Source organism: Anomaloglossus baeobatrachus, chromosome 11 (assembly GCF_048569485.1).
Source record: "Anomaloglossus baeobatrachus isolate aAnoBae1 chromosome 11, aAnoBae1.hap1, whole genome shotgun sequence".
Taxonomy (NCBI): Eukaryota; Metazoa; Chordata; class Amphibia; order Anura; family Aromobatidae; genus Anomaloglossus; species Anomaloglossus baeobatrachus.
In genome coordinates, this window is record NC_134363.1 from 25,183,578 (window position 1) to 25,255,666 (window position 72,089).

At 40.1% G+C, this 72,089-nt stretch overlaps 2 protein-coding genes and 1 pseudogene across 2 annotated transcripts in view; all 3 read right to left on the reverse strand.

The window, feature by feature from the left end:
- Positions 1-7,489: 7,489 nt before the first annotated feature.
- LOC142256398 (chemerin-like receptor 1) lies at positions 7,490-29,209 on the reverse strand (annotated as a pseudogene).
- Positions 29,210-42,195: 12,986 nt separating this feature from the next.
- On the reverse strand, positions 42,196-54,476 carry LOC142257167 (formyl peptide receptor 2-like). The gene is made up of 4 exons (XM_075329285.1): positions 54,419-54,476; positions 52,697-52,767; positions 51,855-51,926; positions 42,196-46,066 (listed from the first exon to the last, which is right to left on the reverse strand). The coding sequence occupies exons 3-4, from the start codon at positions 51,911-51,913 to the stop codon at positions 45,088-45,090; spliced, it is 1,038 nt and encodes a 345-aa protein (XP_075185400.1). The 5' UTR covers positions 51,914-51,926; positions 52,697-52,767; positions 54,419-54,476; the 3' UTR covers positions 42,196-45,087.
- A 16,803-nt stretch (positions 54,477-71,279) lies between these two features.
- Positions 71,280-72,089, reverse strand: part of LOC142256552 (formyl peptide receptor-related sequence 1-like) — a 2,434-nt gene continuing 1,624 nt past the window's right edge. The window contains exon 2 of the mRNA XM_075328309.1: positions 71,280-72,089. This exon is cut by the window's right edge and continues 240 nt beyond it. Within this exon, the coding sequence (XP_075184424.1) occupies positions 71,345-72,089 (745 nt within the window). The 3' untranslated portion in view covers positions 71,280-71,344.

Consider the following 72,089-nt stretch of genomic DNA (forward strand, 5'->3'; position numbering starts at 1 on the left):
ATGCACACTAATAAGGCTTGCACTGGGAGCCCATCATATAATGAGTGAAATGCACAGTGTCTGAACTGTAACCTATAAATGACGCCAGAAACCCAGGTCAGGCGGGCTAAACAGCACTATATAGGTGCATCTCGCACGGATACACGAGACGCACAGTGTATGAGTTAAGGCCTATAAATGACGCACAACACCAGGTCCAGGGGGGTCAGTTATCACTATATGAGTACATAACACATGACAGGCTCACCATTTACCCACCTGAATTCAAAAGGTCCACACACATCCTGCAATAATGTAATATAAACTAATATCTCACTATTTGAGGTATGGCACATTTTATCAATTTTTGCAGGATGTGTGTGGACCTTTTGAATTCAGGTGGGTAAATGGTGAGCCTGTCATGTGTTATGTACTCATATAGTGATAACTGACCCGCCTGCACCTGGTGTTGTGCGTCATTTATAGGCCTTAATTCAGACACTGTGCGTCTCGTGTATCCGTGCGAGATGCACCTATATAGTGCTGTTTTGCCCGCCTGACCTGGGTTTCTGGCGTCATTTATAGGTTACAGTTCAGACACTGTGCATTTCACTCATTATATGATGGGCTCCCAGTGCAAGCCTTATTAGTGTGCATGTCTTATGCTAAGCAGCCGCCCCTCCCCTTTAGTGTGGAGGTTGAGTGGCTGTGACATCAGCATCTTGCACCTTGGCTGCAGCCATTTTTATGAGGAAGGCTCACCACATTCTGTGTGTGCACATATCATTTGTCTTGGCTCCTTTTTGGTGAGTTTTTTTTATATAGTTCTTTGTGGTTTTTCCATCGGACCCCGACTAGGCTTGGAGCCGCTGACAAAGGTGAAGTCCGACAGTGACCGGAACCCCAGGGGTTTCCTAACACCCAAGACCCGACAGAAGGCAACAGTCCACTCCGTGAGGATACACAGCCACCACCACAGGCTAGAGATCCAAGGGCCAGCGCCTGCGGGCAAACGGGCTCCTCCGGTACCTATACGCCGGGGAGCGGACTACCGTTGGGAAGCCATCGGAGTCAAAACAGACTACACAGGTGCAGGGAAAGACAGCCACCATCACCTGTCCGGGGAGAGCAAAGACACTGCAGCCGTCTACGGGACCCGTCCATCCAGCCGTTTGGTTTACCAGAGACTCTGTGCCTTTGTGCCTGAGTGAGTACCACAGTGCCATCCGGCACCGCACTGCGCTGCCCCTGCAATCCTGCAAAACCCCCAGCCATCCAGCCTCCCCGTCTCACCACCAGGCCCTGGGATCACCAACCCCTACCCACGGAGGGGGAGCCAACATCCTAGCTGCTCCCTGCCATCGCTCCCGGGATCCCCGTCACCAGCAGCGGTGGTGCCCATCATCACCATGACTCGTGGGTGGCGTCACGAACTATCTACCCAAACCCCTTTTCACTCGCCGGGCGAGGAGCGCTGCTCGAGTCCCCGGGTCCGGCCAACCACTCGAGCCACCGAGCAGCACCCAGCAGAGGCCCTGGACCCGAGCGTTAGCGAGCGCGGATCCTCCGCCCGCAACATCTGTGCTTTCAGTCCATTATGAGAAAACTTCAATACAAAAGATTTTGTTTCTGTTGAGTTCAGTGATAAAATTATGCAAGTATTAATGCTTTTAGTTCTGTATTAGACAGACTTGTGTAACAGAATACAGCTGTAACCCCTGTAGAGAGAGTGTTGTGCACAGAAGCTGCTGTACCTGGGGACAGGTGGAGATTCACATCAGCTATTAAAGGACTTGTCCACATTCAGAAAATTGAGCCCCATCTCAGAAAAATACCTAAAATAACAAACACAGCAGGTACTTCCCCTCTCTGGCTTCAGTACCAGATCCCCGCTGCTTCTTCTATTCTCAGTTTTTCCCTGCATCAATGACACCAAAATTACAGCCAAAATTGGGGGATCTGGTGCTGGACCAGGGAGGGCAAGTACCTGCTAAGTTTGTTATTTAAGTTATTTCCATCTTTAAATTGTGTGCCCTCTATTGCACCCTTCCTCCTCTTTGCATCATGAAGAGAAGGAGCAGCAGAGCAAAAAACTAATTAGATCAACTAAGCAAAGGAAGCATGGAGGAGCGAGCTGCCAAAAAGAAAAGAGCAAATGAGATGAGCAAACCTGAGGTTCGAGGTTCAATTTTACAAAAAAAAAACAGAGTTCAAGTTTGGAAATCGGGTGCTTTACATATGCAAACCACTCACTGCCTCCATATGGGCGGAAGACTGACTGGAACACTTATATGTGTGAATTAGGTGCTTGCCTTAAAATACATGACTATAATAAGTAGAATAAGCTGCTCACTAACCACTATCAAAATATAAACATGAAAAATGATAAATCATTACTTCTATAGGGATGCTATGAACAATGAAAAATATATTTTACTATCTGGAAAAAATGAATATATGAAAATGGTATTGCAAAACTGCTATGAATATATGAAAGTAATAGAGATTTTTACCAAATGTATTCATTAATGCAAATGAGCCCAAAAACAAACGACAAGGTAATCTCTAATTTTTTGGGAACCTAACCTTAATGCCTCTCTATGTGCAATAAAAAATCTGCAAGTATTGGCAAAGGCCCCTGGCTATATAGGATCATGAATAGAGTCTAGTAATAGTGCGAGATTCTAGGTTCTCAGTCAGAAGAAACTGCGTGCAATTCAGAAAAGACTGACTGAAACACCTATATGTTTGAATTAGGTGCTAGCCTAAAAATACATGACTATAATAAGGAAAAGAAGCTGCACACCTACCACTATCAAACTGAAGCTTATTATCCTTATCCTCTCTCTCCCTCTACTGTAGAGTGTAAGCTCTTATGGTTAGCAATGTTCTCTCTCCTGTAGCATGAAAGCTCTTATGATAAATGGTATCTACTCTCTTTCTCTCTTTACCTCTTTCTTTTGCACCATGTTTAGTTTATTAGCAATTACAAGCTTTCTAGTACTGAAATTTATTCAAATGTATTCATCACAACTTTTTGGGATGACTTCTTTGTAGAATTAGAATTTGAGTTTCAAAAGATCTTCTAATCTCTAATTAGAAGTGAACCTCACCTACAGATCTCAAATTAGCTTATCTCAGAGAGTTGGTGAGAAATATAAATGATAAATTAAGACAATTAAAATGTAAATAATAACTAATGTATGTTATGGACACCATATCTTCATTCCAGATGATGAGCAAATCATCGATATAGCGACCATACCAGACAATAGTCCACATCATAGAATTGTCCATTTTGTGCGATTCTCTAAATTCCCACTAAGCAATGCATGTATGGGAGATCGAAGAAAGGAATGCCGCTTCTATCAATGTTCCAGATAGTTAAATATAAAATTCAGAGCCAAAACAGAAAATATTATATTTTAATAAAAAGTTGATAGCCAGCTTAGGCAAATAATGGAGATCAAATGTATAGTCATTGCATGTGTGCAAAAAAACTATTAAAAGACACTAGAGCCAAATCATGCAGAATAGTATTATTGTATAGAATGGACTAACATCAATGAATCCATGTGCACTGCCTTGAATAAGTATTTAGACCATTTTAACTTTTCCACATTTTTCATGATACACTCAGAAATCTAAATGTGTTTTATTTGGATTTTATGTAATATACAAACACTAAGCAGCAATAATTGGTGAAGTGTAATTGATACATAGTTTTCTAATTTTTTTTTTTTTTTAAAAAAAGTTGAAAATTGTGACCTCAAATAATTGGGAAAATAGTGACCTCATGAATTTCCTGATAATGCCGGATCCTTGATATTCTCAAACAAAACCTCAGACTAAATTACACACAGGGGAACTCAATTTACTAATATTGTAAATTCTGGAGGTACCTTGTCAGTCCTGCTTTTATTTAGGGGCATCAATAGATTTTCAGTCACTTACCTCGTCATTTCTCAGATTATTCCCTTCTGCAGAAGAAACAATGTATCATGTTATCCAAAGAAATAACCAAAGAAGAAATAAATAATGTGACTTTATATAGATTGGCTTAATATACAAAATCAAGTGACCGGATGTTGAGATTGTATCTGATTAGTCAGAGAAATGTTCGCAGTTATCTTTCTGTGAAGTCACATGTGGACGGGACCAGATATTACAGTGAATGATGTATCTGATGTTACTTGGCATCGAATCATAGTTATATGCCACATTATGACCGGTAAGGCTGAAGGTAAGGTTCCTTTTGTGGTCGGCAGATTTGGCTTGTATCCTGCTCAGCAGATAGATCCTCAGTATTCCATTACCTTTATTGTATCATAAGTAATAATTTGTGTCTGGGGTACAAGGACCATTAACTGCTATAGAAGGCCGAAAGAGGGGAACAATTTTATTGATTTTTTGTAATAATAAAAATGAACAGCGGAAACGTCTATTACAGAGAATAAAACTCTTTTAAGCCCATTTTCTCCAATGGCAAACCACACATAATTCATTGTCCAGAAGGAGCCTAATACTGGTTGTGATGGTGGAATATGGGGGGTTGTGTATAATGTTGTGTAGGTTCGTATTTTAGGCGTGGTTCACTGTCCATTATTTGTATTCCTTGGGTGTACATTGTATTGTCTGTAGGTAATCACCCCCTGTAGTGTTTCTGTCCATAGGTCTGGTAGGTCTGCGGGAGGGGGGCCTAGGATCCACTTAAACTCTGTGCTTACCTGGGGGATTGTCATTCTAATTGAGACTTACAAGAGAGAATAAGCAAGATTGAACCTCTGAGGGTGAAGCTGAGGCTGTGGCCAGCACCCCAGAGAGACTGTGACAAACCCTTATTTCCCTAGAGAAGGACTGCTGTATGAGTGTGACTGATCCCAGGGCCATTTGTGCGCTTACTGGACTATATTCGTGTTTCTGAACTATTTTTACCCTCTGTATGGTGGATTATTTTATGGACCGTTTGATTTGCTTGTGATAAATATTCTTGGATTTTTCACCCATCTCCCTCTCTATTGATTGTGTGATACTGAAGAAGGACCCTGTTGCACCACTGGAAACACATGGGCATATACCAATCAACACCACTTTCTGTGTCCTCTACAGACCTTCCAAGGATAAATATCCACCAACCTTGGTTTATTTTATAATGGAAAGAGAATGTTTGGCAGAGGAGTTATCTACAATTCCAGAATGGAAAAAAAGGATAAAAAAAGTTATTGATATTAAATAAACACAATTAAGAAGAGAATAAAATGTGAGTAAATTGTGTGTGGTATAAAGGTACAGAATGATATATGTGACAGATAGAGGAAAAAATGACTAAAAAATACAAGATATTGAGGGTGAAGAAGTTGGGTCTTGTAAGTCCATATGTAGGTGAGAACTTTCTAGTCTTTTAAAGATTTTCTCACTCTATTACTGTATTTTATTGTCTATAAGACACACTTTTTTCCACCAAATATTGGGGGAAAGTCGGGGGTGCATCTTATAGTCTGAATGTGGCTGTGGAGAATGAGGGTGCTGAGGTGGAGCGGGTCATCTGTGGCATGAGCAGGCTGTAGCAGCCTGCTGTGACCACGTGTGACCGCTCATTTCATATGCACACTAATCCTCACTCCCATTATCCCTCAGCGCTGAAGCCGGCGCTGACAGGTGGGCGGGATGATTTGCGAGGGGTGCGCGCATAGTAAAGAGTCGGCCCGCATGATCACCCCTGGCAACTACAGCCTGGAGTGACCATGTGCGCCTGTATTCACTGCTCCCCGCGCATCATCAGCAGCACGCGGTGCAGTGAATCAGTATATTCACCTGTCCCTGTTCCCTTTTAGCATCGCGATCTCCTCCTGTCTGCTGGCTAGCTGATCTGTGTAGAAGCGGTGAGCACAGCGATGATGTCATCCCTGTGCACATCGCTAGTCTCCACACAGGTCAGCTGACAGGCAGGCAGGTGGAGATTGCAATGCTGCAGGTGAACGGGGACGGCTCCACACTCCAGAGGCGCTGCTGCTGGCACTGACAGGAGGAGGAGCGATGCTGCATGGAGCAAGGAAAGGTGAGTATGAACGTTTATTTTTTTTGTGTGCCACATGTAGCGAGTCATATAGCAGGGTAAGGGTATATAGCAGGATGGATAGGGTATATAGCAAGATGGATGGGAGTATATAGCAGGATGGATGGGGGTATATAGCAGGATGGATGGGGGTATGTAGCAGGATGGATGGGGGTGTATAGCAGGATGGATGGGGGTATATAGCAGGATGAAGGTATATAGCAGGATGGATGGGGGTATATAGCAGGATGGGGGTATATAGCAGGATGGATGGGGTATATAGCAGGATGGATGGGGTATATAGCAGGTTGGATGGAAGTATGTAGCAGGATGGGTGTATATAGCAGGATGGGGGTATATAGCATGATGAGGGCATATACCAGGATGGGGGATATATAGCAGGATGGGGATATATAGCAGGATGGCAGTATATAGTAGGATGGCAGTATATAGGAGGATGGCAGTATATAGCAGGATAAGGGCATATACCAGAATGGTGCTATGTAGCAGGATGGGGGCTATATCATGATGGCGGTATATAGCAGGATGGGAATATATACTAGGATGAGGGACATGTATACAAGAATGGGGATCATATACAAGGCAGGAGGATCATTATCAGGATGGGGTACCTTAGTAGAGAATTTGGGGACATTACCCCCATAACAGTGTCAGCAGCAGCAGATCCTCGCCCCATAAGTGTGTCATGACCACATTTTTTGCTTAAAATGTTATTTTCCTATTTTCCTCCTCTAAAACCAGGGTGCATCATATGGTCCAGTGCATCTTATAGTCCGAAAAATACGGTAATTTTTATTTTTCTTTCCCTTCTTGGGATTTTTCCCATATTTCTGCCAGTATGGAGAAATACATGGTGCTGAATTCAATCTGTGCAGTGTCTCGTCTCATACACTACAAATGGACAGTATTTGTTAGTAATATCTATATTGGAGTATCACAGTGAACACTTGGAAATGTATTTTGTATTTATTTGCCTTGATGAGAATTTCTAATATGGCATCGAAAGAAACAAAACCATCCTAGTGTGAGGGAATTTTTTTCTTTAATTATCAAACTATTTTTTCCGTTTCCTTTCTTGCTCTGCATTATACCTTGCCTACAGTGCTGGCCAAAAGTATTGGCACCCCTGCAATTCTTTCAGAGAATACTCAGTTTCTTCTTGAAAATGATTGCAATCACAAATTCTTTGGTATTATTATCTTCATTTGTTTTGCTTGCAATGAAAAAACACAAAAGAGAATGAAACAAAAATCAAATCATTGATCATTTCACACAAAACTCCAAAAATGGGCCAGACAAAAGTAATGGCACTCTTAGCCTCATACTTGGTGGCACAACCTTTAGACAAAATCAATGCGAACAACCGCTTCCGGTAACAATCAATGAGTTTCTTACAATGCTCTGCAGGAATTTTAGACCATTCTTCTTTGGCAAACTGCTCCAGGTCCCTGGGATTTGAAGGGGGCCTTCTCCAAACTGCCATTTTGAGATCTCTCCACAGGTGTTTTATGGGATTCAGGTCTGGACTCATTGCTGGCCACTTTAGTAGTCTCTAGTGCTTTCTCTCAAACCATTTTCTAGTGCTTTTTGAAGTGTGTTTTGGGTCATTGTGCTGCTGGAAGACCCATGACCTCTGAGGGAGACCCAGCTTTCTCACACTGGGCCCTACATTATGCTGCAAAATTTGTTGGTAGTCTTCAGACTTCATAATGCCATGCACACGATAAAGCAGTCCAGTGCCAGAGGCAGCAAAGCAACCCCAAAATATCAGGGAACCTCCGCCATGTTTGACTGTAGGGACCGTGTTCTTTTCTTTGAATGCCTCTTTTTTTCCCTCTAAACTTTATGTTGATGGCTTTTCCCAAAAAGCTCTACTTCTGTCTCATCTGACCAGAGAACATTCTTCCAAAACATTTTAGGCTTTCTCAGGTAAGTTTTGGCAAACTTCAGCCTGGCTTTTTTATGTCTCGGGGTAAGAAGTGGGGTCTTCCTGGGTATCCTACAATACAGTCCGTTTTCATTCATTCATTTCCAGGTAAAATTCATGTGTATAGGAGAATTAAAATTTTGCTTTATCAATTTATTTTTATTAATTATCACATCTCTCAGAACATAATGTAGAATGGATATTACATTAAAAAAATATTTATAATTCTCACATTGGTTACAAAGTCGACTTTAACATTTATTGATGACTTTTACTTTTGACTTTTATTTATTATATTTTTTATTATTGTAACTTATTTATACATCTAAGACATTTTGTTCATAATATTCGTTTTGACATTTATGAAATACAATTCCGGTTACAGAGATATAAGAATATATATGGGAGAACATTTTAAAACGAGAGCAGAAAAGCATGTAACATATATAGGTAATGTCATATTCTCATGGTGCAGGATACGTCCCACCTCGGGACCAACATCTGCACTGGAATTTGGGGTCCCCCGTCCTGTGAATACTGTATAAATGTCTGAGATTATATTACCTCTAGAAGAAACACAACTATAAACAGAATGTTATGTCCATAAACATATTAGTTATCATATATTTATATACCAGTATGTATATATATATATATATATATATATATATATATATATATATATATATATATATATATATATATATATCATATACAAATCTGGGGTGTGTGACTTTGGCATTTAGTGCAGTGAATCTTCCCAGGTGACATTATTATGGGATGTCACTCGCCATCGCGGCCATATTGCTTCTCCTGAGAGGATCAGTCACTGTTTGATCTTCAGAAGAGGCCGAGATTTCTCCAATATCCTGTAATACTATGTGACTGCAGTGCCAAGAATAAGAAATCACAGGGTCACATTATCTAGCGAAATCTAAAATAAAGGAATAAAATAAACAATTTTTATTTGAAGTAAGAAATTAAAATTTTACCTTTTTAAAAATTGTGAATATGAAAACTAATCATAATAGACATTGTCACATCTGTTATCTCCATCAAGAACATTGGATTTTGTGGTTTTGAGTTTTTGTTTTTTCCTCTCCTTCTTCAAAAAGCCAGAACTTTTTATTTTTCCATCAATGTAACTTGTTTTTGTGGATCAAGATCTTTCTTATCTTGCTGAACGACTTCTAGTATTAGTGTAAAACATTAATTGTAGCATTTAATGTAAAGGAAAAAACAATGTAAGTGGTGTAAAAGAAATAATATTCAACCATTATTTTTTGGGGTATTTTTTTTTTTTGCGGTGATCGATATTTAGCAAAAAATGACTTAAAAACAGGATTCTCCAGATCAGAACAATTAGAACAGTAGCAAATTTGATGTGAACCTTGTTGTTTGTGCGGTGAGCTGATAATTTTATTGATACCATTTTGGGGTAAATTGGACATTTCCATCACTTATTACATTTTTGGGAAAATAAAAGAACAATGTGACGAGGATCTTTAAAGGGTCACAGAGGAAACACCGGGCGACGCGGTACTTATAGTTGAACTGAAGGCAGAGGAAGAATTTATAAAACACATGGATACATGATAAGAAATAATACCGTATCTGGAGCGACGTCAGAGACCTCCGGCTGTCCACTACTTCTCCAGGACTGAGGGGGACGTTTCTCTGTGATTATTTAATACTTTAGTCAGAGATCAGATAAAATGTAAATTAAATTGTTCCTATTAGGAGAAGAGAACACCAAGAGCAATTGGGTATTATCCGCCGGAGATTAATCCAGGAGAGGAGTAAGGGAATTGCTCACCTATTGGGGTTGTTTAATCCACAACTGAGGAAGGAAGGTATGACATCTGCTGCAGAACGCTCTGGTAGGGAAATCCCACCATGGAAACCAAATAGTAGGAGGATAGGAGTAGTAGTTTGCACTGCGGGTAATAAAATCAAGAAATACAGAGACCGTATTCAGCATTGGATCAGGAGAACCTGATGAAGAAGCTGTTTAAGCATCAAAGCGTGAAGAGAAAGAATCGCATTGTCCTATCCTGAATACGGTCTCTGGATTTCTTGATTCCATTACCAGCAGAGCAGACTACTACCCCTATCCTCCTACTATGAATAGTTCTCATTAAAACTTTATGACTTTCTATGTACTGGTATATCAAGGTCGCTTCCCTGCCATTGATGCAGGCTCATAAATGGTATCAGTAAAAAAATCAGATCAGGTCTCAAAAAATAAGTCATCACAGCCCCAGATCCTGAAAAGTGAGAACATTACTGTTCTCGTAAAATAACGACAAATGCCCCATTATTTTGGGGAGGGACAAAAATCTATATTTATTTTACCAATTCTATAAAAAAAAACTATACATGTTTGCTATCTCCGAACTTGTACCGACTTGGAGAATCATAATCTGATTAGTTTTACAATATAGTAAACATGATAAATAATAATAAAAAGAAACAATTATGAAATTGCACTTTTTGCACTGCATTTCTCTTCCCCCATTTTCCAGTACACAATATGGTAAAATGAATGGTGTCATTCAAAAGTACAACTCGTACCACAAAAAACAAGCTCTCATATAGCCATATTGATGGAAAAGTAAAAAGTTATGGCTCTATGAAGTAGGGGAGAAAAAACAAAATTGAAAAAGAGGGAAAAGCAGGACTGTGAAGGGGTTAAACTCATGTGAATTACAGTAAATGTGACACTAACTCCATCCCCCGCAGATCGATCCTCTCATCTGTAATTACCATAGGTTTAATGTTCGGGGAAATCGCACTGCCGGGTAACAACAATACAGTAAAGACAAAACCCAAAGAAATATGGAGGAATTACAGATTTTTTTAACCATTTCACTTAATTTAAGATTTATTTTCATCCATTTTCAGCAGATTATATGGCAAAATGAAGGACGACTTTAAAAATGAGAATTTATACTACAAAAAACAATCCCTTGTAAGGTTGTGAGGATGAAAAATAAAATGTTCTGGTTCTTGAATGAGAGGAGGAAGGAAAGAAAGAAAGTGAAAAAAATTAAAAATGGACAAATCTCCAAGGGGTTAATAGGAGTCACATACAGGAGATACAGGAATATATATTACACATCAGTAGAGCGAGTATTTCCCGCATCTTCTCCTTCTCTGCACAGGTCATTAGGATGTTCACTTAAGGCTCTTTCTACCCTGGCGGGGATGGATCTGAAGAAACCTTGTCGGAAACCCGGTCCCATAAATACCTAAATGATTGGATCCATGCAACTGTTAACACAAGCCAGGCTGCTAGCAATCGTAGGTGAGGCAAGGAATAAAGAAAAAGGTATATCATACATGGGTGTTAGTGTCCAGATGTAATATGGAAACCAGCAGATGAAGAAACACAATATAACAGCGGTGATGATCCTGGAGGATCTCTGAGATCTCTGGGATCTCTTACTTTTTCTAATCTTGTAGAAAATGGTGACATAAGAGGTGACGATGATGAGAAAAGGGATCACACACATTATAACTAATCTGATTAGCTGCATGGTGTGATGTAACTCTGGGTTATAAGGAATTGTGTATTCATAAAATAGGCACCATTCATGTAGATTGCTTACATAGTGTTCATATACGTAATCCAGTACACCCGCTACAATGAGGCTCAGCCCCCAGATGATCGCTGCAGAGATTCTCACCACATTACAGGTTCTATGGACTTTGGCCCAGAATGGCCACATGACGGACACCCAGCGGTCAATACTCATGGCCGTCAGGAGGAGAACACTGGTGGTCATGTTTAGATTAAACAGAATAATGTTCACTATGCAATGTGAAATATCTGTGTTAAATGAGAAATATGCAACCCAATCATGAATTCTCAGACGCACAGCACAGGAAGTCCGCGATGGCCAGGTGGAGGAACCACACGGCACTGACTGTGTTCTTCATCCTGAATCCGGCAATCCAGATGACTAATCCATTACCGATAATCCCGAGAGCAAAAACAATGCTGTATATTGTAATTGTCGTCTTGTGTAAAATGTTTTCATAATAATAAAAGTCATAATCGTTAGAAGACCTGAGGAGACAGGAAAGGGTATACGTTATGAAAGTTAACAATTTATTTTTTCGGAAATATCTGACTTGCCAAGGTGGCCTCACCCGCGGAGAGGGGTGGTAGAAAGGGAGATGCCCCCCAGGCCGGTCTCTAGTAACTGATTAGTGCTGCACGTCTTCCTGGTGCCTCAGCCGCACTGTACTGTCATCACAATCCCTTATGGTCTGATCACAATCTGTAATGTGTGGCTGTGCTGTGACTAAAGACGTGATACAAGGTACGGCAACGCTGAAGCAGCCAGCGGCCCTTACCCTGCGGAGCTGCACCTTTACCGCTATGCAGTAAGTATGCACAGAGGACCAGGAGCAACAATATACAGTTAGGTCCAGAAATCTTTGGACAGTGACACAATTTTCGCGAGTTGGGCTCTGCATGCCACCACATTGGATTTGAAATGAAACCTCTACAACAGAATTCAAGTGCAGATTGTAACGTTTAATTTGAAGGTTTGAACAAAAATATCTGATAGAAATTGTAGGAATTGTACACATTTCTTTACAAACACTCCACATTTTAGGAGGTCAAATGTAATTGGACAAATAAACCAAACCCAAACAAAATATTTTTATTTTCAATATTTTGTTGCGAATCCTTTGGAGGCAATCACTGCCTTAAGTCTGGAACCCATGGACATCACCAAACGCTGGGTTTCCTCCTTCTTAATGCTTTGCCAGGCCTTTACAGCCGCAGCCTTCAGGTCTTGCTTGTTTGTGGGTCTTTCCGTCTTAAGTCTGGATTTGAGCAAGTGAAATGCATGCTCAATTGGGTTAAGATCTGGTGATTGACTTGGCCATTGCAGAATGTTCCACTTTTTTGCACTCATGAACTCCTTGGTAGCTTTGGCTGTATGCTTGGGGTCATTGTCCATCTGTACTATGAAGCGCCGTCCGATCAACTTTGCGGCATTTGGCTGAATCTGGGCTGAAAGTATATCCCGGTACACTTCAGAATTCATCCGGCTACTCTTGTCTGCTGTTGTGTCATCAATAAACACAAGTGACCCAGTGCCATTGAAAGCCATGCATGCCCATGCCATCACGTTGCCTCCACCATGTTTTACAGAGGATGTGGTGTGCCTTGGATCATGTGCCGTTCCCTTTCTTCTCCAAACTTTTTTCTTCCCATCATTCTGGTACAGGTTGATCTTTGTCTCATCTGTCCATAGAATACTTTTCCAGAACTGAGCTGGCTTCATGAGGTGTTTTTCAGCAAATTTAACTCTGGCCTGTCTATTTTTGGAATTGATGAATGGTTTGCATCTAGATGTGAACCCTTTGTATTTACTTTCATGGAGTCTTCTCTTTACTGTTGACTTAGAGACAGATACACCTACTTCACTGAGAGTGTTCTGGACTTCAGTTGATGTTGTGAACGGGTTCTTCTTCACCAAAGAAAGTATGCGGCGATCATCCACCACTGTTGTCATCCGTGGACGCCCAGGCCTTTTTGAGTTCCCAAGCTCACCAGTCAATTCCTTTTTTCTCAGAATGTACCCGACTGTTGATTTTGCTACTCCAAGCATGTCTGCTATCTCTCTGATGGATTTTTTCTTTTTTTTCAGCCTCAGGATGTTCTGCTTCACCTCAATTGAGAGTTCCTTAGACCGCATGTTGTCTGGTCACAGAAACAGCTTCCAAATGCAAAACCACACACCTGTAATCAACCCCAGACCTTTTAACTTCTTAATTGATTACAGGTTAACGAGGGAGACGCCTTCATAGTTAATTGCAGCCCTTCGAGTCCCTTGTCCAATTACTTTTGGTCCCTTGAAAAAGAGGAGGCTATGCATTACAGAGCTATGATTCCTAAACCCTTTCTCCGATTTGGATGTGAAAACTCTCATATTGCAGCTGGGAGTGTGCACTTTCAGCCCATATTATATATATAATTGTATTTCTGAACATGTTTTTGTAAACAGCTAAAATAACAAACCTTGTGTCACTGTCCAAATATTTCTGGACCTAACTGTGTATATATATATATATATATATATATATATATATATATATATATATATACTCCATCAACGTGAATAAAAAAACTAACAAGGAATTATAAATGATTAAAAAAATGAACATAGGCTACAAGAAACCCATTAAAGGGATGCCCATAATAACCCGAATCCTCAATGAACCACTAAAGACTTACATATAAAATACGTGATGTAGAGAATGCTAATAATAATGGCAATTCAGTATGAAAATGACAATAAAATACAATTCAGCCCCAATATACTGTAGATGTTATAATAAAGGAGGGAATGTAAAACACTTGTGTGGAGAGAGGTAACTACAATAACAAAGTGTCTGAACACAGTATAACCTCACAGATCAGAAATTATCATCAGTATGTATGAGCAGCCATAATGGTGATAGGTAGGGATGATTGAATACTTCTATTATTCGGCTTCGCGAATATCCGACAAATAACTTACCGCTATTCGACTATTCTCGAATATTCGATGCGCAATGTATGTCTATGGGGAGCCCGAATAGTTCCGAATAGTTGTTATTCGGGTTTCCCGTAGACTTACATTGCACATCGAATATTATATAGTGACGACCTATTTGGCAAATATTCACAAAGCCGAATATTTCAGATATTCAATCATCCCTAGTGATCGGTATAAAGTGTGGTAACACATGGATTAGGAAGAAATCAATAAATAATTGGAGTAAAAACACACAAATAGGATAATGCTATCAGTTTCCTTCTCTTGAAGTTGAATATATGGATGACGCAGCAACAAAATTATCATAGCAATAGTGGAGCAATAAATAGGAGAGATAGAAGAACAAGTGCAACACAATGTAAAGCAATAAATGCATATACAAAGTCTAGAAGAGTGTGACCACACTATGGAAGATAGACATAGAGGGGGCAACGCACCGAACAAAGGCAGAAAAAGAGGCCAAGGAAGTGTGAGCCAGAGCCTGGAGGAATATAATGGGGGTGATCATCCTATGTAGATCATCACCTGCAGTGCGATTTTATGAAAAGTAAGAAGAAGGGCTGTGGTCAGAGAACGCTTCTTATATGTACAAATAATAAAGACATGAACTTTACCAGGTGTGTAATACAGGCGCCCATACTCAAATATACAAATCCGGAAGTGGTTAGCTCAGTAGTGTGAGTGTGTGACGTGGAGGGTACATCATGATCACTAATCTGCAGCTGCGCAAGTCAGACAACATCTGAGCAAGAACTCTGCAGCTGTGCAGCCTTTACAACACAATGCACAACAGCGTCTGCGCGGATAAATTACACTGCTACGGCTGCGTAGAGCCAAACTTTCTGCAGTTGCATGGCTACAGCAACACAAAGCTACTGCAGCCATGCAGCCCTGGTGACATATTTGTTCATATATGTTCGGCTATGTGATTCCACTTAAAGGGAACCTGTCACCAGATTTTGACATTCTAAACTAAAACTAGCACCTTAAGCAGCGCCTGTGCTGCATTCTATAAACGTGCTTGTTATCCCCTGACCTTCCTTTTAGACCGCACAAATACCTTTATAAAATCTCCCTCCATGTATGTAAATTGTCCGGGCCTTCTTTTGCTGTCCTCTTGTGCTGATTGACGTGGATGACGCCTCAGGCACTAGCCATGTAGGTGAGCAAAATCTCGCTCCTGCGCAGACATATTCCTGGCTCGCGCAGGCACACATCACTCTGCCCTATTGTGGGCAGAGCCGAAAACATAGGAACACCTGAAAGTTCTCTGAGCAGGTGCGAGATTTTTCCCAGCTATGTGGATGAAGTGGGTTAAGGAATGATTTACTGCACATGGGGCTGAAAATCATGTACTGCTTATGGACGCTGTATACAGAGGGTGAGGCATGTACTGTCATTGGAGGCTGTATACAGAAGCTGAGGCATGTACTGCATATGGGGCCTATATGCAAGGAATAAGGAGTGATGTATAACATGTAGAGACTGTATATAGAGGCTATGGAGGGATATAAAATAATGCAGACCCCATAGTCCTCCATTTACAAAAATGCACTCCATAGTCCGCCATATAAAATAATGCAAACACCATAGACCACATTATTGTAATTGCTTCTCAATATTTTTAGTAGTTTTAAAGAAGCAAAAAAATCTGACTTTTTCTTCACCTGTAGATACAGTGACATGGATATACTGTGCTATGTACAGATGTATCTCTATGTACCTGTATAATCTGCTTCTGTGTTCACTGCCTGCAATATAGATCAAGATTATCAAATTCTCCTGTCCTCTTTTGTGTGGGCTGTGGCTCACAGATATGGCTACCACCTGCAAATAGGGAAGATGTGATTTCAATTCTTAGGGAGACCGGAGAAGAAGGATGATGGTTATATTAACCCCTTTACACCCGGGCGATTTTCTGCTTTTCATTTTCGTTTTTTCCTCCCTTCTTCCAGGAGCCGTATTGTTTTTATTTTTCCTTCAATATTGCCATCTGAGTGCTCATTTTTTGGCAGGATGAGTTGTAATTTTTAATGAAATCAGGAGTTTTGCCATTTAGTGTACTGGAAAACAGGAAAAAAATTCCAAGTGCAGTCAAAATTGCAAAAAAAAAATGCAATTGCACAATTGTTTGGGGTTTATTATTCACCGTATTCACTATGTGATAAAACTCATGCGTCTATATGATGCCTCACATTGCTACAAGTTTGAAGATACCACACATGTATACATTTACTTTTATCTAAGGGGTGAAAAAAAATTCTGATTTTTGTCCAAAAAATAATTGTGCTTTTGTCGCCATTTTCCAAGACCTGTAGCATTCTCATTTTTTGGGATCTGGGGCTCAATGATGGCTCATTTTCTGTGTCTTGAGCTGGCATTTTTAATTATACCATTTTTGTGCAGATGCTTTATTTTGATCACCTTTTATTGCATTTTACAAAAAAAATTGCTGTGACCAAAAAACTTAATTTTGGCATTTGGAATTTTTTGTTCACCACATCATTTACCAATCAGATAAATTGTTTTTAGATTTTGATAGATCTGGCATTTCGGAACATGGTGATACTAAATATTTGGGTTTTTTTTATAAAAAATGTAACTGTTTTATCTTCCATGGAGTGAATTGGGGGGTTGTTTTGACCTTTTAAGTTATTTATTGTATTTTTCATATTTTAAGAATTTTTTTTACATTTTTTTATTTTACTAGTCCCCTAAGAGGCTTTATGCCTGCTCAGCCTGATCACCTGTGCATTTTTGCTGATTAGAACGGCACCGCTATGGTCAGCAGAAATGCTCATATCCTCTTAGTCCTGGTGCTCTGTCGGCTCTCATAGGAAATGAGTCATGGTAGCGTCAGGGGTCATTTTGGCAACATATTGGCACCTCGTGATAGCGTGACGGGGCTGCTGATGCAGCAACTTACATTGTGCTGTCAATATTTAACAGCGTTATCTAGTGGGTTAACAGGCAAAGGTTGATCTCCGATCCACTGGCACCAATAGCCACACATCTCTGCTGATTAGATCAACAGAAATATGCAGGGATTACCACTGACTCACCATCGGAGCCCATGGTAACCAAAGGGAGGCAACCTTGGACATACCAGTACATCCTTGTTCATAAAGACGTTAATGCAGTGAGATTCAGGCCTTGATCCCCGAGGAGGAGGAGGAGCTAAGGAGCTGGTGAAGAGAGTAAGGAAGTTGAGACAAAAGCAATGACGTGATGGAACAGCAGGACTGAGCCCTCAAATTGGGACAGTCCTGTAGAATCTAGGACGGTTAGGAGCAATGTATTTATACATGTATTGTTTTCACTTCCCTGTCAATTCTCCAGCTGCTCCAGTGTCATCACCGTTTTTCTTTTAGGCTATGTGCCCACGCAGCGGAAAATTTGCGGAATTTCCCACGATATTTTTGCGGAAATTCCAAGGATTTCTCAAAAATTCGCAGTACAGGGAGTCCCCAGCCATCTCTATGGCATTTTTGGAACTTCTTTGCCCATGCTGTGTTTTTTTCGGCAGCGGAAATAGTGCGGATTTTCCTGCGACAAAAACTACAGAATGTTAGTTTTTCTGGCGGATTTTTCCTCTCAATCCTATACTTACCTGCCTTGATTGAAGACACCGGAGTCACTTCCTACGGTGAAAAGGAGCGCGGTGGAGCCAGAAGCAGGAGGTGGGCGGGGCCTGCACGAGCTCCAGTCATGTGACAGCTGGAGCTGGTTCAGGCCCGCCTACCTTCTCCTGCAGAGTGCAGACAGACATGGCCAGAAAGTGAAGTGCTGCGTGATGGAGGTAAGTATGAAATCCCCGAAATCCAGCACTTGTTCTGCATTGAGGATGCAGATCTGAAGCCATGGTACTGTATCCTCAATGCAGAATGACCACAATACATCTGCAGCATGAAAACAGACAAAGTTGCGCTGCAGATTTCTGGGAGGTCCTGAGGAATGTCCTGCAGGTATATCCGCAGGACACTTTCCTCGTGGGTACATAGCCTTAAAATGGTGGTGCGCTTTACTGCACATGTGCAAATGACTGTTCCAGCCAATCAGTTTCTCAGTTCATAAGACATTAAAACTACTTTCCTACAATGAGCTTTTCGTAAGTTTTTGATTTTCCTAATTTTCAACACCTTTTCTGCAGCCAATATGTAAATTGGGTAATATGTGTTTTTCATGTTTTTGATGCTGTGGTTTTTGTCTCTTTTTGGTGTGTCAGGCTTTAAATACAGCTGCTTTGTCTTTGATTCTTCCTGGTATTTTCCTTTGACAAAACTGTATTGACTTTATCATGTGCAGTTTACTATATTTTTCAGATTATAACATGCACTTCTCCTCCCAAAAATTTGGGAGAAAAGGGAGGGGTGTGTCTAGTAATCCAAATGTAGCATACTGAGGAGTGGTGGAGAGGGGTAATAGGAGGCAGGGGCAATGCTGCGGCAGCTGTTCAGGGTCTGCGGTGGTTGCACATGTTCTGCGGCAGCCAGGCTGGGGCTGCGGTGATTGGGCTGGGGCTGTGATGACTGAGCTGGGGCTATGACAGCTGGGCTGGGGCTGCTGCAGCTGGGTTTGTTGCGGCTGTGACTGCAGCAACTGTACAAAGGCTGCAGTGGCTGTGCAGCAACTGTGGTGGCTCTGCAGGGTCTGTGGCGGTGGCTGGGCTGGAGCTGCAATGGTGAGGGATTCAAATAATGGCACCTGGAGTCGGCACATGTGCAGAAGGAGCATGCGGCTCAAGATCTCATCTCTGCACGCGCCACCTCTGGCCCATTGATCTCGCCGCAGCAAACTTTAGAAAAATGGCATCTGGAGGTGGCGTGTGTGAAGCTGAGATTTTGGCATGTCATTGAGCTGAGACCTCAATGTGCGCACGTGCCGACTCCAGGCTCCATCATTTCAAGCCGCCGCCACCAGCAGCAGCTGCAGACCCTACAAAGCCGCTGCAGCGCCAGCACATCTGCCCCAGCCCCAGCACAGGTGCCCTAGCCTTAGCACAGTTGCCCCAACACTAGCACAGCTGCTCACCACAGCCACCTCAGCACCAGCACAACTGCCCCAGCACAGCTACCACCACTGACAGTTTCTGTGACAGCTTCTGTGACACTCACAGCACCACACGATTTATCATCCTGCCCCTTCACCGCTCCTGCCTCCTGTGACCCCGCTCCACCACCGATGCTGCCCCCCTCCGGTAAGACACAATAGGATTATAAGATGGATCTCATTTTTTTCACCTTTTTTTCCTCTAAATTTGGGGTGCGTCTTATAATCCAGTGCGTCTTATAAACCGAAAAATGCAGTACATGTGTTTTTGGTGTGTTTCTATATATGCATGCTTTAATTGCGGAAATCCTGCACATAAAGTCCAGTGTACCCGCCAGAGAATTTCTCATGTTCTGGTTTTAAAACTGGTACCGCAGGTCAGTTTACAATGAATATAATACAAACACTGGAACTGTACGATGTTGTTTTTTTAATGCAGAGAAAATATGTAGTGTTAAAACCTTGTCAAAAACTCATTGTGTGCGCACAGCCTAAGATCTCATGCAGATGTCCATGTGGCACGGATGTGTTATATCTCTTTTTTTTTCAATGATACAACACATACCCATTATATTCTATACTGCTGTTCACGTCTATGTTTTTCAGGCAGGATGGTTGGGTCTATGAACAACACGTATAGTACACGTATGGCATCAGTCCGTGTGCTCTCCAGTTTAATATTACAAAGTATAGGACAAGCTTTGTAATATATTAATACATTAATTAATTAATTAATTATTTATCCATCTGCAAAAAACATTTATGACACATTGATAATAAAAATGGACTCACTGATGACATCAGTAACATTTTTCATGTACGCACTGATGTGTGAATGAGGCTGAATAAGAGCAACAAAGTGCCGACACCGGAGCAACAGCGGAATCACCAATCAGGTATAAATATACACAGTACAATTTTATTTTATGCATTCTCTTTCTTTAGTACATAATAGTTTATTCTATGGCCCTCAAGTCATAATAAACTTTCATCTCATCTCATTTCTTAAAAAAAAATATCTTTGAAGGGGTTTTTATTGGTGTCTAGGGCAGCATAAGACTGCGTGCCCACGATAAGTGTTTGAGTAACACACATTAGAACAGAAAATTGCACCATATCAAATATATATAGACTACACCCTAAAAACAATATATTTGTTGTAAGAGAACTAAGGGAAACACCATGGCCACCCGAAGAAGATATCAAAACGTGCGCGTTGGGGCACGTTTGTCTTGGGTATCCCAAACCACCATGGGTGAGTGAATACTGCTTAATAGGAGTGCTTTCAAAGTTTTTATAATTTTCTGTAAAACACACTATGTGGGAGTTCCTCTTTGGAAACCCTCATTTAGCTGAGGCTTGCACTTCAGCATGGAAAAAAGGAGGATAATACTGATATATGAAATCTATGATTTGCACTTGTATGTAGGATAAGTGGGCTCTTTTATTACTGTCTCACATTGTTGGTAACCTATTTGCATTTGCATTATAATTATTTACAAACCATTGAGCATGTGTTTGCTGATGAACATTATAACAACTGTTCCCATATCTGCCATGTGTGTTTTGTTGGTCCTCTGTGATTTGTCCCCAGGGACTTCCTGTAAAAACCTGATAATTGTGATTTGATGAATTGTTGAATTTTTATGTCACTTCTTGCTAAAACACTTTGTGATAAATGTTTTATATTTTTGCAAGAAGTTGTATTTGACTGTTTTTTAATATTCTTGGTCATTATATGACCACGATCAGTGTTTGCAGCGTTTAGATGGCAGCATGCTTCAGCTGCATCCAGAACGCTGCGTTGTACAGTACAAGCATAGTGGATGGGATTTCTTGTTTTTTCCACAGCAAACACTGAGCTGTGGTGCGTCTTTCCAGACCACAGCATGTCAATTGTTTGCTGCGGATTCGAATGCGTCCTCTGTAGGGAGAACACAAGCGAGAGACCGCAGTGCACTGAGCCCTGATAGTGGGTACAAGCAGCTGCATTTTCCTGAGTTCTCCTGTGGAATAGACATGCGGTCTCGCAGGTCAGGACCCGCTGTGTCTGTGATGCCCCTGGACTAGTCAGGTCATCACAGGGTACTGCACACTCCTTTTCTCCCAGTGCAGGACTCAACCCCTTTTGGTTCTGGGTTCCTAACATGCAGTGCTGCCTCCACCAGCATCTAAAAATCGTAATCACACCTCACAGCACACCCTGTCAGGCACACCAGTGGGCTGCTAAGCTGGAATAGGGCCGCCCACCTAGGGGTCAGGCAGGGAGGTGAGAGGTGACAAGTGAAAACAGTGGTAGCCCTCAAGCAGTGAGGAGCTCGAGGAAGCTGGGAGTTGGAGCTCCCAGAGGAAAACATGGATTGGGTTGCAGATCGTGGTCTAGACCCAAAGGAGTCGGAGACCCGGTCATGGGAGATTGGGACTTGGTGCTGGTTTAGTCAAGGAGGACTGTCAGCAGCTGCAGTCCAATAACCGGTCTCTGGCCGAAAGCACATCAGGGTACTGGACCCTAGGTCGAGGAGAAGCTTCAAGCAACCCGGCAATTAACTGTTACGAATCGGCGCCGCCATAGCCGCAAGCAGCCTGCTGCAGTTCCAGTTGCGCCCAGGCACCGGCTGCCATTTTTGGCCGTGCCTCGGGTCGTCCAGCTGGCTGCTTGCACCTCCACGTCTAAGTGTGCAGAGGCGGCTAGTGCGCATGCGTGTACCGATTTACCCCAGCCGGAGCCTAAGTCCAGTGTTTTGCCTAGTGAGCATGCTCAGCCTGATAGTGCCATTTCTCAGGCTAAGTCCTTGGTTCGGGCTACTGAGCATGCTCCTACACTTAGTGCGAAAAGCCTCTTTGCACAGGTACTTGGACTGCGTGCTGTGTCTAAGTCCTGTGTTGTGCCTACTGAGCATGCTCAGGCTGATAGTCTGATTTCTGAGACTGTTGTCCAGGCTACTGAGCATGCTCAGGCACTTAGTGCATTGTAGTCAAAGTCCGGGAAGGACTTCACTGGGCATGTCCGTGAGGTGGCAGGCCTTGATAGGCCAGAGGGCATCAGGTGTCCTGATGATGTGGCCACTCCGGACTGGCTCGCGGAGGCCCGGCCCTATGACACGACACCTCACCATTGGTCATCAGACGATGACTGGTGAAGTGTTTGGGGCGTGGCTGCCATGAGGTCATCAGTGACGTGGCGGTTCAGGATAGGCCGCTTGTGATGTCGCTGATGACATGGCATTCTGCTGTTGGTCCCTGGAGGTGTCATTGTGGTCCACCCTGGGTTTGGGGTGGACCCAGGTTATAAAAGGGGCAGGAGACAACATGGGGGGCGCAGTCTTCACGTTTGCTCAGACAGAGCACACCTCCATGTTAGAGCCTTATTGCGGCATAAGCCTGTGTTTGGAAGCAGTAGGTAGGGTTAGTCATCCGGTGCTTGTCACGCCAAGACACCCGTGGCTCAGCACGTTAGGGTCAGGCGCCGGCTTCCACCTCCTGCCGTCCAGTCCTGCTTGTGCAGCCCAGTGGAGTTAACTGGGCTGCGGCTGTTGCGCCTCCTGTCCAATTGTGCCCCCTACGCACATGGACAACGTACCTGCTGCGCCTCCTGTCTGATTGTGCCCCCTATGCGCACGGACAGCGTACCCCAGGACCCCTGTGGCGTTAACAGGGTGTTCCTGGTTTTGGTGTGTATCTTCCTTGGCTTCCCAGTCAATGCTACTGGTGTGATATCTTGGCTTGACATGTCCTCTACACACGTGGCCATTCACATAGTGACCAGAAACGCTAATCGGAGGACCGCTCGGCCTGACGTGTCCTACACACGTGGCCGACAGGGCGCTTTCTTGGCGGTCTTCTGGTCAACGCTACCTGGTCACCATCCGGCCTGACGTGTTCCCTGTACACGTGGTCGGGGTTGCGCCAATTCCACCGAAACGCTAACTGGGTTGTCTTCCGGTCTGACGTGTCCCTACACATGTGACCGGTTTCCTGGGTTATCTCAGAGCCATTACGCTCTATAGTCTCTTCCTAACCTTCAGGTGCCAGCAGCTCCTTTGCCATCTGGAGCACGGTGGGCCCCGACTGGTGATTAGGATATATACTCCCTGGTCCTAATCTGCCGGTCCCCCCGTAACATTAACCTGCAGAGGACAGGGCCCTTATGGACTGTTCCCACGAAGCTCAGAGATTGGGGGCACTAGCGCAACGAGGGGGATAGGGCTTTCCAAGCAAAGCAGCCCACTGAAATCCCAAGCGTGAGCTCCTGAGAGCAAGCTCCTCGGCTACCCATAGTGAGGAGTGGGGTCCGGAAAGCTCCAAGCTTATGGGCCACCTGAACACTTTCAAATTCTGTGCACAGAGGCAGGCTACAGACCACCAGGCAGTGCTGCAGGGGACGGGACCCGGACGAGCTCCCCAAGAGGGCAGCGGCACCCAGAGACTTGGTTTAGCACGTTGTCTGTATCTGCTTTCCTTCTGAGTTAGTACCTGATAAACCCCTGCTACCAGTGAGCCTGCACTCTCCTGCAATCCATCCCACAATCTTGGTTCCCAGGGCCTTTCCCTACCCGTGGATGGTAACGTCATCTAGCTGCCCCACTCCATCACCCCGGGATACTCCCCTCCCTATTACTGCACACCATGGGTGGCATCACAAACTACCTAACTCCCCTGTAAATAACCCCCATCACATTTCGGAGTGACCCCGATCTCCTGGGTCCGGAGACCCTCGAGCCACGAGCAGCAACACCCGGATCTGAGTGGTTCGACCACTGCTGGGGGTCACTCGTCCAAAACACATTTAGGACACAGTAAGTCTTGATTGTGGGCACATTGCCTTAAGCCCGCTTTACACGCTGCAATATATCTTACAATGTGTCGGCGGGGTCACGTCGTAAGTGATGCACATCGGGCATTGTAAGGTACATTGCATTGTGTGACAGCTATGTGCGATTGCGATTGAATGGTAAAACGTTCATCGCAAACACATCGTATCTTTCTCTAGAATTGCACGTCAGATTGTTCATCGTACCCGGGGTAGCACACATCGCTGTGTGTGACACCCCGGGTACGATGAACAGATCTTACCAGCCTCCTGTGGCTCCCGGCCAGCAATGCGGAAGGAAGGAGGTGGGCGGGATGTTTACGTCCCGCTCAGCTCCACCCCTCCGCATCTATTGGTTGGCTGCCGCGTGACGTCAATGTGACGCCGAACATCCCTCCTACTCCAGGAAGTGGACGTTCGCCACCCACATAGAGGTTGTATGGATGGGTAAGTACGTGTGACGGGGGGTTACTCGTATGTGCGGCACATTCAACAAATTGAACGTGCTGCACATACGATGGGGGCATTGCAAATTGTATACAAGATCGTATGCAAAATTGCAACGTGTAAAGCAGGCTTTAGTGTGACCACAGCCATGTTTATGGGTGAAATTGCAATTCCTGTAACTTAATATCCAGAGAACATCCCAGACAAAAGACCATTGCCAACATAAGACCAGATTAGCAATGCACTAGAGGATACAGCAGCACCATAATAACGGCGGGGACAGCAAAATACTGATGAAACAACCACTCACAACCTATATATTCATGGAGGAGGTGGCTGCTGCTATTAGTTATACACACAGGTAAAGTTTGTATAGGGCACTAGTCACACAGGTATGTGTGGTGCACAAGCAAGGAGAAAGGACGGGACTCAGCACCAATTCCAGGATAGCAAAAATATAAATCCAACGAAAAATATATAAAAGTGTAGAAACTTTATTCAATGATTAAAAATCCAAGAAAAACATCATCGGTTCCATGAAAACATCATGGCTTGACGCGTTTCGGACAGTTGGAATATAGATAAGTCCTTAATCATAAGCATAAAAATACACAGTGGAACCAAACATATAAAGCTTACCATGGAGAATGTGGTGCACAATGTCTGGCTCACAGCTAATTGATGACGCCCATACTATTAGATCAGGCAGCTGCCCAGCGCTATGTAATTCCATCACACAGGACATACAACATTTTATCTTTCATCTTTGTGCAGGATGCAGCTGTTGTTGGTTGGTTGAATTGGGGTGTATGCCATTGTGGGGTGTACTTATATAGGGCTAGGCAACTCACCTGATCTAATAGAATAGGTGTCATCAATAGGCTTTAAGCTGGACACCATGCATCACACATACTTGTTTGATTGGTTCCCTATGCAAGCTTCATCTGTTTGCATAAGTAATACCAAAAGCCACCTCCTCCATTAATTGATGGTTGTGAGTAGTTGTATCATCAGTATTTTGCTTCCCCACCTTTATCACAGGGAGCTTCATCCCGAAGTGCATTGGTAATCTGGTCTTGAGTTGGTAATGGTGGCTTCGTTATCAGGGATGTTTTTTAAATTTATGTCTTATGTGAGACACCGTATATCAAGAAATCAGAGTGATACACAATGGCTCGTACTCACAAATATTTCTATCCTTAACTTTCCCCAAACTGTAAGTATTTTATAGTCATAAAGGGAACGTGTCAGAGGAGTCGCGCACAAACCACGGGCAGAAGAGAACAGCCGGCTGTGTAATTACAGACATCTATATTGTTCTGAGCGTCTCCGGCATTTGAGAGCAAGTAGAGAAACAATGTGGCGCACCTGACCTGGTCAGGCACCACTGAGTACTGCACCCACACTGAGTACTGCACCCACGCTGGGTGAGTGCAAACAGGTAAACCTGATGGCTGAATAGGGTGTAAACACACAGACACATAGTGACCAGGTCTCACACATACCATTGAGGGGACCCCTGGGCAGACCCAGGAGGGGGCGTGGCCTCCACATCCAATCATGGGGTCCGGTAGAGAAGCTGGTTGCTCGATTGCAGAGGCAGACACAGAGGGCAGGAAGTAGTGAGCCAGTCTGAAGTGAGGAAGCAGAGAGTGCAGTCCCTAGATAGATCCTGTACGTGTAGTGGCTGTCAGTGGGGAAGAACGGCTATCAAGTAGTCAGCCTTAAAGACACCTCAGGAAGAATCGAGGCAGTTGAGTACAGTGACTTCTGGTAGACCAGGCCCGCACGGGGGACAGGTCCCTAGAGCCAGAAATCCATTTAGTGGTCTGCTAAAACCTGCCGGTGAGGGTACTGGATGTGCCTCACCACCCAACACAGAGTCCGCAGCATCAGCAGCAATGAGGGGGCCCAAAAGTGAGATAGGGCAAGAAGCCATCTTTACTTGGTCCACGCTGCCAGCAAATGGGCCAGAATGGGGAGAAAAGGCAGTTGCGACTTCCCTGGATGATTCCCGCAGTACTTCAAGTCAGGGGTCATTCCAAACAAGAAGGGTTAGGAAGGCGAGTTGACAGTCACCCCTGGACCAGCCTGAAGGATACCTGGTTCCCCCTGGTCTACCACAGCATTGTCCGGGTTACCTCACAAAACCACCAAAAGTGAGTAAAAGCCGTGAAAGACATTCTGGACTGTGTGCGAGTTCTTCTGCGACCTGTGGTTCTACGCACATACACCCAAGCACCTGGGGCCCGCCTCACTCTTGGGAGGCCACACCATCTAACTGCAAAGTCCATCAGCCCCAGACGCTTGTTAAACTGCAGTGGCGGTCACCCACCCCTGACTGCAAAACTACTGAGAGTGGCGTCACAACTCCATATAAAGAAAACCTGACTGACCTGTTGCCAGAAGTCCCAACAAGGTGGGTCCCTGTGGCATCCCTGCAAGTGGATAAATGTCCTGGGGAGCGGTGGGCGACACAACAAGATCAAAGGTGGAGATGACATTAGTCCGGGGCTTCCTCCGCCGGCTGTTCTCAGTGCAGCCCCAGGTGATTGACAGGTCTCTCCCATTTTTATTTTAAACAGATAACCCGCATAAAGAGAAGATCTAACTCATCTTAGTATCTATGTATTCAGATGAGACAGACTCGTTTATTTGTTGCTTTAACAGATCTGGGCATGTCTGCTGCTTTCTATACATTTTTTTTGCTAAACAAAAAAATAAAATTAAATAAAACTTGCCCTGTGCCCCTGTCTCTCCCCAATAAATGAACCCAGTGAGAAAGTCTATGTCCGGCTCCGGTCACATCTGTGTTATTTATTATACAGGAGCCACAATGCAGAGCCGAATCCTCTGCTCCACAGACACCACTGACGCCTGATGGACGACACTGACGTGTAGAGGGGTATAATGGGTTGTGCAGAGTTTCCACCATTGTGGTAGGAATAATGGCGCTGAAGGTGGAGCTGATTTATCCCTATGAATATTGATGTAATCGGGGCGGAGGCTCGGATATAGATGTGAATGGAGTCTGCACTGATATCTCAGAGAAATGAGGAATTAGGATAATAAATTTACCAGTCGTTGTCCAGAGTTGTGTTATATGAGGTCAGATTATCATCACCAGGATCCATTCTGAGGATTCACCTACAAGAAAAGAAAAATGATAATAATAACAGTAATAATAATAATAATAATAATAATAATAATAATAATAATAATACAGACTGTCATGTAATCATTGTTTCTGTGCAGCAGAAGTTGTGGAATTTTATTAAAGATCACTGCCGTATTTCTGCCATTTTTTTTGTTTACTGTCCCTTCTGTCAGCAATCAGTAATGTGTGTAGAGATTATATTACATTACTGACCAGTCTTTATCTTTTGCTGTTTCCAGATTTCCTTGCCTTGCTCCAAGTCTCATTGACAAACACTGAAAAGTGCCCTCCGCTCTACACAGAAGACGCAGAGTGATCCGGCAGGACAGAACTGCGGTCACATGATGGTGGAGTAGACTGGAGCAGCGCTGGAAACGGCAGAGGATGAAGACTGGTAAGTATTGTAATACTTTAATCACATTTATCTCCACCTTATACAGTATTATGGGGAAAATATAAAACTGGCTGGAGGAAGATGAGCGACACGCTGTATAGTTCTTGGTGACAGCATCTAGAAATATTAGCATTGAGCAAAATAAGGAAAATATAGAGAATGATATTATTTTTTTATTATTTTATATGGCAGTGCAAGGATAATTTGCCTCAAATCTACCTATATTAAGAGCTGGAAATATGTCTACAAGGAGAGTTAGATCCCACCGCTGATAAAGACGTCATGTTCTGCTGTGGAATAACTTACTACAGTTATATCATTATCACTCATCACACGAGACATACCACCCAAATCCATCAGCTCAATATCTACCTGTATCCAATATCTACCTGGAGACGCCGAAAGGGAATCTGTCCACACAATCCTCTCCACACACTGATTATAGGGTCGTGTTCCTCTCTAAAAACAATGAAAAGACACAGCATTGCCATATACACTGCAAGAAAAGAAATGCAATAAGGAGCACAATACTGGAATAATATAATAATATAATATCTATAATAATATAAATAATATATATATATATATATATATAAAATATATTATAATATCTATAATAAGATGAGAAATCTAAAAGTAAATTATAAATAGATAAATAAATAGATAGATAATTAGATAGATAGATTTCATTACCTTCCTTCTCCTCCAGGATTCCTTCTCTTTGGTCAGAGAGTGCAGCGGATCCTTTATCTATAACCAGCATTGCTGCTGTATAAATATATATTAACTTCTCCGCCCAAGTCTATCAGACACTTCTACTAAGTGCAAATAATTATCAAAGTAGAAAATAATTGTTTGTTATATTATTTATTTAGTTGTTATTGAAATATCCGGATGTTTTGTTTATACATATTTTATACATAATATTTTTAATGCTTTTTCTTGAATCTTATATAATTATCTGAGATTTCAGTCCATTATGAGAAAAGTTCAATACAAAAGTTTTTGTTTCTGTTGAATTTAGTGATATAATCCTGTAAGTATTTATATATTTAGTTCGATATTAGACACGTGTGTGACAGAATACAGCTGTAACCCCTGTGGAGGGATTATTGTGTACAGAAGCTGCTGCAGCTAGGGACAGGCAGATAATAAAGGCGTTGTCCACATTTAGGAATGTGAGCCCCAACTCAGTAAAATACCTCAACTAAGAAACTTAGCAGGTACTGGCCGTCCATGGATCCAGCACCAGATCCCCGCCACTGCTGCTTTTATTCTCAGATTTTTCCCTGCAGCAATGAGGCAGTGGCAAGGATCTGGTGCTGAACCAGGGAGGGCGAGTACCTGCTAAGTTTGTTATTTTAGTTATTTCCATCTTTAAATTGTGTGACCTCAACTGCAATTCCCAGCAACCCTTCATCCCCTTTGCATTCGCTAAGATTAGTGTCAGCAGAGTAAAAAAACTGATTAGCTGAGCAAAGCAGACAATGAATGAAGGAGTGAGCTGGCCAGAAAGGAAAGGACCTCACAGTAATATCAGGTGCGTGGTGGATTCTCCGAAAACAAGGAGATATTGTGGCCGCCTGCTCACCCGCCTCCCAACATTCCACCCCCATCCCCTCCCCATCTCTCCCTCTCCCCCTACCCTTCTATATCACAACCCTTATGTCCCCCCTTCCCTCTCCCCTTCCCTCTTTTTCTTCTCTCTCTTCCAGGAACGTGCTCTTTTTTGTGCTACTAGTTCCTGCAGTTTGCCCTCACGCTTTTTCTACGTCTTCTTTTTCGCTTTTCTTGACTTTCAAAGCATTGGGGTCGTAAGGCTGAATATGTTATGAGAAATTGGTTGCTAATTGTACTGTTGGTTATGGCGTGCACAACTGTTGGAGCAGTTGAGCTCTTAAGCCCTGGTATCTGTACCTTATGTATGTTTGGTAAACAACAATCATTTCAATTTCAATTGCATTTTCTCATCATCAGTTCTCAGACCGGTGATGCCGGGGATCCCAATTCCCATGACCGCTGAGTTCATCTCTCTGATTCGCTCGGTATCTGCTGTTATTCAAACCTGTTCCTCAACACATTTTCCACCGATATCTTAGATTTTCTTAATCTCACCTGTAAATAAGACCGTATTGATGTATTGAATTCATTATTACAGCCAGCAATATTATTATTATTATTATTATTATTATTATTATTTTAATTAATTGTCGTGTAATCATTCTGATTGATAGGCAATTTTTCTGTATTTTTGTCTATTTATTGTTTCTTTATATACATACCCTATGGTTATTTGAATAATTTTTCCTGGATGCTTTTGTTTGAATGATTTCTTCCCTTTTTTATTGTTCGAATTTTGATTTTCTTGTTTTTACCCCATTTTAAACTTTCAAACTTTATTGAAATTTATGTGTCTAGTCACAGGGATCCTTCAGAGGCATTTTCCATTTCCTTTTCAAATTGAAAACTATTTAAGTCGTTTTTGGATTTATGTTTTATCTAATATTGTGGGACTCCTGATGAAAAAGCTGGTTAAGCTTCGAAACATGTAGAGAATAAACCAGGTTTCTCATTCTGCCTACCACCGGGGACTTTTTGGATCACCAGCAATGCAGGCTAATATCCCTGTTCTTCTCTATGGGTTCTCCTGTCCGGAGAGTTCTGCAGCAGCCGTCCAACCGTACATCCTCAGTTGTGGGTTTAACAACCCAAAAAAATGAGCAATTCCTATTCTCACCCTACTCATATCCTCCAGATAAGACCCTATTTACACTGTGTATCCCCTGTTTTATTAATAAAAAATAATTAAGTAATTTCCTTCAACGACGTATTATCTACAGAGTATATCATGTTTTTGGATCTAGATATTTTTCATGACGATGACCTGATCACTACCGGAACACATTTTAAAGCTGTAGATCGTAAAAGATAATTAGATTATCATAGTGCAGATGAAAATAAATATCCCTCCAAATCAATTCTGTTGTATCAGGAGGAATTGTAGTAAAAAACAACACTATATCGATGAATCTAGGATACTTAAAAATATGTTTAGTGAAAAAAAATATCCAAAACACCTAATGGAGACCGGCAATCCAAAAAAATGTACAAATCACTCAAAATAATTGTATTTACAGTGGCAGTTTTTTTTAATTTAAAGCAAACTAAAAACAAAAAAATGAAATAAATCAAACAAATATCCATTGGAGACACAATTTTCCTACAACACAAAATTAGTGGAATTAAAATATTAAAATTATGTTTTAAAAATATTGCACTTTTTTTTTTTTTTATAAAGTTCCAATACTCAAAATTCTAGTTTTGGCAGAACCAAATGTTACCAATAAAAACATCATTGCACCAAGTAAAATAAAAAGCAATATTAAGAAATATTTAACTACAGTCCCTCAAAAAAAAAAGATATGAAAGATAGTACAAAAAATGTGTAAGTTTTTAAATGTGGCATAAAAAATGTAGTTACAAAATGGTAAATCTTCCTATTAAATGAATAAATCTATGAGTGCTGGTGAGACATTTCATATCAAAGACTGTCTTCTAATTCGGACTGTCACTTTTGCAGTAGATTGCATATGCGATCTTCAATATGTTGGTCACACTACACAGACATTATGGATCAAGCATTTAAAATGGTCCCTTAGTTTGGTTCAGTAGGCTACACAATCTTGGGGAAGACTGCTGACTTGATAGATGTCCACAAAGCAGTCATGCATGCACTCCAAAAAGAGGGTAAGTCATAAAAGGTCATTGCTAAAGAAGCTGGCTGTTCACAGAGTGCTGTATCCAAGCATATTAATGGAAAGTTGAGTGGGAGGAAAAAGTGTGGTAGAAAATGGTGCACAAGCAACTGGGATAAGCGCAGCCTTAAAAGGATTGTTCTGAAAAGGCCATTCAAAAATTTGAGGGAGAGTTACTAGGAGTGGACTATTGCGGGAGTCAGTGCTTCAAGAGCCATCACCTTTTTAGGAGAGCCATACCCCTTTTCAGAAAAGGCCTAAAACTAGTAAAAACACATGTAAAGACAGCTGTCAAAACATTGCTAAAGATGTGCTCACATCCCCCTCATCAGCTGTAATAGATCGGATAAATACGACCCCTCAAGAGGGCTCCGACATAGTTTGTGTTGCTAAAAAACAGCAAAAAAGAAAAAGACGTAATCACTATTCAGAGCCACATATGCTTATGAATAAAAATACTACAAAGACACAAACCCGTCATAAAAGAGTTAGACGCTCAGTGAACAACATCTTCTAATCAGTTATCATGGCTTTCATACATGATGCTTCTGTAGAGTTTGCAAAATCTGAACTGGATATTTTTGACCTCCCTCCAACAGAAACAAATATAGAGAAATTGCTTTTGTAGAAGTTCAACCTATTGCAGCTCGGTCACACAATGCACCACCGGAATTTTTCATATCGAGAAGTGTTGAATATTAGTATTCACACTGTATACATCAGACTTTCGGTATAAATCTGATTTTTTCCACCATCGGATGACTCCGTGGTAGTTGGATGTATTAGGGGGGACCAGGGTGATGAGGAATATAGAAGGTTGGTGTCTAATTTTGTGGATTGGTGCCATGGTAACTATCTACAACTAAATGTTAAGAAAACTAATATAGGAAATCATTTGTGCCAACTGCTATGGGAATGTACAACAATAACATTAGCGTAAAATCATCAAGGTGAATGTTTCCTTCTTTATTTCTTCTACTTTTCAGTTTACCCGCTGTGTATGACCTTATCTAATGTATAATGTTCTTCTGTCAACTCTACTGTCTTGTCAATTAAGTAATTCATGTTATTATTTAAGTTGTGCTGCTGTGATACTATAATTTCCCACGGGATAAATAAAGTGTATCGTATCGTATCCTATCGTATGATCTGAACAACACGCTACTGTACATAAATTGCATCGTATTGTATCGTGAAACAGGATAATGCAGCTATCGCTGATGAGGCGCGTGTGGCCTTTATAAACCATCCTCTAGCAACTCTTTTTAATCAGGTCGATATCACTCTGGGAGGTCGCCTTAACTCACAATCGGATAACCTCTACAGCCATACTGCAAGCATTGAAACTCTTTTAAATCACAGCTCGAAAACACTATAAATACAATTTACCACTGAATTTTTCTATAAAGACGGTGCAAGTCATCATAATGAAAATATCTTGAATGGAGAAAATATTGGGTTTGTCAAAAGAGCCCATATAACTGCCCACTCTAAGCATGTAGATCTCCTGGGCCCAATGTGTGGAGATATATTTATTCAGCTGAAGCTGATACCGAATGGACTTCTCCTAAAGATCAAGTTGTCAAGAAATAAGGATACTTTCTGTTTGATGTCAGGTGATGCAAAGCTGTGTAAAGTACAGATCTTAAAAGCATCTCTCTAAAGTGCTGGACAAAAGTATTGGCACCCCTGCAATTACGACAGAGAATGCTCAGTTTCTTTCTGAAAATGATTGCAATCACAAATTCTTTGGTATTATTATCTTCATTTAATTTGTCTTCAATAAAAAAAAAATTGTCATAAAGCCAAATTGGATATAATTCCACACCAAACATAAAAAGAGGGTGGACAAAAGTATTGGCACTGTTTGAAAAATCATGTGATGTTTCTCTAATTTGTGTAATTAACAGCACCTGTAACTTACCTGTGGCACCTAACAGGTGCTGGCAATAATAAATCACACTTGCAGCAGGTGACATGGATTAAAGTTGACTCAACCTCTGTCCTGTGTCCTTGTTTGCACCACATTGAGCATGGAGAAAAGAAAGAAGACCAAAGAACTGTCTGAGGACTTGAGAATCCAAATTGTGAGGAAGCATGAGCAATCTCAAGGCTACAAGTCCATCTCCAAAGACCTGAAAATTTCTGTGTCTATGGTGCGCAGTGTCATCAAGAAGTGTAAAGCCCATGGCACTGTGGCTAACCTCCCTAGATGTGGAAGGAAAAGAAAATTCGACGAGAGATTTCAATGCAAGATTGTGAAGATGGTGGATAAAGAACCTCAACTAACATCCAAACAAGTTCAAGCTGCCCTGCAGTCCGAGGGTACAACAGTTTCAACATGTACTATCCGTCGCCGTCTAAATTAAAAGGGACTGTATGGTAGGATACCCAGGAAGACTCCACTTCTTACCCCGAGGCAAAAAAAAGCCAGGCTAGAGATTGCCAACACTTACCTGAGAAAGCCTAAAATGTTTTGCAAGAATGTTCTCTGATCAGATGAGACAAAAGTAGAGCTTTTTGGGAAAAGCCATCAACATAGAGTTCACAGGAGAAAAAAAGATTACTGAAAAAATAGAGCAGCGCATATGAGAAGTACCCGTGGGTTTATGAATAGGTTTAAAAAGTTATGGTTTTGCTCACCTGATGAGGTTGTGCGCCCTCGCACAACCCCAGTGATAGTTAGAAGAATCCTCCGGGTTGTGGGGTTCCAAGTGTCACCGCTGATGATTCGTTACTGTGTTGGAGGTGTCCGGGTTTGGTACCGCTGCTTGCTCCTAGGATTCCCCGGCACTTTGGATCCTGGAGTGTCGGGTGCGATCCACCATCCACCAACTAGGGCTTTCACGTTAGGATTTAAGATTCCTGTGCCACTCAGCAGCTCTGACCGAGTTCCCTTAGAGGGAGTAGACGTATAATATAAATGAAGTTCGGTCTTAATGAGCACTAGTGATGGATTGACAAGCTCAGTCAGTGAATTAATTTTATTATTAAAATAAAATATTAGAGAGCTCCTGTTGGTTACATACAACGCGTTTCAGCAAATAGATACTTGAGGAAAGCAATGGACTATTTGCTGAAACGCGTTGTATGTAACCAACAGGAGCTCTCTGATATTTTATTTTATTTTAATAATAAAATTAATTCACTGACGGAGCCTGTCAATCCATCACTAGCGCTCATTAAGACCGAACTTCATTTATATTATAGGAGAAAAAAAGAGGCATTCAAAGAAAAGAACACGGTCCCTACAGGCAAACATGGTGGAGGTTCCCTGATGTTTTGGGGTTGCTTTGCTGCCTCTGGCACTGGACTGCTTCACCGTGTGCATGACATTATAAAGTTTGAAGACTACCAACAAATTTTGCAGCGTAATGTAGGGCCCAGTGTGAGAAAGCTGGGTCTCCCTCAGAGGTCATGGGTCTTCCAGCAGGACAATGACCAAAACACACTTCAATAAGCACTAGAAAATTGTTTGAGAGGAAGCACTAGAGACTACTAAAGTGGCCAGCAATGAGTCCAGACCTGAATCCCATAGAACACCTGTGGACAGATCTCAAAATGGCAGTTTGGAGAAGGCCCCTTCAAATCTCAGGGACCTGGAGCAGTTTACCAAAGAAGAATGGTCTAAAATTCCAGCAGAGCATTGTAAGAAACTCATTGATGGTTACCGGAAGCAGTTGTTCGCAGTTATTTTGGCTAAAGGTTGTGCAACCAAGTATTAGGCTAAAGGTGCCAATACTTTTGTCTGGCCCATTTTTGTAGTTTTGTGTGAAATGATCAATGATTTGATTTTTGTTTCATTCTCTTTTGTGTTTTTTCATTGCAAGCAAAATAAATGAAGACAATAATAGCAAAGAATTTTTGATTGCAATCATTTTCAGGAAGAAACTGAGTATTCTCTGAAAGAATTGCAGGGGTGCCAATACTTTTGTCCAGCACTGTATGTAAAGATTTCAATTTTCTCCAGTTGTTCAAATAGGTCATAGTTAGGCCCTACTATCCACAACAGCCAAATGCGCTATTGATAGGGCGTACATGAAAGTATACAGCATACCGGCTGGTATGCAAATTCCAAACCACGAGAACCTCTTCTTACGCCAAGTCCAACAACAATTATACTAGGCTTTGTAAATGATGAAGCATTTAGTGGTTTATATATAAAAATCTTTTGTGCTTTAATCATTATAATGTAAACCACCCGACTCTTTACCTGGATGGTCAGCAGTAGAGATGAGTGAACCTGAGGTCTATACTTTGAGGTTCCGGTTCGAAAACCGACTTCCAAAGAATGAAGGTTCGGGTACGAAGTTCGAGTGAGTTATGAGGCAAACCACTGAAGCGAGCAGCGCTGTGCTTGGGTATGAGTGATGCTCAGCGAGCCGCATGCAGTGTTTTAATGGCTCACATTTGGGGTAAAATCAGCATGATCAGATGCATTGTTCACACACAAACAAAAGAAATTGAATAAACTCACCCAGCTGCCCCTGGATGTGTTTACTTATGGCTGGCTGTATGTGGGCGGAAAGACAAACTGCCTAATTACTGACTTCCATTGAGGTTCTGTTCAAGTCAGGGTCACAAACCGAACCCTCTCTAAAATTTGAAGGTTACTGGCTAACCAAACCTCCAAAGGTTCACTCATCTCTAGTTAGCAGATACCAGTTCGGCCATACCAACCTCATTTCAATGTTTATTTAGATGTCAGAGAGTATATGGCTCGTGCCCAATTATCTTGGAAGCAAAAGTTTGATGATTTATGGGTGGAGTCACATTATTAGCATTTGATTTATCCCCCGATCAAGAGCCAGGAGGCCATTTTTCACTCGTTAAAACAGGTAACCTGCATGTTGAAGTGTGGTTTGCGCTACCTATGCCACACATTGTAAATATGATCGTATATGATCATATATGCCTTCAAGTCAACTATACTTGAAATCAATCACAGAAGAGAAGTGTTATTTGAATAAATCTAATTATGGATACCCTGTAACTCACAAACCTGTTATAGTCCAATCACTGTACAGAACCTATATTTCCTGGTGTATATCCTTGTGATTTTTTTATCATCATATAGAGTGGCTCAGAGACCTGCTGTATACATTGTGAATACAGACACCGCGGGTCAAACCGGTTGCCATTGGATGTTAGTGATACTCTGCGATGATAAGAAGGCAGTATTGTTTGATAGTTATGGGTTCTCACCAGTCACTGTACTTTTTTCCCACCGAGTTTGTAAGTTTCTTAAACAGAAACACTGAATTATACTGCTATCAAACCCCTCAATTACAGATTACGCATAGTAGTGTGTGTGGCCAGTACTAAGTTTACGTTTTATACCATATAGTGCGGGATATGCCACACAATAAGACATTAAAATGCTTTAGTACTAATTAATAGGGATGATCGAATACCCAATTATTCGCTTCAATGGATATCCGGCGAATACCTCGCCGCTATTCGAGTATTCGCGATTATTCGTCCCCCAATGTAAGTCTATGAGAAACTCAAATAATTTTATGTTGAACCTGTCGGTGACCTGTGGTGACTGAGGAAAAAGCTGAAATGGATGGGAAAAGGCTGAGACAGTATGGGCACAGCCTGTAGAAGGTGCCTGACTGCATTTCTGGTGTCTTTGAATAATGGGGTCAGAGCAGCACGTGGCGTTTACGTAGTCACCAGAACAGCTCTCAATCCAAAGTAAAAGAGGGGAACCTGCTAAGAAACAGTTTCTAGTGCCTAATAAATGTAATAAAATGTCAAATCAAGCCACGACCTCCCCAAAAAACCAAAACACTTTAGCATATGTTCACACATTTCGTTTTTTACATTTTCCCTTTTTTGATTAGAAAGGGCTGTAACTCATACATTATATTGGTGTCTGTCTCACACCTCCTTTTTTGGGACATATGTGACAGCACTTTAAAAGGTCAGCTACAATGTGCCCATTGGGATGTTGACCTTGCCCTCCTCCTCCTCCACCAGCACCTTCGGCTCCAGTGGCCTTCTACTCAAATGCAGAAAGGGCCACTGGCTGTCCTAAAATCTCAGACTTCTTAGGGCTCTAAGGTGGGCCCCGTAACATACATTGGGGAGGGATGGCAGTCATTTGCAGTTTTCTGCGTCCCGTATATCATTAGTGTGAAAGTTGGAATACGTACTCCATAACACTTTACAGTGCTATTGCCAATGTGGCCATTTGGGTGTTGGCCTTGCCCTCCTCTTCCTCCTCCAGCAACACCACCGGCTCCCACACCACAGGCCGTCTATTCAAATTCTATTCAAATGATTCAGAAATGCATGTTTTATGGACAAACGAACTCCACGCTGGGACATCGAAGCTGATGTCATTGATGATGATTGCATCTGACCAAAAGCAGGTTGGGAGCAGGAGGCATCATCGCCTGCAGAATAGAACACAGTTTGTGAAGCATGCAGCACCGTGGAAGTGGCAGTTGTTTCACTTTAAAACTCAGGCTTTAGTCCAAGGATTTCCAAAAATTCAGTTTTCCCAGGGGGGATGGTTCAAAGACCATGTAGCACAGCATCAGAAGTTATTCCCAACAGCTCCCAACAGCTTATTTAAAAAAAAAAAAATGGTAGGATAAGCAACAGGGCATAACATGCCAAGGAGTTTAATACATTCAGTTCCCCTAGGGAATTGTCCATTTTGTGTAACTCTCTAAATTCCCACTAAGCCATGCAGATATGGGTGATCGAAGAGAGGAATGAAGCTTCTATCAATGTTCCAGATAGTTAAAGATAAGATTCAGAAACAAAAAAATATATATTTCATTAAAAAGTTGGCAGACAGCAAAGGAGAATCACGGAGATCAAATGAATAGTTATTGCATGTGTGCAAAAAAACTATTAAAAGAAACTAGAGCCAAATCATGCAGAATAGTATTATTGTATAGAATGAACTAACATCAAATGAATCCATGTGCACTGCCTTGAAAAAGTATTTAGACCATTTTAACTTTTCCACATTTTTCATGATACACTCAGAAATGTAAAGGTATTTTATTTGGATTTTATGTGATATAACAACACTAAGCAATTCACTATTTGTGAAGTGTAATTGATACATAGTTTTCACATTATTTACAAATAAAATAATTTGAAAATTGGAACATTAAAAAATGTTGACATTATGACCTCATGATTCTCCTGATGCTGCCAGATCCTTGATATTCTTAGACAAACCTTAGACTAAATTACACACAGGGGAACTCAATTTACTAATAATGTAAATTCTGGAGGTACCTTGTCAGTCCTGCTTTTATTTAGGGGCATCAATAGATTTCAGTCACTTACCTCGTCATTTCTCAGATTATTCACTTCTGCAGAAGATACAATGTATCATGTTATCCAAAGAAATACCAAAGAAGAAATAAATAATGTGACTTTATATAGATCGGCTTAATATACAAAATCAAGTGACCGGATGTTGAGATTGTATCTGATTAGTCAGAGAAATGTTCGCAGTTATCTTTCTATGCAGTCACATGCGGACCGGACCAGATATTACAATGAGTGATGTATCTGATGTTACTTGGCATCTAATCATAGTTATATGTCTCATTATGACCGGTAAGGCTGGAGGTAAGGTTTCTTCTGTGGTCGGCAGATCTGGCTTGTATCCTGCTCAGCAGATAGATCCTCGGTCTTCCATTACCTTTATTGTATCATAAGTAAGAATTTGTGTCTCTGGTACAAGGACCATTATCTGCTATAGAAGCCGATAGAGGGGAACAATTTTATTGATTTGATGTAGTAATAAAAATACACAGCGGAAACATCTATTACAGAGAATAATACTGCTTTAAGTGCATTTTTTTTACCTTTGCAAAATCCACATAATTCATTGCCCAGAAGGATCTTAATACTACGGTAAACACATGGGAATCTACCAAACAATATCACCTTCTGCGTCCGTGTTTCCGTTTTGTTTTCTTTTGCTCCTATTCTTCCCAGAGCCATAACTGTTTTATTTTTCCATCACTCTTGCCATATGTGGACTTATTTTTTGTAGGACAAGTTGTACTTTTAAATAAAATAATAAGTTTTACCATATTGTGTACTGGAAAATGGCAAAAAATTTCTAAGTGTGGAAAAATTGCAAAAAAAAGTGCAATGTTTTTTGGGGATATTTTATTCACGGTGTTCACTATATGGTAAAACTGATGTGTCAGTGTGATGTCTGAGGTCGGTATAAGTTCATAGACACTAAACATGTATAGGTTTACTTTTATCTAAAGGGTTAAAAACATTCTTAAGTTTTGTCCAAAAAAAGTGGCACATTTTTTATGCCATTTTACAAAACCCGTAGTGTTCTCATTTTTTTGGGATATGGGACTCAGTGATTTCTTTTTTTTTTGCGTTCCAAGCTAATGTTTTTAATGATACTATTTTTGCAAAGATGTTACATCTTGATCGCCTGTTATTGCATTTTGCGCAAAGTTTGAGGCAACCAAAAAATTGTAATTTCGGTGCTTGCTATTTTTTTTTCCGCTACGTTTGCCAATTAGATTAAGTGATTTTATATTTTGATAGATCGGGCATTTTTGAACACGGCAATACCAAATATATGTATAAATATATATTTTTTTAATCCTTTAAATTTCAGTGGGACAAATGGGGAAGGGAATTGAACTTTTAGGCTTTTTATATTTTTTTAATTTTTTAAAACTTTTTCTAAACTATTTTTTACTTTATTTGTCCTCCTAGGGGGCTAGAAAGATCAGCAGTCTGATCACTTGTTCATATCTCCTGGTCATAGCTGCACAGCTCAGACCAGGAGAAATGCTACTTTTCTATTACAGGCAGCTCTCTGCCGGCTGTAAGAGGAAGTGAGTCATGATAGTGAAAGGAGTCATCACATGACCCTGTGCTACCACGGCAACCATCGGCTACACGTAATCACATCACAGGGCCTCCAATGGTGGCAGTTAAGGCAATTTCCCCATTGCGGCCATATAAATGTGACATTTTGATCTAAGGGGTTAACAGGCACAGGTGAATTGAGAATCCACCTGTGCCTGATAGCCGCACATGTCAGCTGTTCAAATCAGTTGACATGTGAGAAAGAAAAGTTGGTGACCGCTGGCGTATGGACTTATCTGAGTGTCCAATGAAATACCTGCTCTTCCAGGAAAGTCATGTGCCACTCCAAAAGCATACCTGGGGTCAGTACAGATATCTGCTGTATGATCTTCCACCATTGTTCAGACAGCAGCGAGTGACTTCTTCTCTGCATACTGTGCTGAACATGAGAACAGGAGAAGTTTCAATCTTCTATGGTACCCACATATAATTTTATTGTCTCTTTTCTGTAGACATACTGTAACCCTGTACATGTTGCGTGATTTTTCCTTCTAGCTGCCTGTTTTGCCATTTAACTGACTTTATTAATAACAGTTGATAACAATTAACTGCTCAGTCACAAATAGAGATGGGTGAGTTCAGTTCGTGTTCATCAATTTTACCATTGTTTACTGAACAGCGTGACAAACATATCCAACACCATTGAATTGAATGGGAGGAAAACATATGTGTTAGTAAGGTTTAGAAGGGGCTGTTGTTAGTAAGAAGTAGGTGGCTGCAAAGAAAGCAAATAACTCTACTTCTTGGTCCGATCATTAGCTCTCATTCATATTCACTGCTTCCCCAATCCACAGTCATTCCCAGCATACATCTTGTGATTGTAGTAAAGTTGCTTCATCAGGGAAAGAGAATTCATCATAAATTGAAATGTCTAATAATGTATTATGGAAATGGCTTGTTCCACTGATATATTTGTAGGATAAGGAAGTTGCTCTGGTGGGGACCTGATGAAGCTCATTGTGTAGCGAAACAGCTGTCATCTGATGGATTTTAGCATTTGAGAAATAAAGAATATTCTCTTACATTAGTGAGTCCCACTTGAATTTTCTTTGTTTATAGGGTAATAAAAGACATTACACTCTCGGTGAATAAACTGTCAACTAATTAAATTTCCAGGTATATTTATGTGAACAGAAGAATTCAAAGTTAGCTTAACCTATTTATTTTTATTAATTATCACATCCATCAGTACATAATGTAGAATGGAAATTACATAAAAAAAATTAGAATTTTTACATTGTCAGGTTATAAAGTCGACTTTGATATTCATTATGACTTTTTATTGTTGACTTTTCTTTTATTATGATATTGTTATACTTGCAACTTATTTATATATTTGATACATTTGCTCATGATATTATTTTTGACTTTCATGAAATACATTTCAGATTACAGGTACATAAGATTATATCTGGTAGAACATTATAACACGAGAGCAGAAAAGCATGTAACATATATAGATAATGTCATATTCTCATGGTGCAGGACACGTCCCACCTCGGGACCAACATCTGCACTGGAATTTGGGGTCCCCCGTCCTGTGAATAATGTATAAATGTCTGAGATTTTATTACCACTAGAAGAAGCACAACTTTGTACAGAATGTTATATCCATAATTATATTAGTTATCATATATTTATATACCAGCATATATTTATATATATATATACACAAATGTGTGGTCTGTGACTTTGGCATTTAGTGCAGTGAATCCTTCCCAGGTGACATGATTATGGGATGTCACTTCCCATCGCTGCCATATTGCTTCTCCTGAGAGGATCAGTCACTGTTTGAGCTTCAGAAGAGGCCGAGATTTCTCCAATATCCTGTAATACTATGTGATCGCAGTGCAAAGAATAAGTCATCACAGGATCACATTACCTAGCGAAATCTAAATTTAAAGGAATAAAAATAAACAATTTTTATTTTAAATAATAAACTAAAATTTCACCTTTTTCCTTTTTAAAAATTGTGACGTTAAAAACTAATCATAATAGACATTGTCACATCTGTTATCTCCGTCAAGAACATTAGATTTTCATTTTTTGAGTTTTTGTTTTTTCCTCTTCTTCACAAAGCCAGAACTTTTTATTTTTCCATCAATTTAACTTGTTTTTGTGGATTAAGGGTTTTCATATTTTGTTGAAGGAGTTTTACTTTTGGCCGACAACATTAATTGTAGCATTTAATGTAAAGGAAAAAAATGTAAGTGGTGTAAAAGAAATAATATTCAATATTTTTTATGGTATTTTTATATTTTTTTTTGCAGTGATCGATATATAGTAAAAAATGACCTGAAATCAGGATACTGCAGATCAGATCAATTACATCGGTAAAAATAAAAAATTTGGTGTGAACCTTGTATTTTGTGCTTTAGGCTGACAATTTTATTGACCATTTTGGGGTAAATTGGACATTTCGATCACTTATTGCATTTTTAGAAAAATAAGATGAACAATTTCACGAGGATCTATAAAGGGTCAAAGAGGAAACACCGGGCGACGCTGGGCTTAAAGCTGAACTGAAGGCAGAGGAAGAATTTATAAAGCACATGGATCCATGATAAGAAATAATACCGTATCTGGAGCGACGTCAGAGACCTCCGGCTGTCCACTACTTCTCTAGGACTGAGGGGAAACGTTTCTCTGTGATTATTTAATACTTTATTTAGAGATCGGATAAAATGTAAAATTGTTCTCATTAAGAGAAGGGAACACCAAGAGCAACAGGGTCTTATCCGGTGGAGATTAATCCAGGGGAGGAGTAAGAGAATTGCTCACCTATTGGGGTTGTCTAACCTACAAATGAGGAGGCAAAGTATGACATCTGCTGCAGATTGCTCTGGTAGGGAAATCCCACCATGGAAACCAAATAGTAAGAGGATAGGAGTAGTAGTTTCCACTGCTGGAAATAGAATCAAGAAATCCAGAGCTCGTATTCAGGATCGGATCAAGAGAACCTGATGAAGAAGCTGTTTAAGCATCGAAACACGTAGAAAATAATTTGCGTTGTCCAATTCTGAATACAGTCTCTGGATTTCTTGATTCTATTACCTGCAGAGCAGACTAATACTTCTATCCTAATACCATTTCATTGTTTTCATTAACCATTTTACGACTTTGCATTTACTGGTACGTCTAATGTCGCATCCTTGACTTTGATGCAGGCTCAAAAATGGTATCAGATCAGGGGTTAAAAAAAAGGCATCCCAGCCCCAAATTCCGAAAAGTGAAAACGATACTGTTCTTGGATTTTTATTTTTTTTTGGGGGGGGGGCATAAAATTTTATATTTACTTCACCAATGAAATAATAATCTATACATGTTTGGTATCTCCGAGATTGTACTGACTTGGGGAATCATTGCCTGATTAGTTTTATTATATAGTAAACATGGTAAATAATAATAATAATAAAAACAAATGTATAGTTGCACTTTTTTTCACTACAATTTTCTTTCCCATTTTTTAGTAAACTATTTGGTAAAATGAATGGAGTAATTCAAAAGTACAACTTGCTCTGCAAAAACTAAGCCGTCATATGGTCATATTGATGGAAAAATAAAAAAGTTATGTCTCTTTGAAAAGGAGAGAAAAAATTAAAAAAAGAGAGAAATGACAGGACCGTGAAGGGGTTAAATTCAAGTAAATTACAGGAAATTTGACACTAACTCCATCCCCCGCAGATCGATCCGCTCATCTGTAATCACCATAGATGTAATGTCTGGGGGAATCACACTGCCGGGTAACAATACAGTAAAAACTAAACCCAAAGAAATATGGAGGAATTACAGATATTTTTTTAACCATTTCACTTCACTTAAGATTTATTTTCACCTGTTTTTCAGCACATTAAATGGTTAAAGGAAGGACGACTTTAAAAATGAGAATTTATCCTGCAAAAAACAATCCCTCATTAGGTTGTGAGGATGAAAAATAAAATGTTCTGGTTCATGAATGAGAGGAGGAAGGAAAGAAAGTGAAAAAATAGGCAAGACTCCAAGAGGTTAATAGGTGTCACATACAGGAGATAACAGGGATATATATTACACATCAGTAGTGCGAGAACTTCCTGTATCTTCTCTGCACAGGTCATTAGGATGTTCTCTTAAGGCTTTTTCTACCCTGGCGGGGATGGATCTGAAGAAACCTTGTCGGAAACCCGGTCCCATAAATACATAAATGATTGGGTTCATGCAGCTGTTAACACAAGCCAGGGTGATAACAATGGTCTGTATTATATAGAATCGAAAGTCATCTAAAAAATAATCCCGGGGTGTTAGTGGCCAGATGTAATATGGAAACCAGCAGATGAAGAAACACAATATAACAGCTGTGATGATCCTGGAGGATCTCTTAGATCTCTGGGATCTCTTACTTTTTCTAATCTTGTAGAGAATGGTGACATAAGAGGTGACGATGATGAGGAAAGGGATCACACACATTATAACGAATCTGATCAGATTCATGGTGTGATCTAACTCTGGGTTATAAGGAATTATATAGTCAAAATATATACACCATTCATTTCTATCACCTACACGGTATGTATACACGTAATACAGTACACCCGCTACAATGAGGCTCAGCCCCCAGATGATCGCTGCAGAGATTCTCACCACATTACAGGTTCTATGAACTTTGGCCCAGAATGGCCACATGACGGACACCCAGCGGTCAATACTCATGGCCGTCAGGAGGAGAACACTGGCGGTCATGTTTATATTAAAGAGAAAAATGTTTGCAGTGCAATTTGCAATTATTGAGAAATGGCCGTTTGAGTACAATGAGTAATATAAAACACACTCATAAATTCTCAGAGGCAGAGACGCACAGCACAGGAAGTCCGCGATGGCCAGGTGGAGGAACCACACGGCACTGACTGTGTCCTTCATCCTGAATCCGGCAATCCAGATGACTAATCCATTACCGATAATCCCGAGAGCAAAAACAATGCTGTATAATGTAATTGACATCTTGGGTAAAATGTTTTTGTAATAATAAAAGTGGTGACCGTGAAATGACCTGAGGAGACAGGATAGGGTAGACATTAGGAAAGTTAACAATTTATTTTTTCGTAAATGTCTGGCTTGCCGGGGTGGCCTCACCTGGGAAGGGGTGGTAGAAAGGGAGATGCCCCCCGGGCCGGTCTTTAGTAACTGCTCAGTGCTGCACGTCTCCCAGGTGCCTCAGCCGCACTGTGCTGTCATCATAATCCCTTACGGTCTGATAACAATATGTAATGTGCGGCTGTGCTGTGACTGCAGACGTGATACAAGGTACAGCGATGCTGCAGCAGCCGGCGGCCCTGCCCCATGATACCCATGATAACCCGAATCCTCAATGAACCAGTAAAGGCTTACATATAAAATTAGTGATGTAGAGAATGCTTATTTACAATGGCGATTCAGTATGAACATGACAATAAAATATAATTCAACCACAATATACTGTAGATGTTATAATAAAGGAGGGAATGTAAAACACTTGTGATGAAAGAGGTTACTACAATAATAAAGTGTCTAAATACAGTAAAACCTCACAGATCAGAAAGTTATCATCAGTATCTGTGTGCAGCCATAAAGATGATAGGCAGGGATGATCGAATACCTGAAATATTCGGCTTCGCGAATATCCAACAAATAGGTGGCCTCTATGCGAATATTTGATGTGCAATGTAAGTCTATGGCAAACCCGAATCTTTACGAATAGTTGTTATTCGGGTTTCTCATAGACTTACATTGCACATCAAATATTCGCGAACAGTCGAATAGTGGCGACTTATTCGGCAAATATTCGCGAAGCCGAATATTTGAGGTATTCGATCATCCCTAGTGATAGGTATAAAGTGTGGTAACACATGGATTAGGAAGAAATCACTCAATAATAGGAGTAAAAACAAACATAGGAAAATGCTATCAGCTTCCACCTCTTGGAGTTGAATATATGGGTGGTGCAGCAACAAAATTATCGTAGCAATAGTTGAGCAATAAATAGGAGAGATAGAAGGACTAGTACAACAAAATGTAAAGCAATAAATGAATATACAAAGTCTAGAAGAGTGCGGCCACACTATGGAAGATAGACAGAGGGGGCAACGCACCGAACAAAGGCAGAAGAGGTGTGAGCCAGAACCTGGAGGAAATAATGGGGAGGAGAATCCTCCCACATAGGTCGCCACCTGCAGTGCGGCTTTATGAAGGGTAAAAAGAAGGCTGTGGTCAGAGAACGCTTCTTATATGTACAAATAACAAAGACATGAACTCAACCAGGTGTGTAATACAGGCGCCCATACTCAGATATACAACGCAGTTAGCTCAGACGTGTGAGTGTGTGATATGGTGGTTGCGTCATGATCACTAATCTGCGGCTGCACAAGTCAGACAGTATACATACAAATGTCCTTATAAATAAAGAGAATATACCCTACCAATCAAGATTCCATATTCAATAATTATCCAATTGCAGGAAAACAACATCAGCTCCAATAAAAATCAAAGCCGTGTGATAAAGATTAAAATATTATATTATTAAAAATTCATAAAAAAGACATATTTGTTAAAAAGGAAGAATACCACAATGATAAAGAATTACTGGAATTTTTAGACACCCATGAGTTAGTTACAAGTGCATCTCAATAAATTAGAATATTATCAAAAAGTTAATTTATTTCAGTTATTCAATACAAAAAGTTAAACGCATATATTATATAGAGTCATTACACACAGAGGGATCTATTTCACGTACGTATTATATAGAGTCATTACACACAGAGGGATCTATTTCACATGTTTATTATATATTATATAGAGTCATTACACACAGATGAATCTATTTCATCTGTTTATTATATATTATATAGAGTCATTACACACAGAGGGATCTATTTCATGTGTAATTATATAGAGTCATTACACAAAGATGGATCTATTTCACGTGTTCATTATATATTATATAGAGTCATTACACACAGAGGGATCTATTTCATGTATTAATTATATATTATATAAAGTCATTACACAGAGGAATCTACTTTATGTATTTAGTATATATTATATAGAGTCATTACACACAGAGGGATTTATTTCATGTGTTTACTATATATTTTATAGAGTCATTTTACAAAGAGGGATCTATTTAACGTGTTTATTATATATTATATTGAGTAATTACACACAGAGGGATCTATTCCATGTATTTATTATATATTATATAGAGTCTTTACACACAGAGGGATCTATTTCACGTGTTTATTATATATTATATAGAGTCATTACACACAGAGGGATCTATTTAATGTGTTTATTAATTATTATAAAAAAATCATTACACACAGAGGAATCTATTTCACGTGTGTATTATATATTATATAGAGTTATTACACACAGAGGGATTTATTTCATGTGTGTATTATATATTATATAGAGTCATTACACACAGAAGGATCTATTTTATTTATTATATATTATATAGAGTAATTACCCACAGATGGATCTATTTCATGTGTTATTTTATATTTTATAGAGTCATTAGACACAGTGGGATCTAATTCATGTGTCGCATTCCTTGTGTCAATGATAAATATTGACCATACAGTTATATACAAGGAGGCAAAAGTTAGTCTCTCATAGGAAAAATAAAGTGCATATCTGAACCAACTGTAGTATAATACATATTGCCCATCACTCTAAGATATGTATGGTTTATACAAATATGTTCTATCAAAAAGGTTAAATTGAGAGAAAATTAAAGTGCATGTGCAGATTTAACAACAGTTTAATGTATATTGCTCTATCTTCGAAACTTATGTAATCATGCGGAAAATCCATGTAAGGTATAATGCACATAATATGTAAAAGGAATATTCTTATTACTATCAGAGTAAATACTATTTCTCACAACTATATATAATAGATGTCCATGGAAAAATGGACGAGTGATAGGATCTACAGAAAATTAGCCATACTACCATTACCGCCGTGGTAGTTCAGGCGTGCCCTGTTATGATCTGATAACTGTGGACAATCACGAAAAATCCCATTAATCAGGAAAAAAAACCCACAAGAGTAGTTGGAAACTAAGCTGCCTGCAATTCCCTATCTATCGGACAACATTAGAAGTAGCAGTGGGATGTTCCTAACACACTAAGGAGCACTTTGCACACTGCGACATCGCAGGTGCGATGTCGGTGGGGTCAAATTGAAAGTGACGCACATCCGGCATCGCATGCGACATCGCATTGTTGAAAGCCTAGATGATACGATTAACGAGCGCAAAAGCGTCGTAATCGTATCATCGGTGCAGCGTCGGCGTAATTCATAATTACGCTGACGCGATGGTCCGATGTTGTTCCTCGCTCCTGCGGCAGCACACATCGCTGTGTGTGAAGCCGCTGGAGCGAGGAACATCTCCTACCGGCGTCACCGCGGCTTCCGTAGGTTATGCGGAAGGAAGGAGGTGGGCAGGATGTTTACATCCTGCTCATCTCCGCCCTTCCGCTCCGATTGGCCGCCTGCCGTGTGATGTCGCAGTGACGGCGGACGAGCCGCCCCCTTAACAAGGAGGCGGGTCGCCGGCCACAGGGACGTCGCACGGCAGGTGATTGTGTGTGTGAAGCTGGCGTAGCGAAAATTTTCGCTACGCCAGCTATCACCACATATCGCTGCTGCGACGGGGGCGGGGACTATCGCACTCGGCATCGCAGCATCGGTCTGCGATGTCGCAGTGTGCAAAGTGCCCCTTAGACACTTCGTCAATACCGGAGAAACTAGCTACACCTCAAAGATAGAAATGAGAAATCCTAACTTGCCTCGGAGCAGTCCCCAAAGGAATAGCAAGCCCCCAACATGTAGATGACGGTGATGTAAGAACACACAATACACAGATAGAAAATATATATAAGCAAATGTGAGGCCCGACTTACTAGATAAAACAGGACAGGACAGATAGCTGATTGAGGCCAGCAAAAACCCTGCAATAAATACCAATCTCCTGATAGGAAAAAAGATCTGAGACCACTGGGTCTCTCCCCACTATATCAGGTACTCTTGTGCCAGACACTTTAGACAGAACTGCAGATATAATGGGAAGAAACAAAAACACAGAACAAATAATAGTCTAAAGTGCAAATACTCCAATCATGTACAGGGAGCCAGCTCCCTTTTTTTGCTGGAAGAACTGCCCTGCTCACAAAAACAGAAAGACAGATCCTCACATACAAGAAATCAAACACAGGACCAAATTGAATAAGCAGAAAAACTCTTAAGTGCAAATCCAGCAATTAAGCACAGAAACAGTAAACTTATCTGGAGTAGATTTAGGCACCGAATAAATGAGAGAAACAGAAGGGAAAACTCCCATCCATCTTCAGAAGCAGGCAGGAAACATTTATCACCGGCCCAAAAATGCTCTCCTAAATAGACTAGGCTGATCTGCAATATGATTTTCTGGATTCCCAATTAATTCCATCACCTGTGTGAATCACAGATTCAAACTCAGCTTCATTACCATTCCTGGCCTTCAGAGGGAGCTCGACACCAGCACCCACTCGGATGACCTTCACAACAATGCCCTATGCGGATGTATTAGTTGCTGGTCCGTCCACCCTCAAAGAAGCAGGGCAAAACAAACGCCTTCCATATTATATAATGCAAAATCTCATAATCTTCCATATAGTATAATTCCCACCCCATGATCCTCTATACTTTATAATGTACCTTCATATAAAATAATGCACACCTCATAGTTCTCCTTTAAAATAATTAATCTCAATAGTTTACAGTACATTATGAAAACCTCATAATTCTCCATAAAAAAAAATGCAGACCCCATATTCCTCCATATAATAAAATGCACCTGATAGTCCTCCATATAACAAAATACACCCTTCATAGTCCTCCATGAAGAATAATACACACCCCATAGTCCTCCATATAGTATAAAGCACTCACATATTCCTCCATAAATTATAATTCACACCACATAGTCCTCCATCTAAAATAATGCATCCCATAGTCTTCAATTTATAATATGAACAACCCATAATTCTCCATAAAAAAATAATGAAGACCCCATAATCATCCATATAGAATAATGCTGTTATGCACATATAAAGACACAAACATATAAAAGAAGACATGAAAACTAAACAACCGAAGCTACATCCATGCCTAAATGTTTACTATATAGACTAAAATTGTTTTCTAGTTGTGTAGCTAGGGACAGTTTGGACCTGGGTCCCTGAATGGCCATCAGACCATTTCTCATTGGTCACAAGGAACCAGAGAGGAGATAGGTAAACACATATAGCCAAGATATGGACAGAGTGCAGGGGTAGACCAAATCCAAACTTGAGTAAATGTAAAACATGTGCACAAGTGTAAAAGGTGCAATAGCAAGATAGGGAGGCCGCCAACAAACCTAACAAATAGAATAAGAAAGGTGGAGGAAGACCCAGGGTTTTAAAATTTGCAACACAGGTCAGTTTATGCCGAATAAACAACACACACTGGAACTGTAAGTTGTTGCGTTTTTGATGCAGTAAAATATTCAGTTATTATACAGGAGCCACAATACACAGCCGAATCCTCTGCTCCACAGACACCACTGACGCCTGATGGACGACACTGACGTGTAGAGGGGTTTAAAGGGTTAACTCAAGTTTCCATCATTGTAATAGGAATAATGGTGCTGCAGGTGGAGCTGATTTATCCCTATGAATATTGATGTAATTGGGGCGGAGGCTCGGATATAGATGTGAATGGAGTCTGCACTGATATCTCAGAGAAATAAAGAATTAGGAATATAAACTTACCGGCTGTAGTATTCCTGAGTTGTACTAGATGTGGTCAGATTATCATCATCAGGATCCATTCTGAGAATTCACCTACAAGAAAAATAAATAATAATAATAATAATAATAATAATAATAATAATAATAATAATAATAATAATACAGACTGTCATGTGATCATTGTGTCTGTGCAGTAGAAGTTGTGGAATTTTATTAACGATCACTGCCGTATTTCTGCCATTTTTTTTATTTTACTGTCCCCTCTGTCAGCAATCAGTAATGTGTGTAGAGATTATATTACATTACTGACCAGTCTCCGCCTTTTGCTGTTTCCAGCTTTCCTTGCCCTGTTCCGAGTCTCATAGACTAACACTGAAAAAGTGCCCTCCGCTCCACACAGAAGACGCTGAGTGATCCGGCAGGACAGAACTGCGGTCACATGATTGTGGAGTAGACTGGAGCAGCGCTGGAAACGGCAGATGATGACGACTGGTAAGTAATGTAATACATTAATCACATTTATCTCCACCTTATACAGTATTATAGGGGAAATTATAAAACTGGCTGGAGGAAGACGAGCTGCACGCTGTATAGTTCTTGGTGACAGCATCTAGAAATATTAGCATTGAGCAAAATAAGGAAAATATAGAGAATAATATTATTTTTTTATTATTTTATATGGCAGTGCAAGGACAATGGCCACAAATCTACCTATATTATGATCTCCAAGTGTGTCTACAAGGAGAGTTGTATCCACCACTGATAAAGACGTCATGTTCTGCTGTGGAATGACTTACTACAGTTATATTATTATCTCTCATCACACGAGACATAACACCCAAACCCATCAGCTCAATATCTACCTGGAGACGCCCGAAAGGGAATCTGTCCGCACAATCCTCTCCACACACTGATTATAGGGTCGTGTTCCTCTCTGAAAACAATGGAAAACAATCAACATGATCAAATACACTGTAAGAAATCTAATAAGTAGCACAATATTGGTATAATATATTGCTGTTCTCTAATAAATAAAATCTATTAAGAAAAATAAATGATAGATAATAGATAGATAGATGATAGATAAATAGATGGATAGATAGATAGATAGAGGGATAGATAGATAGATAGATAGATGGATAGATAGAGGGATAGATAGATAGATAGATAGATAGATAGATAGATAGATAGATAGATAGATAGATAGATAGATAGATTGATAGATAGATAGATAGATAGATAGATAGATAGATAGATAGATAGATAGAGGGATAGAGGGATAGATAGATAGATAGATAGATAGATAGAGGGATAGATAGATAGATAGATAGATAGATAGATAGAGGGATAGATAGATAGATAGATAGATAGATAGATAGATAGATAGATAGATAGATAGAGGGATAGATAGATAGAGGGATAGATAGATAGAGAGATAGATAGATAGATAGATAGATAGATAGATAGATAGATAGATAGATAGATAGAGAGATAGATAGATAGATAGATAGATAGATAGATAGAGGGATAGATAGATAGATAGATAGATGGATAGATAGAGGGATAGATAGATAGATATATAGATAGATAGATAGAGGGATAGATAGATAGATAGATAGATAGATAGATAGATAGATAGATAGATAGAGGGATAGATAGATAGATAGATAGATAGATAGATAGATAGATAGATAGATAGATAGATAGAGGGATAGATAGATAGATAGATAGATAGATAGATAGATAGATAGATAGATAGATAGATAGATAGATAGATAGATAGAGGGATAGATAGATAGAGGGATAGATAGATAGAGAGATAGATAGATAGATAGATAGATAGATAGAGGGATAGATAGAGGGATAGATAGAGGGATAGATAGAGGGATAGATAGATGGATAGATATATAGATAGATAGATAGATAGATATATAGATAGAGGGATAGATAGATAGAGGGATAGATAGATAGAGGGATAGATAGAGGGATAGATAGATATATAGATAGAGGGATAGATAGATAGAGGGATAGATAGAGGGATAGATAGATATATAGATAGAGGGATAGATAGATAGATAGATAGATAGATGGATAGATATATAGATAGATAGATAGATAGAGGGATAGATAGATAGAGAGATAGATAGATAGAGAGATAGATATATAGATAGATAGAGGGATAGATAGATAGATAGATAGATGGATAGATATATAGATAGATAGATAGATAGATAGATAGATAGATAGATAGATAGATAGATAGAGGGATAGATAGAGGGATAGATAGATAGAGGGATAGATAGATAGATAGATAGATAGATAGATGAAGGGATAGATAGATAGATAGATAGATAGATAGATAGATAGATAGATAGATAGATAGATAGATAGATAGATAGAGGGTTACATAGATAAATAGAGGGATACATAGAGAGATAGATAGATAGATGGATAGAAAGATAGATAGAGGGATGGATACATAGATAGATAGATAGATAGATAGAGGGATTGATAAATAAATAGATAGATGGATAGATAAATAGATAGATAGATAGATAGATAGATAGATAGATAGATTTCATTACCTTTCTTCTCCTCCAGGTTCCCTTCTCTTTGGTCAGTGAGAGCAGCGGATCCTTTGCCTATAATCAGCATTGCTCCTGTATATATATATATTCACTTCTCCGCCCTCCAATCCATCAGACACTTCCACTAAGTGCAAATAATTATCAAAGTATAAAATAATTGTTGATTATATCATTTATTTAGTTATTATTGAAATATTGGGATGTTTTTGTTTATACATATTTTATACATATCATTTTTAATGCTTTTTCTTGACTCATATAATTATTTGCGCTTTGAGTCCATTATGAGAAAACTTCAATACAAAAGTGTTTGTTCCTGTTGAATTTAGTGATAAAATCCTGTAAATATTAATGCATTTAGTTAGATATTAGGCATACATTGAAGATGAAAATGAGAAAACAACACACAATTTCCTAAATGTTGCGGTCATTGTGTCGTCCTATGTGATTATATGCTAACATGAGGAAACTCACAGGATTTTCCGCTTATTTCATAAATTAAATTTATTGTAAAGCCCATAATATAAATGTAAATCAGATAAATGAAAACGAACATTGATCAAAATTAGAGTACACTTTCAGATATCTGCAAGTTATTGGTGTTAATCTGGCTCTTGGTGCTAATTGTTTAATTATCCAACAAACCCTATGTAACTGGCTCCTAACTTTCCAGTTTGCACTGACTTTGCAAAAATAGTGTGTGACTCCAAAGTGACTGAAACCCTTCAGCAGCAGGTTGTCTAGATGAAGACCAAAGGGGTGACCCTATCAGCAATAGCAAGAGAAAGTCTGTGATTTCGAGAATATTCATCGTTATAACATCACAAATGCTTTCTAGTCCCCCAAGATGTCTGGTCTCCCTTGAAAGACAAATGCAAGCGAGGACAGGATAATGTGGAGAATCTCCATGGGTAATCATTTCAACACTGCAGCTAGAATTGCTCAGCAGTTCAGCACTGAACAGGGTAAAGATCTGTCTTGTTGTACAGTGTCACAACGTTTAAGGGCATTGGGACTGAAAGCCGACTCTGCAGTGACCAAACCTCTCATTAGCGGAAAGAATCACAAGGCTAAACTCACCTTTGATGAGGAGCATGTTGTGTGGACAGAGGAGAAGTGTCCACAGTTCATTTTAGTGATGAAAGCAAGTTCAACTTATTTGGGTCTGATGGGAAACATTATGTTCATTAAGAAACTGTGGAAAGACTGAACCCAAAATGTGTTAACAAGTCAGTGAAAGGTGGTGGAGAAAGTATCATGGTTTGAGGAATGTTTTCTGCAGAAGGAGTTCGACCTTTAATACAGCTACATGGCAGAGTTAATGCAAGTGTGGATCAGAACCTTCTTCAACAACACATGGTTCCTTAATTGTATTCGTCACTCAATCAGCAGCAAATTTCATGCAGGACAATGTGCTCTGTCACACAGCAAAACATGTAAAGCATTTCCTTGAAACAAAAAACATTAAAACAATGAAATGGCCACAGCCCAGAGTCCTGATCTAAACCCAATTGAAAACCAATTGAAAATCCTTGGTGACAAAGTTATGGCTAAGAAACTCACAACAGTCATAGAAGTGTGGAAGACACTGGAAGAAGAATGGACCTAAATCCCACAAGAGCAGTGTGAGAGACTAGTGATGTCCTGTGGCTGCAGATATGCTGAAGTCATTCACAGCGACGGCCGGTACACGTCCTACTGATTGGTGACTTGTCACCTTCAGAACATTTACTGATATTCTTCCTCTGTGCTACAGTCATTGTTGTTCTCTAATTATCATCAGCACCTTTTGGGCAAAATACAGGTTTTATGTTGATAAACCTTTAGATCTGTTGTAAAACCCTCTTCTAGTGGCATAGTGCACCCTTTACAAAAAAATCTTCAAATGTTGATCAATGTAGATTACATTATTTCTGAAAAAAAATCAAGTGATCATACAGTACATTGTTCTCTAGTCTTGATCTCCAGTGTTTATACCTGAGAAGTTGGTAATCTTCTATATGTTTTCTGACTCTATACATTGTTATTTGTCTTGTCGGGATTTTTTTCCTTATTTCTGCCAGTATGGAGAAATACATTGTGCTGAATTCACTCTGTGCAGCGTCTCATCTCATATACTACAACTGGACAGTATTTGTTAGTAAAATCTATACATATTGGAGTATCACAGTGAATACTTGGAAATGTATTTTGTATTTCTTTGCCTTGATGCGAATTTCTAATAAGGCATCAAAACGAACAAAAAATCCTAGTGTGAGGGAATGTTTTTCGTTAATTATCAAACTACTTTTTCTGTTTCCTTTCCTTTCTTGCTCTATATTATACCTTACCTACATATCTCCAGATGAGTCTATATAGTGGCAGCAAGCTCGGTCTATTGACACAATCCTCCATGTAAAGCAATATGAAAGTCTAATACAGGTGAGAGCCGGTTAGTCATTATTCATTGATTCCCCATATTTACTATTTCTTCTTGAGCCTTACAAGTTAAACCATGTAACAAATGGATCATCTTTGTAGACCGTAATCTGGAAAATCAACACCTCTCACCCAACCTCCGCACATCACTCTCATGTTTCTCCATTCCTCTTACGTTCTTTCCTTTCCTTGTCTTCAGTCCACAGTTGTTTCCTGTTGCTCTCTAATTATGTAGTTCTTTGGTAGTGGTAGGATGGGGGCTGCTTTATCGGCATATCTGGGCTTCCCTTGCCTATTCCTTCATTAGAGCTTGGACGTTGATGACGGTAACTTTTTTGGGAAGCTTTCATGCTCTGAACTATTGTCTGAGCCCTTTCATCATTGCATAGAGCAGGAGTCCCCAACTTGTAGCTCAAGAGCCACATGGGACTTGTGAGCCCAATATATGTGACACTGCAATCTGAAAGCTTGGTGCATTAGCACTTGGTCTAGCAACCAAATATGAAGAGAAGGTCTCCACATGGTGACTTTTAAGAGTAGCCCCTCACAGAATAGAAAATATGGATGGGCATATACTTACAGAAGGTATGAGGGAGAGAAAAAAAAAATAGAAGAATAAAAATAGAATGATACTGTTAGAGGGACGCTTGAAGAATACCAAATCAGATTAAAGTTGGAACAATTGGATGTCATTATCCTGCCTATACAGTATAGACACAAGATCTCAGTACACTTTCTGTGTGGAATGTTTTGGCTGTCATCATACCTATAATGGTTTACTATGAGTGTCACTTCTCTGGGTTCCTTGTCTGAATATGGCACACGACCATGTCATAGTATCATAGTATCATAGTTTTTAACTTTGAAGGGAGACTCTAAGTCCATGTAGTTCAACCCATAGCCTAACATGTTGATCCAGAGGAAGGCAAAAAAAATCCAATGTGGCAAACAAGTTCCAATGGGGAAAAAATTTCCTTCCTAACTCCACATCCGGCAATCAGACTAGTTCCCTGGATCAATACCCTGTCATAAAATCTAATATACATAACTGGTAATATTAAATTTTTCAAGAAAGGCATCCAGGCTCTGCTTAAATGTTAGTAGTGAATCACTCATTACAACATCATGCGGCAGAGAGTTCCCTAGTCTCACTGCTCGTACAGTAAAGAATCCTCGTCTGTGATTATGATTAAACCTTCTTTCCTCAAGACGTAGCGGATGCCCCCGTGTTCCAGTCGCAGGCCTAGGTGTAAAAAGATCTTTGGAAAGGTCTCTGTACTGTCCCCTCATATATTTATACATTGTGATTAGATCCCCCCTAAGCCTTCGTTTAATAACCTGTCTTGGTATTGCAGCCCCCCCATTCCTCTAATAATCTTGGTGGCTCTTCTCTGCACCCTCTCCAGTTCAGCTATGTCCTTCTTATATATCGGTGACCAGAATTGTACACAGTATTCTAAGTGCGGTCGCACTAGTGACTTGTACAGAGGTAGAACTATATTTTTTTCATGAACACTTATACCTCTTTTAATACATCCCATTATTTTATTAGCCCTAGCAGCAGCTGCCTGACACTGTCCACTAAAGTGAAGTTTACCATCCACCCATACACCCAAGTCTTTTTCTGTGCCTGTTTTACCCAGTGTTCTACAATTAAGTACATAATCATAAATGTTATTTCCTCTACCCAAGTGCATGACCTTACATTTATCTACATTAAACTTCAATTGCCACTTCTCAGCCCAATCCTCCAATTTACATAAATCTCCCTGTAATATAAAATTATCCTCCTCTGTATTGATTACCCTGCAGAGTTTAGTATCATCTGAAAATATTGAAATTCTACTCCGCATGCCCCCAACAAGGTCATTTATAAATATGTTGAAAAGAAGCGGGCCCAATACTGACCCCTGTGGTACCCCACTATGAACTGAGACCCAGTCCGAGTACGTACCATTAATAACCACCCTTTGTTTCCTATCAATGAGCCAGTTTTTAACCCAGTTACACATATTTTCCCCTATCCTCATTATTCTCATTTTATGTACCAACCTTTTGTGTGGCACCGTATCAAAAGATTTTGAAAAGTCCATATACACAACATCCACTGCATTTCCCTGGTCCAGGCTTGAACTTACCTCTTCATAGAAGCTGATCAAATTAGTTTGACAGGATCGATCCCTCATAAACCCATGTTGATACTCTGTCAAAAGGTTATTTTTCTTGAGATACTCCAGTATAGCATCTCTCAAGAAACCCTCAAGGATTTTACCAACTGTAGAGGTTAAACTTACCGGCCTATAATTTCCCGGCTCAGTTTTTGTCCCCTTTTTGAATTTTGGCACCATATATATATCTCATATTATAATGTGGCTGTCGATGTAAGAAAAGTTGGTGATCGCTGGTGTATGGACTTATCTGAGTATCCAATGAAATACCTGCTCTTCCGGAAAAGTCATTTGCCACTCCAAAATCATAACTGGTGTCAGTACAGATATTTGCTGTATGATCTTTCACCATTGTACAGAAGCAGCAAATGACTTAATTTTGTGACTAACTTGAGGACAGGAGCGGTTTCTGACTTTCATGGTAACCACAATATAACTTTATTGTATATTTTCTGTACATGTTAGTTTATTTTTCCTTCTAGCTTCATGTTTTGTCATTTAACTGACTTTATTAATAACAGTTGATAACACTAAACTGCTCTGTCACAAGCACAAACTGAGGTAAAATTCTTGGGCAAAAATGAGCGCACATCTGACTTAGGAAAGATGGAAATCTAGAGGAACACTTGTCTCTCTTTGGGCTTTCCTATATTCTTTTCCTCCTATCCTTGTCCTCATCCTCTCAGTAACACCAGTTTTTGTGGTTTCTTTCCTTCTCCAGTTCCTCTTTCTCTTACCTTTCTCTCCCCTGCCACTACCTTTTTATTGTCATGCTCACCATCCTTCCCTCACACTTATATCCATAGCTGATCTCACAACAGTTTTCTTGCTCTCAGTTTCCGGAGCCTTACGTCCTTGGGTTCCTGTGTCTCTCTATTATAGAGCCTCCATCTCCTGAGTTTTTCATGCACTACAATTAGTCAGAGATATTTTTTGATATAAATGATTTTTAAGGCCTTTGTGCTAATTTTACCCCTCACTATATCCATTGATGTACATGTAGTCATAATACCATACGACACGTCTTTGCTATTTGGGGTCAATATGGATTCCCTGAGACTGATTCCAGGTGGCTTCGAATGTTCTTAGTCTGAAAATCTGGTTCCCTTTTGCAGACTAATTTGAAGTATATTGAGATGGTTCTAGTCTTTTATTAAACTAATTTTAGGTATGTTGAAATAATTCTCAACATTCGTGAAAATAATTTCAGAAAACGCAAAATAATTCTAATCTCCTATAAAATTAACATTTAAACTTTCATTAGTATCATTGGACTCTATCATCTTACAAGATGTTACAAACGCATCCAGTAAATCAACTGTTTTACTCTGACCAAAGTTACTTTGAAACATTTTACATAAATATATTTTGCATTTGGCTTTGAAAATATTGATCCTGAAATCAACAAAGTCACTGTCTTCTTCTATACAAAAGTTAAGTCCCTTTTTTAGACCTGAATTATGCCATCATCCAACTTGTGTGTAGTAATTACTTATCAATTATTTTTTGCTGATTCCCAAGTTAATTTCTCCACGTGATTTGCTTCTGTTTTCTTCCTCTTAATGTATTTATTCTTCCTTATGCCCATCCTAATCCATCTCCTAAAAGGATGGGATCCTGAGATAAATCCTTATAAATCCTCAAAGCTGAAGGTCTAGGGCATTCCTCAGAGGCACTCAAGTCTGAGTATGTGGTCTCCTTTCCTATTTTATTCAGCGGGGGCCTCACCTTTTGCTAATCCTGTCATCTATCTGTGTATTGTGTTATTCCTATATCAGCGCAGTCTTTGAATGTGGGGGGCTTGCTATTCTTGTCTATTTTCTGAGGCAGAGAGTTATTCATCTTTCCTTCCTTTAGGATAGTTAGTTCTCCGGCTGGGTTCGCGGTGCACAGGATGTTAGTTCACCCCTCAGCTACTTCTAGTTGTGATGGTAAGTAAGGGGATGGCGGCCAGATTAGTTGTCTATGGTCTTGTCACCTTTTGCCAATGATTTGTGGTGGTCTTCCATGGTTCCGGATCATAACAAGGGACAGAATCGGTAGGCAAGGATGTAAACAGAAAATAAAACAGAGGTCAAATCCGGATCAGGCAACGAAGTACATATATAGCAGGCAGGAGGGTAGTAAGGAAACAAGCAGAAGCCAGAACACCAGAATCACAAACCAGAACAGGGCGGGAATGGAGCCAGAATTTCACAACTATCTCTGGCAGTGGTCAGCAGACAGGAGGGGAATTAGGAATGGTGCGATGTCTTCCCATTGGTTGTAGCTGAATCATGATAACTTTAGCTTTAAGACACATGCCACCTACAGTCAGCCAGTGGTACTGCAGATCCCAAGGAAACCCAGCCCAGTGGATGAGCGGAGCCTGCGCCCACCGGTGCCGTTGGCTTCGACTCCTCTCCCATCACCAGCACTATCCACGGGAGGAACACGGCCTTACCTGGTGATCGGATTAGAAGTCACTGGAGCGGACTCCGTTGGTGACGTAACAATTTCTTTTTGATTTTCTATCATCATATAGAGTGACTCAGAGACCTGCTGCACACATCATGAATACAGACGCCGCCAGTCAAACTGGTCGCCATTGGTTATTAGTGATACTCTGTGATGATAAGAAGGCAGTAGTTTTTGATAGTTATGGGTTCTCACCAGTCACTGTACTTTTTCCCACCGAGTTTTAAAGCTTCTTAAACATAAACACTGAATTATACTGCTATCAAACCCCTCAATTACAGAAAATATATAGTAGTGCCTGTGGCCAGAATGAGTTTATGTTTTATACCATATAGCGCGGGGCATGCCACTCAATACGATATTACAGTGCTTTATTACTAATTTTTAAAAAAAATGTTATTATAGTGGCTGATTTTGTAAATTCCATTTTATATAAACATTCAAGCAGTGCAGGATGTCTTCATAAGCAAGTCTGTATACCTCTTTGCAACCACTGATGTGTCCGCTCTTTTAGTTATGGGTATAAGCAGGATAAAGACATACTGATAGGGATCATGTTGTATACTTACATTGTTGTGAGCTGCACCGAGTCTTCGGAGAGGGGCGGCATATAAGTTCCATCAATAAATAAATAAAGGGAGATAACCAGACTCTAAAACAGTATTGTATGGTCATCAGTATAGCTTTACACAACATGTTATAAGATTCTATAAGCAGAAATGTTGTGAAATGTGAATTGTAATGCTCCATGATATTCTGTAATTGTATGGAATTGATCTGTGACTGAATCATTGTAAAATGAAATTGATTTTGGTTTTAATAAACCTTTTTAAACTTATAATGTGTCTGTCTTTCATTTTTAAAAAGAGTATAAAACACATACTATATGCTCTGGAGTTATAAAAGCTGATTAATAGCAGGGCAGTGGGTAATAGTATAACTCGCCATATACCTAATATGCCCAATGAAAATCAAATAATTGAAATATATGTTCATATAAATAATATGCCCAATCAAAATCAATTATAAGGTGTGAATAATATTATGTTATAATAAATATATTATATTAAATATTATTATACACTGTGAACTACACTATCATGATTAAACAGAGATATCAAAAGCCAAAACAAGAAATAAAAAGTCAATAAAAGACAGTATAAAACACATACTTCATACTTGGGAGTTAAATAAAAGCTTCTTAGAGATTAGATAGTGAGATTAGATACAGTCTCCCCTCATGGATTGAACGAGAAGCTTAGCTTCTCACCTTTTTTATAGAGACCCACTGCCGCTCGCACTCGGTCTCTATGTGTTCTCTATTTGGAAAAATGTAATATGACTTCATCTGACTTAGTCTTTTCGTTTACAATCAGATAATGATGATTTTTTCTCCCTAGTATATGGTGCTTTTAATGACCCTTTCCCTTCATGTTTTCCTTGTTTGTTGTAGTGTGCACTGTTTTAATTGATTTTTCTTTTCTTTTTGGATTATTCATAGGTTCCATTAACGTTTTCATTTGCCACTAGTGAGGCATTTTTGGTGTAACATCAATCCAGTTATGATTCAAATCAAGCCTGTTTCCACAGAACGATCATCTGGCTACCCTCATGTACCTAGGAGAGATAATATTGGCCGTTTTGACTACGGAACATTTTTTGCATGCATGTGTGAATTGTATATTTGTACCGTGGGGGGATTAATGGTGATATAGTAACAACCCGTCATTTGATTTTGATATTGACATATATGCACACAGATATATGCATGCTGTCACTTCCTATTATCCTCAATATCATCTGTATTTTTCCTGACAAGTCTCTTTTACTAGACTTTATTTACATCTTTTGTAATTTCACACTGAGACTTGTCATATTTTTTGCCCTGAATCGTAATACATCTCTGCTCACCCCCGGTTCTATCTCCGCTGTCACTAAATGACTGTTGGAGGGGTTGATTACGCAAAGATGTATGCGTTTACCCACTCCCCTTTCATTTATGTGACGCAATGTTGTCCCGTGCGCGCGCCTCCATTCTCCCCTCCCTGCGCCCGATCCCGATGGCCTCCGCAACGCTGACTACTTACGTCACCTTCTGGAGAGCCGGAAGTGATGCGGGCGGGGGCGGAGACTTGAACACGCGCGCCATCATCTGGACACAAGTGACACTCTGACTCACCTATTAGCTGGTGAGCCAGAAGTGATGCGGGAGGGGGCGGTGACATGAGCATGCATGCCGTGATCTAGGCATGATTGACAGCTTGATTCACCTATCAGCTCTGGCGATTTGATTTATAAACCTCACCTGGCTACACACTCCTTACTGGCACTTTTTTCTTTATACTTCCCCCTTATGAAGCTTTAGGCGAGACGCGTAGGGGCACACAACTCTGCGATCTGGCTGGGGTGATTTGACATATGGGTAAGTGTGACTAGGCTTGTGGGATGTAATTGCTATATACTCCAGTTGATACCTTTGTGTTTTCTTGGGGCGGTTTTAGTCCTTAAACATATGATTTGGTATATGGAGTCTCCATTTACATGGATGTGACATACTTCACCCTTTATTTATCTAATTAGCCTAGTCTACTCTGCCTCCCCCATGGGACATTGCTCCAACTGTTATGTGAGTTACTTTGGCATCCCATGAGGGATATAATGACCAGCCTATTTTCCATGCCTGGGATAATGTGCTGCTTTTCCCTGTCCTTGTTCACTCTGTGATCTTTATACATATATATTTTTTGTACTGAACTATATTTATATATAATGATAATCCAACCTGATTTTTATCTGATCTTATAATAAAGATGAATTTTACATGCATTATCCATGGTTGTGATTTTGACTAGCTATGATTCTTTTCTTTTGCACGCCGAGTCCTTTTCTCTCTTTGGTTCATTAGTCTGTATTTTAAGGACGTGCTTGTGCGGTCATAAGATTGCCGCATATATGATTCCACAATTGCGGATATGTTTATTTATGCTTGTTTTTCTGTGTGTATTCACAGCTTCTTCCGCAAGGATGGATCACAAAGCCCGTGAGTCCACGTGGCAGAATAAACTTGACCAAGTGTTTAACGAGGACATGGAAGTAGTTTTAGATGCACCGTCTAGGGACAATAACATCTTGATTGATAAAATGAAATTGTTGCTTAACCGCAAAACTAGGCTCTGGTGGAATAAGGCCTTTCTCGAAAGATATCTGGAGAGGGGCCTTATTCCAAGAGGTCTTAGAGTCAGGGTCTTTCCTTCCTACATCGTAGAAGATGATGATTTTAAGAAAAAATGGGAGGATTTTTTCAATTCCTGCTCCAGGGGCCATATGGGCCTTCTAATACAGGCCAATCTTAAATCTCTCTCTGAGATTGAAGCAGAAATTAATAATATACAAGAACAACTTACCAACTTACTGTCAGGGGAGGCCATGTCTAAGCTGATGGAGGAACTCAACAAAGAGTACCAAAAATGGGAAAAAGAAATCATTGCCGCAAAAACAAAGAAATACAAGAGGGACCTGAATGATTCTAAGAGCGGCATGGTGTATAGATGGAAGTCCTTTGGTCAAACTAGGAAGAGACAAAACTCCAAGTCGCGCTCTATGTCTTTCTCATCATTATCGTCCATAGAGGAGGGAGTACAAAGACGTGCCGACCCCCTTACATCTTTCGGTGGTTTGATTGGATCATCCAAGAAACAATCTAACCAGGGTGGTGTAAAACGTACTATCACACCACCCCAGATGGTAGAAAAGAAAAAGACTAAAGGGTGCAACTTGGAGGTGATTAACCTCTCTGATTTGGTTTTAACCAAATCTCAGATCGAGGTTTTGGGTCTTGGTTTGAATTTTGTACCTAATTATGACTTTAATTTGTTTACAGTAATTAAGGACTTGCACCTATTTTCCCGAAAACTTGTGTTGAAAAAATTACATGCGAAAAGAAGTTTGGACGTATCCCCCCTGACGGATGCCGAGACAGAGGCCATTTCTATTCTTGAGGAACTGGATGAATCCTCCCCGCAAATGGTAAAAGGCCCAGAGACTCGTTTTCCGACCTCAATATACCCCCGTTCCACCACCTTCCCCTCTTTCTCAATTTGCCCAGAGGTGGAGATCTTTTGCAAATTGGTCTCTGAGGATTTTAAAAATCTAAATAAGGGACACGCAAGAGATATTCTCACCTCTGATCAACGTAGGGCTCTAAAAGAATTGAGAGAGCTGGATGATGTCATCATAAAACCAGCCGATAAAGGGGGGAATGTGGTGGTGTGGCCACGCCATATGTATGAAAAAGAAGCAGGTCGCCAACTCCGTGACCGTCATACATATATCCCCCTGACTTATAATCCACTCAGTGAGTTTATGGTAGAGTTGTATGACATCCTTGACAAGGCCTTTAGACAAGGGATAATTACTAAGAAGGTACTGGATGGCCTAACCACCAGATGCCCTGTAATACCAACCTTCTATTTGCTTCCCAAAGTCCACAAGGACCCAGTCTGCCCCCCGGGGCGTCCGATTGTCTCGGGCATTGGAGGGTTGTGCGACCCAGTATGTAGGTTCTTAGAACACTATTTACATCCACTGGTGGAAATGCTGCCCTCCTATGCCCGGGACACTCTTGACGTACTACGGCGGGTGGATGGTCTCTTTGTGGACGATGGGACCCTCCTCACAACCATCGATGTGGAGTCACTGTATACATGCATTGATCATCAGCACGGACTGAGGGCTGTTAACTTTTTCCTGAACATGAGTAGTCTGGATGCGGAACTGTGCCAGTTGATTCATGATCTGTTGGAATTCATTCTTACGCACAACCTTTTCACGTTCAGGGATAAGTTCTTCCTGCAGAAGAGGGGGACCGCGATGGGGGTGGCCTGTGCGCCCTCCTACGCTAACCTCTTCCTGGGGTACTGGGAGAGGGAGGTGTTTGGAGGTGACGCACAGACCGACGCCCCCGTACAACAATGGATAAGGTATATTGATGACGTGCTGATTCTGTGGAGGGGCACCACGTTGGAGTTGGAGAATTACATCTGTTCCCTCAACAAGAATCAGTATGGCATCAAGCTTACCTATAAATGTCACCCGGCAGAGATGGACTTCCTGGACGTGAAATTGGTTGTGCATTCAGATCGCTCATTACAGGCGGACATGTTCAGGAAGGAGACCTCAGTCAATGCGCTCCTCCACGCTAGCTCCTGTCACCGGGCCTCTACGATACGAGCAATACTGGTGGGACAGTATCTCCGTGCTCGGAGGATCTGTTCAACAGAACAGTACTTTCAAGATCAAGCTGTGGATCTTAGGACTAGATTCCGAGAGCGGGGATATTCCCACCGGTCTATTAAAAATTGGTACAATCGCGCCAAAAATGCTAAGAGGCCTGAGTTGCTCATTGGAGGCAAGAAGAGAGAACAAGAGGAGGGTCCGTTAAGGTTTATTACCACCTTTAATAACCAGTGGGATGACATTAGAAAAATTCTAAATAAACACTGAGCCGTTCTAAAAACTGATAGTGTGGTGGGCCCCAAACTCCCAAACGTACCCCTAATGACATCTAGAAGGGGGAAAAATCTAAAGGACCAGTTGGTACAGAGCCACTGTGTACCTAAAATCCAACCTCTCTTTAACTTGCCCAGGACTAACTGGGGCTCTTTTCCTTGTGAGTCTTGCCTAGCCTGCCATAACATGACACGAGCTAACACCTTTACATCATCAAACGGCAGTAGGACATTCGAGGTAAGACACTATATTAACATGCCGTATGTGGCAGACGACGGCCGTTTCGCACCTGTCCGGTTCTTCAGCTGGTCCAGCTGAAGCACCGGACAGGTGCGAAACAGCTGTCGTCTGCCACGTATGGCGTGTACTCTCTCCCCTACCAACCCTCTCCACACATGTAACCTCCACCATTGAATAAACTGCACCCTGCACAGCAAAAAAACGGTGAGTGCAATATTCTTTTTTCTTTTCTTATATTGGATGACAATTGATCTTCATATATAAGCAACCCGGTTCTGCACTGATTCTAGCCTTTGGGCAAGAGACTCTTTTCTTAATGGACACAGTGCGCGCTGAGTAGTGCCCTGGATTTCCCTCCTTACATATATATATATATATATATATATAAAAGAGACCTACCCGTCGTATTCAGATAGGAAATAGATAGAAGGCCAGACACATGTGCACCAAACAGAATTAGACCCCAACATACGTTTCTCATTTGTAGTCAAGATGCTTCATCAGGGGAAGAGAACTCATCATAGTTTGAAATGTCTATCACTGTATTATCGAAATGGCTTCTTGCACTGATGTAGGTGTAAGTTATTTAAGGAGTATGCTCTATGTCAGATAATAGGTGGGAACCTGATGAAGCTCATTGTGTAGCGAAACAGCTGTCATCTGCTGGATTTTAATGTTTGAGAAATAAAGATTGTTCATTTACATTAGTGAGCACCACTTGAATTTTCTTTGTTTATACGGTAATAAAGGACTTTACATTCTCGGAGAATAAACTCTCAATAATTCAGATTTCCAGGTAAAGTTCATGTGAATAGAAGAATCAATTATTAGCTTAATCTCTTTATTTTTAGTAATTATAACATCATTCAGAACATAATGCAGAATGGATATTACATTAAAAATATTTATAATTTTTACACTCTCAGGTTACAAAGTCGACTTTAACATTCATTGATGACTTTTTCATATTTGACTTTTATTTATTATCATATTTTTATAATTGCAACTTCTTTATACATTTAATACATTTTGCTCATTATATTCTGTTAGACATTGATAAAATACATTTCTGGTTACACAGATATAAGATTATATATGGTAGAACATTATAACACGAGAGCAAAAAGAATATATTAATATAATATATATAAATATCTAATATATATTAATGTATATAAAGAATATATAGGTAATGTCATATTCTCATGGTGCAGGGTACGTCCGACCTCCGGACCAACATCTGCACTGGAATTTGGGGTCCCCCGTCCTGTGAATAATGTATAAATGTCTGAGATGATATTACCTCTAGAAGAAACACAACTGTGAGGAGTAAGATTAATCTCCAGAGAGACATTACAATGCCACATTACTACAATGCGAGAGACCATTGTTATTTCTCTTTTTGTGATATAACATTGTTATTATTGGAGCAGAGTGAAATACGTCGCACATTTACTCCTGTAACTTCTATATCAGCAAATACTGCTCAGGTTACAGATATAAGATTATTAGTGATTAGTGACATCAGTGATAGAAAGATACAAGAATACACTGGAGTAATATTCTCCGGGCACAGGACACATTCTACCTATTACACACATTTCTAGGCTGGAACTTGGGCTCCGTCCTGTGATTGACTATAAAAATCTGAGATGATATTACCTATGTAAGAAACACAACTTTACATAGAATGTTCTATCCATAAATATATTACTTATCATATATTTATATACCAATATATATATATATATATATACACACACACTGCATATTTATATGTTATATGTACATATGTGGGATCTATGACTTTGGCATTTAGTGCAGTGAATCTTCCCAGGTGACATGATTATGGGATGTCACTCACCATCGCTGCCATATTGCTTCTCCTGAGAGGATCAGTCACTGTTTGAGTTTCAGAAGAGATTTATCCAATATCCTGTAATACTATGTGATCGCAGTGCAAAGAATAAGTTATCACAGGGTCACATTATCTAGCGAAATCTAAAATAAAATAATAAAATAAAAAAAAAAGAATTACCTTTTTCCTTTTAAAAAATTGTGAAATTAAAACTAATCATAATAGACATTGTCACATCTGTTATCTCCATCACGAACATTGGATTTTCTGTTTTTTAGTTTTTGTTTTCTTCCTTTCCTTCTTCAAAAAGCCAGAACTTTTTATTTTCCATCAATGAAACTTGTTTTTGTGGATCAAGATCTTTGTTATTTTGCTGAACGACTTCTAGTTTTAGCTGACAACATTAATTGTAGAATTTAATGTAAAGGAAAAAAATTAAATGGTGTAAAAGAAATAATATTCAATATTTTTGAGGGTAATTTTTATTGTGGTGATCGATATATAGCAAACAATGACCCGAAAACAGGATTCTTCAGATCAGAACAATTACATCGGTGGAAAATTTGATGTGAACCTTCTTTTTTGTGCTTTAGGCTGACAATTTTATTGATAACATTTTGTGTAAATTGGACATTTCCATCACTTATTACATTATTGGGAAGATAAGAGGAACAATTTCATGGGGATCTATAAAGGGTCACAGAGGAAACACCGAGCGACGCTGGACTTAAAGCTGAACTGAAGGCAGAGGAAGAATTTATAAAACACATGGATACATGATAAGAAATAATACCGGAGCGACATCAGAGACCTCCGGCTGTCCACTACTTCTCCAGGACTGAGGGGGACGTTTCTCTGCGATTATTTAATACTTTATTTAGAGATCGGATAAAATGTAAATTAAATCGTTTTCATTAAGAGAAGGGAACACCAAGAGCAACAGGGTCTTATCCGGCGGAGATTAATCCAGGGGAGGAGTAAGGGAATTGCTCACCTATTGGGGTTGTCTAACCCACAACTGAGAAGGCAAAGTATGACATATGCTGGAGAACACTCTGGTAGGGAAATCCCACAATGGAAATAAATAGTAGACGGATAGGAGTAGTAGTTTCAACTGTTGGTAATAGAATCAAGAAATCCAGAGCTCGTATTCAGGATCGGATCAGGAGAACCTGATGAAGAAGCTGTTTAACCATCGAAACGTGAAGAGAATAAACTGCATTGTCCTATCCTGAATACAGTCTCCAGATTTCTTGATTCCATTACCAGCAGAGCAGAATACTACCCCTATCCTCCTCCTATTACTAGTTCTCATTAACCCCTTTATGACTTTGTATGTACTGGTACATCCAAAGGGAATGATGGCTCAAAAATGATATTAGTGAAAAAAATCAGATATTCCTCATAAAATAAGTAATCACTGCCCCAGATTCCGAAAAGTGAGAACATTACTGGTCTTGGAAAATAACGACAAATGCCGCATTTTTATTTTGGGGGGAAAATTTCTATATTTATATCACCAATTCTATAAAAAAATCCATACATGTTTGATATCTCCGAGCTTGTACTGACTTGGGGAATCATTGCCTGATTAGTTTTACTACATAGTGAACATGGTAAATAATAATAAAAAAACAAATGTATAATTGCACTTTTTTTTCAACACAATTTTTACCCATTTTCCAGTACACTATATGGTAAAATGAATGGAGACATTCAAAAGAACAGCTCATCCCATATAAAACAAGCCCTCATATGGCCGTATTGACACAACATTAAAAAGTTATGGCTCTTGGAAGAAGAGGAGACAAAAATAAAAGTGAAAAAGAGGAAAAAGGCGAGACCGTGAAGGGGTTAAATTCAAGTGAATTCATGGAATTTTGACACTAATTCCATCCCCCGTAGATCGATCCGCTCATCTGTAGTCACCATGGATGTAATGTCCGGGGGAATCGCACTGCTGGGTAACAATACAGTAAAAACTAAACCCAAAGAAATATGGAGGAATTACAGATTTTTTTTAACCATTTCACTTAATTTAAGATTTATTTTCATCTTTTTCAGCACATTATATGGCAAAATGAAGGATAACTTTAAAAATGAGAATTTATATTACAAAAAAAAACCAATCCCTCATTAGGTTGTGAGGATGGAAAATAAAATGTTCTGGCTCTTGAAGGAGAGGAGAAAGGAAAGAAAGTGAAAAAAATTAAAAATGGACAAATCTCCAAGGGGTTAATAGGTGTCACATACAGGAGATAACAGGAATATATATTACACATCAGTAGAGCGAGTATTTCCCGTATCTTCTCCTTCTCTGCACAGGTCATTAGGATGTTCACTTAAGGCTCTTTCTACCCTGGCGGGGACGGATCTGAAGAAACCTTGTCGGAAACCCGGTCCCATAAATACATAAATGATTGGATTCATGCAGCTGTTAAGACAAGCCAGGGTGAAAAAAATGGTGTGTAATATCTGGTATTGAAAGTCATGTAAATCATAATACCCGAGTATCAGTGGCCAAATGTAATATGGAAACCAGCAGATGAAGAAACACGATATAACAGCGGTGATGATCCTGGAGGATCTCTGAGATCTCTGGGATCTCTTACTTTTTCTAATCTTGTAGAAGATGGTGACATAAGAGGTGACGATGATGAGAAAAGGGATTACACATATTGTAACTAATCTGATCAGCTGCATGGTCTCATCTGACTCTCGGTTATAAGGACTTAGATGTGTATGATATATACACCATTCACCTAGATAACCTATCCGGTTGTCATACATGCAAAGCAGTACACCCGCTACAATGAGGCTCAGCCCCCAGATGATCGCTGCAGAGATTCTCACCACTTTACAGGTTCTATGAACTTTTGCCCAGAATGGCCACATGACGGACACCCAGCGGTCAATACTCATGGCCGTCAGGAGGAGAACACTGGAGGTCATGTTTATATTAAAGAGAATAATGTTTGCTGTGCAATGTGGAAATACTGAGAAAGGACTGTATGAGAAG

Bases quoted from the DNA above. Each gene is read 5' to 3' on its own strand.
- LOC142257167 (XM_075329285.1), bottom strand. From the start codon at position 51,913: ATGGATCCTGATGATGATAATCTGACCACATCTAGTACAACTCAGGAA. The intron at 46,067-51,854 runs GTAAGTTTATAT...CTGTCTCCTCAG, and splicing joins ACTCAGGAATACTACAGCCG to GTCATTTCACGGTCACCACT.